This window comes from Daucus carota, chromosome 7, assembly GCF_001625215.2.
Source record: "Daucus carota subsp. sativus chromosome 7, DH1 v3.0, whole genome shotgun sequence".
Classification (NCBI taxonomy): domain Eukaryota; kingdom Viridiplantae; phylum Streptophyta; class Magnoliopsida; order Apiales; family Apiaceae; genus Daucus; species Daucus carota.
Window position 1 is genome coordinate 36,830,256 of NC_030387.2, and position 70,317 is coordinate 36,900,572.

The window sequence follows — 70,317 nt, forward strand, 5'->3', positions numbered from 1 at the left end:
TTTTTGTACGTGATGTGCACACACACAATACGACATTAACGTGTTTATCGGATATTATGTTTTTTACTTCGCAGCTCTAGTCGTTTTCAGCTTGTCTTTTATACGGAGTTGTTTGTCTTGATGTGTAGATAAATAGTATGCGTTGCAGAGAGATATTGATATGCGATACAAGTTTCCGGGGCCTAACAGTGATGGATTCCATTTGTTCCCCCGAGATTTCTATTCGGTGCCTATAATATCAGCTTGTAACAATTTATGCACAAAGCTCACATGAATGGTTCCATGATTGTAAGGATCATGTTTACTCTCTGTATGTTTGTACCAAAGTTGGAAGTTACTTGTTAGTTGTGACGGATTATATTTCGCACTCCAAATGAGAGTTCACTTTGACATTATCTCGTTGCACCTGATGTAAACAAGGTTAAATTTTGTGTCTTGGATCGACCATCAAGAACATCGACACTACACACATGGAATCGTCATCAAATGAGATTTCACCGTGACATTACCGTATTCGAGTTAAGTTTAAATAAAATTCACTTATGTGATTTGGATACGCTTTAACAAAAAAACTAACAAAAATGAATTTTTTTCTTCCATTTTTGTTCACACATAAATTGGTGGAAAGGGGAGTTTTGTGGTGTAGTTGTATTGATATAAAATCTAAATGTATGCAAGGTTAGATTATGTTTTTCATAAATAAAATAAGTTGGTCATTTGAATCGCTGGCAAAGTTACTCCGCAGGGTGTTTGAGATTGACTGTGTTGAACCAAATAAGAATTAATCAACTATTTAGTTCCTATGAAAATTCTGGATTAAGGCACTGTGACTCGATGAAAATGCTCCACAGCCACATTCGCATTTTCTAAGGAAAAGTTGATTCCCAAGCATCTTCCACACACTGGTAAAAAAAATTCATAACCCAGCACTAGTACAGGTCGTGCTTGAGATTCTATCCAAGTGTCAGCTTGCGAATGCCAGATCATAGTTCGAATCCAAACTTAACTAATGCTCGTAAAGCCCGACCACTTCAAGTGTAATTACAGTTTTTCCTTAAGATCTGCTACTAATTCCACGCTATTTTAACTCCAGCTAGATGAGCTATCCCATCTTCTACACTGTCACAAACATCCGCTAAAGCATTGACACGCCACTAGAGTTGACTTCTTAAAGTGGAATCATAAAATCAAGTTATTACAATCGAATAAATAATATAACATTGAAATAATTATCACAAACTTCAGATGTGTCCTTCTGCCCCCCTAGATTTAACCCATTTTACGACTTATGTTGTTTCACAAATTATTTTATTTTTTCAAATAAAAATTTAAGTTATATATTTACGTAAAAAAGAAAAAGTTTTAAAATATATTATGAAATCATATTTTATATTTACGCTGAAGTTTGTGTTTACGAGAATGACAGAAAAAATATGTTTTATCTTAGGGTCCTTGACAGGACATTTTCGTCTGTTCATTAATTTGACAAATTTGTTTCCTATGTAGATATTGATATTAACATAACTAGGAATCATCCCAACAACATACGCTGTGATAGATCGCTATTAAGACATTGACATGCCGGAAGCCCTCTCCTTGGACCCCCGACAGTGGCTGTGCCTACGGTTCTTACAAAGGCTTACACGCCTACGGTCCTTACAACCCTACGAACCCAACAAATCAAAGCTTAAGCAGTCAGACACGTGTCAAGGCTCCATTACAACAGCTGCCCACCACTCTCCAGCTCACCTGCCTGGCTGTGCTATTTCCCCCATCTTGTCACCTACCCTACTCATATAGACCAACTTAAGTGGCAAGCAAAGCAGAAAAGAAGGGATGACTCATAGAAATAAGAAGAGGTATAAAAACAAAGGAAATAAGAGAGAGAAAAAGAAAGAAGACAAAAAATTACGCCATCAAATTGGCGCCGCCGCCGGGGAGCAAAAGAAAAACCCGTGATAAACAACCACTAGCAACGACCAGAAAGGAATCAATTCACGGAGAAAGCATCAATTCACAAAGAAAGCATGAGTGAAGAATCCACCAATCAATCGAGCCACCCATCCAATCCACCTTCATCACCTCAGTCTTCTCACCACTCCCTCACCATCTCACTCCCCGAATTTTGGTCACTTCCGCCAATATGAAGCTCAACAACGACATCTACGAGAGCAGATGGATAATTTGGCCGCCCATGGCCACCTTCATCGGCCAAACCGCTCTTCCTCTAGATCTCGAGGCTAAGCAAACTCCCGCCACTGCCCCAAAGCAAGCCCATATGGCAACTGCAGTCCCCCGACCACTGAAGAGTGTTTTCAAATTCAGCAATCCATTAGATTCGGCTTCCCCGCCACTAAAAATTGCTCTGAATACGAAGCCCTTCTAGCCAGCCTCTGCCTAGCTCACGATCTCAAAGTCGATTGCACATTTGTATGTAAATTTCCTATCACCTCATATATCTCATTTTTCCTTAAACGTTATCTAACACAGAATAAAACAAGGCCATCATACGTAACACTGCAATCGCTACGGCCCAACAGCAAAGAGCCTACATACATAGCCCATTCTTCGCTATGGCTACTTTGCCACAAGACCCTCATATGTAGCCCTACAATCGCTACGGCCCTAAGGTTCACTACAACCCACACAATCCTACGGGTTTAACATACGTAGCCCACTTTTACTACGATCCTAAGGTTCACTGCAACCCACCCAACCTTACGGGTTTCAACAAAGAGCCAACATTAGCCCTACCCTTGCTATGGCTCTTTCGCCAAGAGAAAAAAAAAACCCTATAATAGCTACGGCCCGTTATAATAAACACTCTATTCCAACTTCGGGAGTAACCTAAAAGATTACTCCACCCCTGTTGGTGGTACACTTACCCCGCCTACGATTCTTACAAAGGCTTACCCGCCTATCATTCTTACAAAGGCTTACCCGCCTACGATCCTTTCAAAGGCTTACCCGCCTACGATCCTTACAAAGGCTTACCCGCCTACGATCCTTACAAAAGCTTACCCGCATACGATCCTTACAAAGGCTTACACGCCTACGATCCTCCCGCCTACGATCCTTACAAAGGCTTACACGCCTACGATCCTCCCGCCTACGATTCTTACAAAGGCTTACACGCCTACGATCCTTACAAAATTTTTTTTACCACGATTCTTACAAAGGCGTACACGCCTACGATTTTTACAAAAACTTTAATACGATCCTTACAAAAATTTAATACGATCCTTACAAAGCCTTACACGCCTACGATCCTTACAAAAAAAGAAAAATTGCCACGATTCTCACCAACAAACACGAAAAAGAACAGCACAAACTCCACTAAAATTCCCCTAAACTCTTACGCACCCAGTGTAGTTCAAAAAGTTGATAGTAATCACGAGATGCCTACAACCGATGTAGAGATTAAAACAAAGACAAAGTCGGCTCCAAAGTCACCTATGTACACCTAGCTATAAAAGCACATATCTTCCGAATAGAATTCGGCCCTAACTGCCCCAAAGTTAACAATGTATAAATGAACCTATGTAAAGGCAACCGTAAGCCATTCCTAAAGTGTTCCAAGGGAATCCCAACCCACATATCTCCACCTTAATGATATATCATCTCACCCACTTCCAGCAACCTCACCTCATAAGCCTCGGGTATCTGAAAAGCCGCTTTTATCACTAGGAAATATGTTGGATCAAAATTGCACGACATGTTTATATGTCCAGCTTTCCCAACTCCTCGCTCAAAAAGTCATCTGCAATTTCATTCCACTGAGACTCATAATAACAAGCCACTCCATATGACTTAAAATACTCCTCCCCACGAAACCCCGCCGGACTTAGCACAAACTTCTCCGCACAATCCAACCATCCCGAAGCATCCCCCAAACGACTATGGACCGAAACTTTCAGCGCCTTAGCTTTCTTTCTAACTGGAATTTCTACATCCTCCACTTTCTCTTTCCCCTTTTTTACAGACATCTCCCCCACTTTTTGTTTAGAACCCACGACATGAGCCCTCCTACGAGACAACTCATTTATGGGAACATTCTCGCTCGAGGATTCCCCTCCGCTTTCAGATCCCCCTTCACTACTCTCTGTCTCCGAACTATTCCCGTCTGAAATCCTCCCCTACATTACTGGACGCGGACAACAACTGATTCCGAATCAGTAGCACTAACTTCAAAGTCTTCCCCAGCTTCCCTCCTACTTTTAACCATGTCTTCTCCCTGCAATATCTACTGGAAAACCAAAGACACGTTCCCAAATGAACCCATTAATCTCCAAAAAACCCACATACATTCAAAGAATATCTATGAGAAGAAACGAAAAATTCCTCAGAATTCTCATCTAAAACATGCTCCACATAAGGAGAACAACATAGAAATTTCACCCTTAAAAGAAACCCGTCCACTTGCGCTTAGAAACCACCTTTTCGCCCTAAAAACAATAAATATCAAAATATAAACAAACCCACTTAAGAGCCCTCTTTTTATTATCTATTTATTTATTTATTAATTCATTTTTACTTCTACTTTTACATAACTCAGGCACTATTGAATCCCGCTCCCCAAACGACGCCTCCTAAAGAAGGCTCCTCCACCACGAGGGCAAATGATAGATCGCTATTTAGACATTGACATGCCGGAAGCCCTCTCCTTGGACCCCCGACAGTGGCTGTGCCTACGGTTCTTACAAAGGCTTACACGCCTACGGTCCTTACAACCCTACGAACCCAACAAATCAAAGCTTAAGCAGTCAGACACGTGTCAAGGCTCCATTACAACAGCTGCCCACCACTCTCCAGCTCACCTGCCTGGCTGTGCTATTTCCCCCACCTTGTCACCTCTCCTACTCATATAGACCAACTTAAGTGGCAAGCAAAGCAGAAAAGAAGGGATGACTCATAGAAATAAGAAGAGGTATAAAAACAAAAGAAATAAGAGAGAGAAAAAGAAAGAAGACAAAAAATTACGCCATCATGCTGATATTCCTTTCAGTTTCTCATCAACCACTCCGCGACCTTATGTGTCATTTCCGACGTTCCATGCATGAACGAGAGCAAAAATAAGTTCACACAGCTTAGTACAAATCGCATCTTCCACACACACAATTTCTACATCATTGACTCCCTGGAGGAGACTGGAGACGCAGAGTGAAATATACATACGAGCTCGATGAATCCGTGTCCCAAATCTTGTGGACAAGTCTCATTGACGCCTGCAAGTTTTGAATTTGCCATTTTTACTTTGCTTTATGTTGGTAACTATATTTGTAAACTACTATATATGCTTTTGGTAAAGGCAATCCAGGCGCTTACAAAAGTAAATAATACAAAAATGCGGCCTGGACTTCTCGTCAATAAGTCATTATTCTGCAAAGCTTTTGAGTAAATTAAAGGCCACGCACCTCTGCCCTTCCTTTTATAAATACATAGAAAAGTGAATTGACAAGGGATTTATACTAATTGAAAATTGACAATTGGGATTTATATATCAGATTATCGGCCAAGAAGCTTTGTTCGTTATTCCGTCCAAGAGTTGTTCCGATCGTGAGATGGACGAATAATTAAAATATAAATGAATAATTTTATTAATATTTGTTTAAAATTAAATTTATATAAATTCGGTTCAAAATAGGATAAGTGTAGTTTGTTCATTGTTGTATCTTTTAATATTGTTTTAACAGAATAACATGGTCTAAATTAAATTTTTAGTTATTCACCGAGTCATAGAGTATGATTTTCCGGTCAAGTAGTCTCTATCGAAGTCATCTGCACTTCTTTTGTACAACTTTTACTATTTATGCCTAAACTCTAGCTTGATATATATCCGTAGAACCGTAAGAATTTATTAATAGGCATTCAATATATAAGTTTAGAGTTTATAAAATTTACCTGCCCTATTATATTAGAGATTAGTTCAGGTATTCCAAATTTTGCAGTATTGATTTTGATTTTTAAATTTATGTATATGTGTAACTAATGTAAAATGAAACCCGTCAAAGACCGTCTAAGATTTCCAAAAAGTTTTTAAGATCCGTAACATTTTTCTAGAAATAACATATACATCTACACTTAATATAATTCATCAATCTCAAAATTGTCAATCTGTCGAGATATGATTGTATGCTCAAACAATGGACACTTTGGTTGTGAAAAAGAATAGTCCAAATTTTTGTCGATAATTTTAATCGAATGAATTTATCTCATGCATTCGTTCGAACAAGTGATATGGCACCAAATCCCGTGCCATGTAAATTTTAGATTTCAACTTTAAATCGATAATGATGGCCGAACTAAATGACCTATTAATCTTATCAACTAAATCCAAAGAACGGGCGATTATTATTATAAAGGAAGACCTCATAGATTTTTCATTAATTTTCCATGTCCTAAAGCTAAAGCATCTAAGCAAAAGCTAAATCTCTTATAAATTAAACCACCAAAATGATAAGTAAAGTGAAAGTTGCTCTCTTTTCATCGAGGAAGTGGAAGTTTCTTCCGCTAACCTAAATTCATGTATACTGTCCTCAAAAATTTCCTCCAACTTTCTACTTTGAATTTTCTCTTCTCCTTGATATTATTTACGAGTCCACTGACCAGGCATCGGTCACTTTTTTTTTTAATATCCGATTCGTACTTCTTCTTTTTTCCTGGTCATCAAACTCTAAAAGAATAAGAAAGTATTTACCAACTTGCATCCGTGATTTATTTGGAGTTTAATGCTTTAATTTTGACTTTTAATATTACAGTATAAATTTAATATTTAATCATAAAATATTTATATGCATTATTTTTTAGTTAGATTTATTTTTCAACTAATCAAAATCTTAAAAATCTATATGAATATAATGATCGTATATTTGAATTAACATGTATCGACTAAGGACTCGTTTCTTCCACCCCTCTCTATCGCTGTTTCTTGGGCTTTCTCGAGATTATAGAGTTGTTCTTAATTCAATTTGAAATTATCGAATCAATCTTGACATTATAAGTTCATAAGTGTTTTTTAATCTATTTTTAATCTCACTAACAGTTTATAAATTTCTTACAAATTATTTAATTTTTAATAATTATTAGTTTGTTCGATACTTAAAATTAATATTATATAAAAGCAGAGAATTAGTTTATGTTATGAGTTACTAAAATAATTTTGATTAGTTATATTATTTAAAATATATACTATAATATATTTTTAAAATATGAATTTACTGTATTCATACATCCCATTGAAAGCGGGGACCGGAACAAAAAGAGTATTCTTCCAAGATCAGAACCGGTTCAGGGTTTATTATTAAATATATCAATTTATCATTATAGAACTGCTTATATATTTTCACTAATATATTTTATTGAATCTCGGGTGATACACGAAGGTGACTCCCGTATTATGGGGCCGTTTGGGTTAACTTAAAAGAAGTGACTTCTTACTTGTAGTAAAAAAGTGGAGTAGAAGTGAGAAGTAAATAAGTTAATAGAGTGTTTTGAAAAGAAGCAGAAAGTGGAGTAGAAATGAGAAGTAAATAAGTTAATAGAGTGTTTTGAAAAGAAGCAGAAACTGTGAGAGAGAAGCTAGCATTCTCAACTTCTTAAAATTACTTCTACTTTTTTACACAAACGGGTCAAGAAAAGCAGAAGTAAAAAGCAGCGTTTGCTTCTTGCAAACAAACACCACCTTATAATTCCAATAATTCAATATATCAGATATATTATGCTTCTGGAGTGCAGAATATTGCAACTTTCATTGTTATTAATACTAGTCCCAGAAGCAAGGAAAGAAATGAGACTTTACCTACAAATCAAGTTGGCATCTATATATATAACTGCTTTTGTTGTATTAACTTAAGACTGCATGTGAGGCACACATCTCCCCATGCAACAATTTGTATGTTAAATTGTTAATTAATCCAAATTTCAATCATAATTTTCCGAGAGATTAATACTGGCATGTGGATTACACCTCATCACTTCTTTCACAAAGAAATAATACTCCATCCGTCCCTTTTTATCTATCCATTTTAGAAAAAAAAACACATACCAAAGAATAATTGATTGTATAAACTTTTTCATTAAATACCTCTAATTAATATCTTGAAAATGGTGGAATACCCTTACTTTGTGTCTTAAAAACATGAATTCAACCAAGTTTTAAATAAGTCAAGCCTTGAAAATTGAAATTATGGAGATATATTTGAAAAACTATCATTAAATTAGTTTTGAAAGTATAAATGAACAGATAAATAGGGACAAATTTTTACTTCCAAAGTGGACGAATAAATAGGGACCGAGGGAGTAATATTTTAAGACAAATGGTAATCAATCATTTTCACGAAGACAAGGACTAGCAATGTGAGGAGTGAGGAGCTTCCAGAAATGGACAACTGCTTATCTTTTTCTTAATTAGAGCGTCATGTATGAGGCTACGAAGATGCTAGAAACTCTTTAATTTATAGTAATTTGTATGAAGTTAAGACAATTATACAAATATTAATAAATCATGTAATCAATCCTGTAAAATATTACATTACTGTATGTGTATATTAGTAATTAATTAAAGCAGTTACATCAAAACATTACTCCAGGTAAAACGAGGCTCCAAGACAAACTCCCGGCCTCGGGCATCATACATGAGCAATAATACCGGTAATTGAAAAACACCATTTGAAGCACGTGGGTTTTAAAGCCAGTGGCACGAAAATGGATGCTTCAAACTCCAGATATGATAATGGACTCTTCAAAACGTACGTACACAGTGATCAGAATATATTGTTAGGTTGATCTTAGCTCTAGAAGAGATAACTGCAAAGATTTCACCAGATCATCCGCGCTCATGCGAAATCCTGCATCCATCTGTACAAAAAAACGCTAATTTTCAGATTTTTTTTTAATATATATGTTAAGAAGGTTTTTCATATTCATTACGTGGTCTAAAATAAGAGTTTATTTCAGAAAAAAGTACAATTTTCCCTGTTTCTGAAAATAAGGTTAATCAAACTGACACAGGATATGTGACAGGAATGAAACTATTTAAACTTCTAGAAATCAATGAGTTGAAGTACCTGAGAAATTATAGTGATCAGAAGGGAAGAGTTAGAAAATGGCATGACACTGCTGCTAATTATTGTCAAGTTTAGCTTCTCAATCTTGCTGAACAGCTTCACCGCAAGTCCTGCTATGTTCTTGCTTTGAACCCTAAACAGCACATTTCCTTCCGACATTCGGACTTCAATTTCTGGAAGAGACTCGCGGGGACGATAATCATAGTCCTCGTTAGATGAAGATGACTCTTCGTCTAGATAAATCCTAGATCTCTTTAGCGACGCGACGCCTTGATTTTTTGCATCAGTTGTCATGACAATCGACTTATGTTCCAGTGTCTTCACTCGTTCTTGTAGTTGTTTTATGTACTTTGTTGCATCTTCAAGCACGGATGCCTTGTCCATCTGCAAGTTGATTAAAAATGTTATATAAAGTTAATTAGATAAACATTTAATTCTAATCAACCGAATTAGTTTATAAGGATTTTTCGAAAGGAATTTAATTACCTTCTTTAAACCAGGAACAAGGGATGAAAGAGCAATAAACCGCTGAGTGAGTCTCTCTCGTCGTTTTCGCTCAGCCAAAACATGATCTTGGGCCTGTAAGGGTGTCCTCTTCACCGGAAAGGTTGTATTTGCATTCGGATTATATAAATAGGAGAAGTCTCCTTGATCATCCCCAAAATTTGTATCCAAGTTTTCTTTCTTAGCCGGCTTGATTAAGTAGGTCAACTCTTTATCATCCCATTGAATTGGCGTCGACTCTGCCTTGTCAAAAGATATAATGGCCGAAGATGAGGCCGGGCTAGGTCGCTTTGGAATTGCACCCTTTGTAGTACTGGAAGTGTTGATGATGTTGGTTCTAGGCAATTTGACCGGCTTCATGATCACATCCATTTCAGAGTTAAATACAAGATCATGCTTTGGATTGCCAATCACGGACTGATTATCGTAAGCCGAGTAGCTATCAGAAGAATATGACGAATTAAAAGCCGCCATCTCGTGATCAAGAACACTCATTAGGCTTTGTTGATGACTGACAATGGGATCATCCATTTCCTATAAACACAATCAAAACAAATTAAAAAATTAATCACTTCACTTAATTAATATTTAGTCCATGTTACAGTCATATAAGATCATTTGTTAATTTGGATGCAAGTCGATTAAGTACACTTACCAGTTCTGATAGCCACAATGCTGATGACATATCCATATTTTCTAATTAGTTCAGCTCCTCGACAATTCTTGATATCTGTACACAAGTGTAAACAACAAAGAATCAGACAAGATCGAAGTTCTTCAAACATAAGGCCGATTGTGCTACATCTCAGAAAATCTCAGAAGCCACATTTAAGTGCTTAATCAAAGGGAAGAAGTTACTTAATTATGATATATGGATTATACAATCTAGGGTTTATAGTAAATATATGTACCTCTAAATAACTCAAAATCAAATAACTGAGCGGGTATATGAGTGCTCTAACCCCGAAGTAAAATCGCTGGTAATAATCTCTGTGATTCAGAAACTGAGTCGTCAGATCTATGTTGTGATTAATGAGTGATCTATCTTCTTAACTTATTTATAAACACCAAGCTGTCCCAGCAAGATTATAATAGTAAAGAATTCCAAGTATACGGCACGTGTGAAAATGGACGCCTTATTCGTCGAACAAACACTTTCTCGATTCAAATAATTTTGCCGAATATAAAATTGAGTCAATTGAGGTCCCTCCCGCGTTGCGATAGCTCCAATCAATTCTCCTAGTCATCAGGTATGGAGCTACATATGGTCTTCTGGAGAAGGACAATTATTACTTTAAACGCATTATGCACATGTTATTTATTTAAATATATAAGCCAGTGCAAAACTGTTGACGTTTAGCAAAGCTTGTCTTCTTTCGTCGCCTTTTACGGGTAAACTATTGGAGTAATTGCCACAAAGTTGGAGGTATACAGAGCTGAGAGAGAGGAAGGTAATGCTACTAAGGGGTCATTTGTTAACCCCCGAATGAAACTAAAATGCTGGACGATACATGTATTTTCATTAAGACTGTTTGTTTACAATTATTCTTATAGCTGGACGGCACCAAAACTAGCTGGACGACTCATCCTACAAAATTGAGGCTCTGTGGTCCAGAAAATGCCGGTGCCTTCACTCTACTCACTGCGCATAACTTCTAATATAACTATAGTTGTACTATTCTTAACCCTCTTTAATTATAAATTTTTGTTATATTATTCATTATTCTTAACTTCTAATATAATATTTTGGTTATATTATTCATTATAAATTTTATTCAGATTTTTTATTCATTCAGAAATTTTATTCAGATTTAACAAATGACAGAAAAATATATTCGTCCAGAAATTTTACTCCTTCAGATTTTTTACTCATCCAGAAATTTGATTCAGATTTAACAAATGACCCCTAAGTACCGAGTATTACATAGTTCTACTTGGACTGAATTATTGCGACGATTAGTCAATTACTTTTGTAAGAGAGTAGGCATAATTAGTTTAAATATTTAGTATCTATATATTCAAAGTTTGATTTATTGATATTTACTTTTACTAGCTCATTTTACTAGTTTATGATTTGGGTCAAGCACTGATTTAAATAAATTTTTTATATTCATTAATTAGTATATAATATAAATTTTTTTAAATTATTATATTAATAGGATCTTTTTAATATGATTATCGAATTTATTATTATTTAGATATAATTTTTTGTATGTATTAAAATTTAAGAATGTTTCAAGTTTTGCTTTTAAAAAAAATTATTCTTCAAATACATGTCATGATATATATGTTTTATTCTAATAAAATTATTATACTGTTTTATGATTTTTAAAGAAATGGAAAAAATATTTAGCACCGACATGTATAACATTAATTAGAGTTCTCGTACATCTAGTAGTGATACTTATTTATCAAATTAATTTGAAGTGTATCATAATTTTAACCTAAATAATTCTTATTCAAACTTAATTTGTTATTAATTTTTTTTTAAAATTATGTGTATGACCAACTAGGATGATTATTATTGCATCAAACACAAATTGACGTTTTTTTAGTTAACTGCTTAACTTCCATGAAAGACTTCATAAACACAAGAATTTAGTGTACGCACCAAATAACTGGTTCGTGACTCGAACCATTATAAAACTACACAATAAGGACATAGAACCAGATGAAACAAAACCAGCCCGGGACTCTCCAGTATCTGGCCTTCGTGCCGATTTGGCCTAGTTCATCTTAATTTGTCCTTGATTATCTGGTGTTAAACAGGTCTCGATCATCAGCGTTGAGCGGTTTTTATAAATAAATTTAGGACTCGCTCTCTGAATGAAGCCAGCACTGAAAGATATCATATTAAATGAAGCCAATTTCAGATTAGCATCTTAATGATTTTCGATTGCTAAACCCGTTAGGCTCATAATTCTCCAAATTTATTATTTCATAATAAATTCTTGTCATATTAAGAAGTTTATTCTTGTAAGTTGTAACATGTTCTTGTCCTGCTATAAGCAGGTGTTGTGTCCGCCGTTTATCTTCGTATAAGTCTCCATCATTCCGCGTTTTAATATTGATGGCTCCCTAATTAATCCATCTTAGTTTGTCTTAATCTCAATAAACATGACCTAATAGTCAAATTAACTCATAAGTCTTTAATCAATTGACTTTTCCTCGTATCACTATTATGCACTCAGGAATGACGAATCCACTACGTCACTTGTCCGAGATCTCCAAAGATTTTCATCAATGTGTGAAACAAAAAACTTTGCTGTTAAGTTTAGATACACGTACAATGTAGTTTTATAAGAGTACATATGGAGCCAGCTAGCAAACCGGGTTCGCGTCATTTAGTGAACCTCACGTTTTCCCGGAGGAAAATCTGGATTGCATCCGCGTCTTCAAATCAATTATGTCAAGAAATCTAAAGTAGATATGCAAGATACACGATTATATGAAAAGAAGAGTGCATTATCATATCCCTGATTTTACACAGAGTTAGCCAGAAAAACTAGTTTACATTTTACGGGTAAAGTCCGTGCACTACGCCATATATGGCCTATCGCAATGGTGTAAACACGAGTGTTGCAAAATTATGTTGCATTAGAGGCACTAATCCATACCTATCGCAACGATAGCCATTCATGTCCATTTGATGTTGCAATAGCCAACACTATATGTTGCATAGAGTATTGGTAAAATAATTTTTGTAATATGATAATAAAATGTGCATATAATATGATTAATTTATTAAATATAATATTTTAAACATGAAATATTAAAATATAATTATTATATCAAATAATCAGATTGTACTTAAAATAATAAAATTTGAAACTAATTAATTATTTCTAAGCAATTACAATGCAACTGAATTACATTTTTAAAAATATCAAATACATAATAAATTTATATTTTTAAATAATTAATAAATTCAAAGTAAACAGAAATATTAATATAAAAAATAAAAAATAAATAAATTTGGGTGTTCCCGCTGCTGAAAAAGCGAGCGGCAAACTTTCCCCCCCCCCCTGTTTCATTTCGAGAGACAAAAACAAACAAAACAATTAATCGGGGCTTTCAGACACAATACACACTCACTCCGCTCACACAAACAAAACTCACTCACCTCCGCTCAAACTCACCCCTCTCCGCTGCTCAAACTCACCCCTCTCCGCTCAGATACACCGTCTCCGCCGCTCACACTCACCTGTAATTAGGTAAAATCGGGGTTTCAGGTTTTCAATCATGGCTTCGATTCAGGGCTTCGATTCAGAGCTTCTTCGATCGACGGAATTAGGGCTTTCTTTTCTTCATTTTGTTTTTACGTTGCTTTTCACTGTTATGTTCTTATTTTGTGTCTTTATTTTCCTTAGGGCTTCGATTAAATTGGGGTTTTACTGGAACTAGGGCTAGCTTCGATTTGCAGCTTCGATTTGCTTGGATTTAAGGTAAAATCCGCTATAATCCTTTGATTTTCACCTTGAATACATGCTTTGTTTTTGATTTTATATGTAAATGTATGTGTATTTTGTGTTGTGATTCTCTCTCTCTCTCTCTCTCTCTCTCTCTCGCTCTCTCTCCCTCTCCCACCCACACTCTCTCTGTCTGTCTCTCTGTCTCTCTCCCCCCTCTCTCTCTCTGTCTCACTCTCTCCCTCCCCCCTCCCTCTCACACTCTCTCTGCCTCTCTCTCCCCCTCTCCCCCTCTGTCTCTCCCCCTTCTTAGAGTCTATGTTAATTTGAGCTATTTGACTTAAGTTTTGTATTTTTTTTAAATTTTATATGTAAATGCTTGTGTAATGTTGTGTATTTTTTTAGATTTGAATGATTTAACTGTTCAACTTGCGATATCATATAATTACTGTAAATGTGTGTTTGCTTATAACGATTTAAGATTTGTATGGAATTAAGTAATTAAGTATAGTTACTGTTAAATTAAGAATAGCATATAATAAATTAAGATAGTATTCCTGATATAATAATATTTAGACTTTGGATGTTCTTTTTTTCTTAAGCTTGTCTTGCTCTGTGCTTTATATCCATGGATGTTCTTCTGTGTATATAGAATTGATGTTTGCCATGTAGTTAACTGTGTTAGTTAGACTATAATTATGTGCTTAGATTCCCTGATTTTCTTATGTTATGTATCTTGTGGAGTGTAACCTAAATGATATGAATATATGCTTACTTGATAAATGCTTACTGTGTTAGCAGTATAAGAGAATTAAGTTAGCTAGCTTAGAAACGATTGTGCACTGCCGTCGATTTATTAATGGTTCAATGCATTGGGTAGTTTTGTACTCTATAACCCGTATACCTCTGGATTGACATTATATATTGTAGGAATCTAGGAATGGTGAGATGTGCGTAAGTACATTTAATCATCATAAAATAATATATTGTTAATCTATTTAAACTTAATTTCAGACTATATCTAAGTAGGAATTAGGAACATGTATTACTAACTAATTATTCTTTTAATTAATAAAGTCAATAATTGGATAAACTGCTAATATTATAAGTTAATAACATGTAGTGATGGATGCTGAGGAAACTTGGACCGATCTCCCCAAATATAGTGAACAGTACATTACGGGTGTAAAGGCATTTCTGCTAAATGCCTTCCCCAAATTTGCTGTTGGTGATGAGATGACCTGCCCTTGCAAAAAGTGCAAGAACATCAAGTGGCAGAGTCACGATCTTATCTATGATCATCTCATCTGCAATGGTCCTTGTCCATTATACCTCAACTGGATCCTTGAGGTTTCAACCGGAAAGCGTAGACAAAATATTGAAGAGGGGACTGAATATATGGATGATCCATATATCACAGACTTTGGGGATAATTTAGATGAGATGTTGCGTCGTACTAACGAGCCAAATGTCGATGCAAAAAACTTTTATCGCCATCTAGAAGAGGGAAAGCAGCCTCTATATCCGGGATGTAAAAACTTTTCGCGATTAAGTTTTACTATTAAGATGTATTCGTTAAAGTGTTTACACGGAATTTCAGAGGCAGGACTTAGTGATATATTAGAACTGATCAAAGATGCCTTTCCCGAAGCAAATATTCCTTTGTCTTTTAAAGCCGCGAAGAACACAATTAAAGATTTAGGGCTCGATTATCAAAAGATACATGCGTGTCCCAATAATTGCATGCTATTTTGGGCTGAAAATGAAAAGGAAGAAGCATGCAAAAATTGTGGTGCTTCAAGGTGGACTGTAGTGGAAAAGAAAGGTGTCGGGGTCGACAATAATCCGAAGATGTCGATTCACAAGGTCCCGGCTAATGTGATGCGGTATTTTCCACTTAAACCTAGGTTGCAGCGGATGTTTATGTCCAAAGAGTTTTCAAAACTAATTCTATGGCATGCTAAAGGTCGGAAAAGAGATGGTAAACTTCGCCATCCAGCCGATGCGGAGGCTTGGAAACTGATGGATGTTAAATATCCTCACTTCTCGTCAGAACATAGAAACATTAGGTTAGGCCTCGCTGCGGATGGTTTCAATCCTTTCCGCACAATGAATACTACTCATACTACCTGGCCAATCATTTTGGTGAACTATAACCTTCCGCCTTGGTTGTGTATGAAGCAAGAAAATCTCATTCTTTCAACTCTTATATCTGGTCCACAGTCCCCTGGAAATAGCATTGATGTTTTTATGCAGCCCCTAATAGCTGAATTGAAGGAGCTATGGGATGTAGGCATTCAAACTTATGATGCGCTTACTGACCAGAATTTCACCTTACGTGCAAGTGTGATGTGGACAATAAGCGATTTCCCCGGCCTAGCAATGTTATCTGGTTGGAGCACGAAGGGGAAATTAGCTTGTCCCGTCTGCAATTACGAGACTTCCTCCATGTATCTAAAACATAGTAGAAAATTGTGTTACATGGATCATAGGAGATTTCTCAATCCTGAACATCCTTGGAGGCTTGATAAAAGGAAGTTCAATGGCCAAACTGAAATGCGAGGCTGTCCTGAGACTTTGTCCGGAACAGACATAGAAGAATTGCTGTTTGGCTTTGTAAATCAGTTTGGAGTGAAGAATAAACCCAAGAGAGGAGAAAAAAGAAAGCGGAAAGAAACTGTGAAATCAAAATCTCCTTTCAAAAAGAAATCAATTTTCTTCAATTTGCCGTATTGGAAGGACAATTTATGTCGACACAACCTCGATGTCATGCACATCGAGAAGAACGTTTGTGATAACATAATAGGAACTTTGCTTAACATTGCTGGAAAGTCAAAGGACCACCTGAAGGCTCGTCTAGATATGCAAGAGCTTGGCATCAGGAAAGTCCTTCATCCCATTCCTTCCCCTGACGGGAAACACCTTGAAATACGGGCTGCCATATTCGACATGACAAAAACTGAAAAAGAAATATTTTGCTCAGTGTTAAAAAAGACTAAATTGCCCTATGGAAGTGCATCCAATATTAGTAGGTATGTGAACCTGAAGGAGAGAAAGGTGTCAGGCTACAAGAGCCATGATGCTCATTTTGTCCTGCATTATTTGTTACAATTTGCAGTGAAAAAAACTTTAAAACCTGCTGCTGCCATCCCTCTTATCAGACTGGGGGCATTTTTAAGAGGGATTTGGAGCAAAGTTATCAACATAGATGATCTAAAGAGGCTGCAAGAAGAGATCATTGAAATTCTATGTCAATTTGAGACGGTTTTTGTGCAAGCTTTCTTCGACATAATGGTCCACTTACTAATCCACTTATGCAGAGAAATTAAATATGGTGGACCGGCTCACCTTCGATCCATGTGGTCAATTGAGCGCTATTTAAACAAACTCAAGTCTTATGCGCGAAATAGATGCAGACCTGAAGGGTCCATTGCTGAGGGTTACTTGGCTGAAGAAGGCTTAATATTTTGTTCAAGATTCTTAGGTGCTGAGGGATCAGGATCAAAAATTACAAAGCCTGCCAAGTTTGAAAGTTGTCCACAAAAGACTGAATATCCTTTAGGTACAAGAAAGAACAAAGATGGAAAAGCTATTGAACTAGACGAATCAGAATGGATGGCAATTCATCGATACGTTCTGTTCAATTGCGGGAACACTGAAATTGAGAGTCTGATTGAGTAAGATTATGTTTACTAGGTTCAGTCCATTATTATAATTCTAGCACATTTCTTTTTACTAAATTAACTAGGTAATTTTTATAGGTTGCATCGGTCTTTAATTGATGGATCATCGGTTGATGGTCATGTAAAGTCGAAAAAATACAAGAGAGAGAGAGAACATTCTGAGGATTTTTGGAAGTGGCTGAAGGAACACGTTGGCAAACAGTCTAATGTTTCAGAAGACTTGGAAGTGCTAGCAATGGGCCCTAATCGAGTAGCTAAGAAGTATAGTGGATATGTGATAAACGGATACAGATTTCATACAAAGTTCCGAGATGCTAAATGCACAACACAAAATAGTGGAGTATTTCTAACTGCTTTGACTACGAGTTTTGCTAGTTCAAAAGATCAGAACCCAGTGGTCGGCAATGTCAATTACTATGGGGCAATTGAAGAGATTCTTGAAGTCGATTATTGGGGAGTTTATTCAGTGGTATTATTCAAGTGCTGCTGGTACCAAGAAGAAAAGGACTTGTATGGGCTGACTCGAGTTAATTTCAACAAATTATGGCATAAATCTGATCCATATGTCGTGGCATCACAAGTTCAGCAAGTGTTCTACGTAGAAGATCCTACTGAAAAAATGTTGTACAACGTTATCAGGAAAATGCCACGGGATTGGTGCGATGTCGAATCTGAAATTGCAGATGATGATAAAGATGATACAAATTTACATAAAGAAATCAGTCTTGCTGAAATAGAACATGAATTCAATGATGCTAGTTGGTGTAGAGATGATGTGCCACCAAGACAAGTCCCACTCTAGTATTGGTGTATTTAATTAAGAATATAATTTTAATTGTTTAGTAATTGCCACTTGTGTCATGTAATGAGTTCTGTATTTTGAATATGCTAGTGATTGAGTTCTGTATTTTGAATGCTAGTGATTTAGTTTTGTATTTTGAATGCAATTTGATAATCTAAGTAGTTGCTTTTGCTATTACTTAATTTGTAGGTGCAATTTAATTGTTATTTTCCGATTTTATGCTTTATTATTGCTTTATTGTTGCTAGCATTTCTAAATTTATTATTGCATTATTTATGCTTTATTATTGCATTATTATTGCTTTTCGTGCTTCTAATGGAACTCTGTCCATTTCTTGCAGGATGGAAGAATACGTAAACCTCAGATTCCATCACCAGGGAGAGTTTTTGAGTACAGCATATGCTGGTGGGGAAGAAACCGTCATAGGGGATGTCGAGTGTGATAGGTTTTCGTATACTGTGTTGATGGAGTATATCAAGGACGACCTGAAATATTCAGAGATTGGAGGTGTCTACGTTTACGAGGGCAAGCCATGGGGTTGGAAGTTGTTGTCAAATGATGCTGACCTCTCTGCAGTGGGTCAAGGGCTCAATAATTTTATTGACTTTTACATTGACAACGTTGTTGATCCTACTATTGAGCCTATCAAGCAAATGCAGCCGCACGTAATTATAAGGCCAAGACAGGGAGTATTTGCAGGTATGGCTATGTTGTCTGTCGTTTGTATTAGATATGATATAATGTTAGACAAATAGATTATAGAGACTGTGATCATAATAATTATTAGAGCAATTTGATCTAAGAGACTGTGATATAAATATATATATATAAGAATGATGGTGGACACAGGATCAATAGATTGTAATATATGTAATATATTTGTAATAGATGCCTAAAACCAAAACTTATGTTTGCAGCTAAAAAACAAAACAGACGTGTGTTTGTTACCACTTATCAGTTGCAACAGCAGCAAAAGAAGAAGGCAATTCAGACTAGGAGTTCATTGCAAGCTGTCACTCGGAAGTCTCCGCGGCTGAATAAGGTGCAAGCAACCCCAGATAGACTTGAAAGTGAAAAGGCTGTTGCTGCTAAGCGGAAACTGGACTTACCGGATCATTCTCGTGAAGAAGAAAAAATGGGAGAAAATAAACTGAAGGTTAGATAAAAATGAAAAAATGGACTGTTGCTGCTGCCTTAAATTGTTTGAGTTTTAGGCCTTTATAATTTTATTTTAGATTGCCAATAAGTAGTTTACTGAATTTGTCTTGCAGGATTGCGATCTTCCCCCTCCACCGCCTTTAACAGAGTATGAAATGCAAAAGGCTGTGAGAGTGAAGAGGAATAATGAAATTTTTTTCGCTCTCAATTTACCTACACTCTCAGTTGAAGTTAGAAATTCTATGGAAAAAGTAAAAGGAAAAGGAAAAGGAAAGGAAAAGGAACAAGCTGGCAGTGATGATGAATATGATCCGGGTGAAGATAACACAGCTATAAGTGAAGAAGATGTTGGATCGGCCACTAAAGCGAAGGTATTAATTTATTGAACTCTTTCAAGTTCCAATACTAAGAAATTATATCTGGCTTAAATAATAATACAATGTAGGAGTAAAGATCTCAATATTTTATTGCTCTAAATATTTAGATGTCTAGATAAATATTTTATTGCTATAAATATGTCTTGTTTTGTTGCTCTAAATAAATAGATGTCTTATTTTTTCTATTAATTTTTAAAACTACCTTGATATGTAATCTACTGCATTTCTCAGAAACGGAAAGCAGAGAAGAGCAAGGTGCTTATTGGACGTGGACCTACAACTCGTTCGCGAGCTAATGTCGCATCCAAGAAGCTTCAACATGTTGAACCTGTAACGGAACATATGCCAGACCCTGTAATCGAACATGTTGAACCTTCTCTACTTGAGATTGTGCCAGACCCTAGTGAAGCACGAGGTTCAATGGAAGCATTTTGGGCTATGCGAAAGCGGCAAAAGGAAGAAGAAGCTGCTGCAAAGGCTTCTGAAGCTGCTGCAAAGGCTTCCGAAGCTGCTAAAAAGGCTTCTGCAGCTGCAAAGACTTCTTCGGCCCCAAAGGATTCAACAACTGCAAATGCTTCAGGAGCTGGTTCTGTAAATGCAGAGGAAAATATAAGCCCTGAAATCGAACAAGACGAGGAAGACGAGGAAGCAGGTTAAGTATTCTTTTATATATATAAACTTGCATCTTTTGTTTTGTTACCAAATATGCACTACTCAGTAGCTTGAATTATTGTTGGCATGCATATATATATATATATATATATGTATGTATGTATCAGTTTTTTTTCACATCTCATGTACTTGGTAATTGTAGTTGAAGTTCCGAAAAGGCCAAGAGGAAAGACTAGGATGGACAAAGTTCACGCCAGAACCTCTGATAAAAGAGTTGTTCTTCAAATGAACGAACGCTTCCAAGCTGTGTCGGACGACAGCAAAATCAGTGCTGAACTAAGCAACTTCTTGGGGACACTTGCGAAGAGATGTGTGTCCTTCACTTATGTCAGTTGGCGTGATGTTCCAAAGAGTTTAAAGAACACAATGTGGAATTATGTTAAGGTATTATACCCTCTTGCAGTTTGTTTCTCTTTTGCATTTTGTCTCTCTTTTTTCTATTCGTAGGTTTCTTTTTTTTCTATTCATGTTTTGTACCTTGAGATATGTGGAAAGTTGCTGTTGATGTGTTTCGTAATTTTAATTTATTTTCAGCAAAGGTATATTATACCTGATGAATGTGAAACTTGGGTACTGGATACCATTCATGCATCTTGGAGATGCCGAAAAAGTAGAATTAAGGAGGCACATTACAAAGCATATCCAACTGATGAAGAAAGGCTTGAACATAGGCCCGATGATATTCCACTGGAGAGTTTCAAAATGCTCCTCGCATATTGGAATGACGAGAGTATTCAGGTGGCATTATGAAATTTAACTACAAGTTTATTTTGGTTACAAATTCAACTTGCATTAATTTATTTATGTCCTGTTTTTGTAGTATAAAGCAAGAAAAAATGCAAGAAGTCGTAGCAAATATGCGGAGACGCACACTGCAGGTCCAAGGAGTTTCGCACAAATTCGAAATGAAATGGTATGTCATATTAAAGATTAGCCGCAGGATACATTCAATTTATATGCTATGCCCTGCCAAGCATAGATATATATTTTAAAATTATAAGTCAGTTAAACATACAAAATTGTGTACTCATGTTTGCCTAAATCTTACTAGACGAAGGAGGCTGATGGTACTGCACCATCGGATGCAGAAGTTTTTGTCAAAACTCGTAAGCGAAATCCTGGCCGCAAGTACAAGACTGATACCAAAAAAATCAAAGAGAAAGTTGTGAGTATTTTATTTTCAGAGTCTTGTACATTTGTGCATTTGTCAATTTAATTATCTTTTCATTTTAAGTATATTGTCCATGTGTATCTTTTTTAGTTTAAAAAGTCACTGTTTCAATATTAGCCAAACGACCCCCATGATCCATCTTACCTAGTAAGTACTGGTAGTTTTGCTATATGAAAGCGAAAATCATAATATACATGTTACTCCTCCATTTTTCAGTCCTCATCTAATTGAAAATGTACGAAAATCAGATTGCATTAAGAGTCTGAACATTATGTTAAAAATAAATAGGCCTAATATTGCTCATTATCTTCTACATTATTTGTACAGTTTATTGCTATAAATATTTATCTTTTTTACTTTAAGTCACTTTTTTTTAATTTAAGCCAAACGACCCATCAACTTGTTTAATATATCGCAGTTTCATGTGTATTCATTTAAAGTATATTTTCCATGTGCATTTCTGTTTTGTAGGACGATATCGAAAAACAAATCAAAATATCAGGAGATGGCACTGATGAGCTACTACTTTCTGGTGGCAAGAAGCATGGGAAGACTTGGCTTTACGGGAGGTGTCCAAATGCAGCCAAAGTCCCTCGCAGTACAAGTTCAGGGAATAGTTACGTGGAAGACCTGGCATGTAAGATCAAGGAAAGTCTGGCCGAAGATGTCAAGGAATCAGTGAGCAAGCAAGTCCAAGAAGAAGTGGATGCTCAAGTAAACAAGAAGGTCCAACAAAACTTGACCTTGGCGCTTAAAAAAATTGCGGAGGCAAACCCAGGCATCAAAATTAATATGGAGGATTTTTGTCCAACAGCTTCGAGTGATGATGAAAATGGTACGCCTATAACTGGCGGTGCTAGCTGCTAGGTTCTCCATGTTGTCTCCATCTCCAGTAGTAATAGTATTAACCTATTTCCTGCTTTTGGGTATATTTTGGTCATCAACTAGTTGGTAAATTAAGGATTTGGTAATTTCTTTTGTTTTAGTTTGGTGAATTGTGAATTGTGCTTTTGGTTGGAGTTGGTGAATTGTGGATTTGGTTGGAGTTGGTATCTGCTTGGATTTGGTTGAACTTGTGTAGCTATTTTGGTTTGTAGATGTTGAATTGGTTGGATTTATTGGGAATTTTAATATTTTAAACAGTATATTTTCAATTTGTTTCATGAAAAAATGTTGCCATTGATTCATAAAATGTTGCAGCTTGATGTAATAAAATGTTAAAAAGCTCTCTTTAATGTTGCACTAGCTCATATCTATGTTGCAGTTGTATAAGAAAATGTTGCAATTGCATAACTAATATGTTGCAGTAGAATAACAGGTGTCCATATGTGGGACTGACACGTGTCTCCATATGGTAGAGACACGTGTCTTCATCAGGTAGTGACACGTGTCACCAGACTGTAGAGACACGTGTCACCATCTGGTAGAGACACGTGTCAGCGTCCCATAGAGACACGTGTCAGCCACTGGACTGACACGTGGCACTGGGGACCCAGAAGTGGGGCCCACATGTGGGACCCACAAATGGGTCCCGTTTTTTTTTAAAATAAGGAGGTCTAACGTAACATAAAATATTTGTTGCTATAAGGTAGTCAGATGTTGCAATAGCGGTCTATTGTGACAGAAAAGCCCGTGTTGCAGTAGGTAACCATTATGTTGCAATAGAAGCCTAGGGCAACATCGAAAAAAGCAACTTAAATTTTATGTTGCAATAGCCAATTTTCGGGCTATGGCAACATATTTGGGGGTTATTGCATCATTTTTTTGATGTTGTTGAAGGCCATATATGGCGTAGTGGTGATAAGAGCATTTTCAACGTTGTTAGAACTGTAAGTCTAATTCATATGTTAACTATATTTGACTAAACAATATAACTAATAACATCAAAACAAAATTATATATTATATGTTACAAATTATACGCAATATCTTATTTGTCTATTTTAGCCAAGCATCTTTAGCTAATATCGTTGGATATACTCTAATATTAATGCTATATTAATATAGCACCCACCAAAATATGACACTAGAATGAAAAGCTAATTAACTTGGTTTCAAAATGATAAAAATAATATGCTATTTATTGTTTTTTCGCATTGAATTTGAATTTATAAGGTGGTTGAGTTAATTAAATATAGATCCATATATATATATGGTGATATTTAATCTATTCATATTGGACGGAGTAGAAGCTCATTTTTAGTGCTAAAATATAATAATGGATACACCTATTTTAGCATTATAGTGGCCATGCTATAAAAATACATAAATTTAATTAAATTAGCCGTGCAACCCTGAATATATCTCACGCATCTTATTTCTAAGCACGCTGCGTGTAACGCGAAGTCTATCATATCATATAATGTGCAGAAACATTCAAAAGGAGACGAGCTTAACTAGATTAAGTAGATCAAGTATATCTCCAGATATTGTTATTTTCGCTCATATACGCGTAGTATACCAAACGAATTTTAAGAGATAAATTTATTCCATCCTTTTTGTTTGGATTTTTTTATATAACATTCTTCAATGTTCATATGTTTGATCCAATGCAGGAATGAGTAAACTTTAACACAAGATTAACTTGTTAATAAATTATGTGCGAGCCACAATCAAGTATTTCTGATGGCATCCAATTCTTAATAGATCAGTAGATGATGAATTACAATGGGGTTGATCGATTTAGAGACTTTCATATAGAATTAAACTTTAGCAAGTCGGGAAAAATTTATTATACGTAAAATATTAATACTAGTAATTTATACACAGATTTCATTCATGGATAGATGTTAGAAGATCTTGCATCGAGCCCACGAGGTAAAAAAAGAGTATTATTTATATATATACACCATTTAGGCTATGCCAAACTATATACATGCAAACTCAAGCTTGTGTCGTCGTTAACACACACATAATTATAGACAATGCGAACACAGCTGGAATATCCATATATATGTTACATTCATACAAGACTATTTAATTAACTGGAGAACGCTGCTCAAATGGATATGGTGTGAGGTTGTGATGCATGTTAGATGAATCCGTTGAAAGTTGAATGCAGATTTCTTATAAGATCTTTCCGTGACAAGCAGAACTCAGCATCCATCTGCAGCATTAATGTGTAGTAAATTGTTCAAGTGATTTATATGTAAACTGATTTAACAAGAAGTTAATCATTATTAACAACAGCCGAAAACGTAAATATTGTAAGATCCTCATCAATTTGCAGAAAAAATTAGAGCATATTTGTTCTTCGTTATGCATGAAATGATACTGTCTGCAGTAATTTAACTGCCGAAATACAAGGAGAGATTTGTATATACCTGAGCAGAGATAGTGATATCCATAGCATAACTGCCGAAAGGCAAGGCAATGCTATTGAGGACGGTGAGATGAAGCTTCTCAACCTCAGCAAGAAGTTTAGGCAGGAAGTTCTTGTACTTCTCGCAGAAGATCTTGATGAGAATAATCTTATCCGATTTCCTTATTTCGATCTCTGGAAGTCCCTGATGATCCGTAGTACCCGCGGACAGCTCAAGGCAGTTCTGATCATCATCACAGCATGAGCCCTCTTCACTACCTGAAATTTGTGACTTCCTCACAAGCACAACGGACTCCAGGGACTTCTTCTTCTTCACCTCCTCCTCAAGCGATCTGATACGCTCTTCAAGCTGTTTCACGTACTTGGTTGCACTTTCTAGCACCGAAGCTTTGTCCATCTTCATACAAAAATAATTAATTAAAAACAGTTACACTAAAAATTTTGATCCTTTTGCAGTAATTAATTAGATGGAACAAGAGAGCTTATCCTCTGTCGTCCCAGGTCCTTGGTTCGAACCTGGCGCACCCCGAGAATTTATTAGAACATATACTCATTTGTAATTCTGTAAGCTATATTTGTCAAAAAAATAAGATGGAACAGGAGAGTTTATATAATATATCCGAACCTTCTTGAGGCCAGGGATGATGGCGGAGAGTGCTATCAAGCGCTGGCTAATGTTTTCCCTTCGTTTTCTCTCCGCGAGGATATGATCTTTAGCAGTAAGGGGAGCAGATGGGAAGAGATACTGCTTCCTCTTGTTACTAATTGAACTGCTAGTACCACCACTCTTCCAATTAAAGCTGGATGGGAAGCTCAACATTAGCTCATCATTGTACACTATCTCTTCATCCTTGGGCTTCAAAACCCACTCAAACTGATGCGATCCTGCAGGCTGAGCTGAACCACCCATATTCACGCCTGGCAAGCACGTACAAAACATTCGATGCTAATTAGCATATGTAAATATTTTTCCGGGACAAAATATTTTCACAAGTACAATATTAGGATACCCCTAGGGTGTCTGTTAGCGGCAGGTATCCCAGTTTGAATGATCTCGGAGGAGAAAGAGCTGAGGTGCTGACTATGAGTGTTGGTGGCAGCATAAGTATGATGATAATCATCATTTTGCATGAGATGATTAAAGTTGTTGCAGTCATCCATTCCCTGCAGTTTGAAGAATTAGTAATCTCCCAGGAGATTAAATCATATATATCAGGAAGAAATAAAGCCCTTTGCATGCATGCTTACCAATTCAGGGAAACATCTAGCATAGGATGACAATTCCATTGATGAGTTCGAATACAGAAACCTGCAGATAATCTATCTTCTGCTTTCTGCAGAAGAAGAAATTTCGAGAAATTGTTATAGTATAGAGCAAATTAAAAATCCTGCACAGCAATTTGAAAAGGAATACTCATCAAAGTATAAAGATGAAAAAATGTAGCGACATGTATCATATGGAAGCTAGGGTTACACAGGATGATAAAATAATGGAGAAGGGAAAACGCTTGCCTTATTCAACACAAGAAGCTAAGAGAAGCAGGATTAATATTTGAGAATTAAATAGTCTCTACCTTCTGCACCTTTATATATATTGTTGAGCTGTAGTTATAGAATTGAATGCCTGCTTTTATTTAGGTATACATTCTTCCTGGCTGGCTAATATTTGACGAGTCATACATAACTAGGTCTGAATTATTCAACCAAGATCTTGCTTTCACCCTCAGGTCTCTCTCTAAATTATATTTGTAATCAAAGCTTGATAGTATCGGATACTAAAAATCTTTCAAGATAATATCTATAGAGTGATTAATTAATATAATTAGTAGTATACATATGAATAAATCAATACCAGTCTCTAGTTTTAGCCATCAGCACTTTGATTTTGTCGGTTAGCAACATGGTGCTCTATTGACAGGCAGCGAGTTATACTCGCTAAATAAATTATAGCTCCCAGACTAACTCCAACACGCTAGCTAGTTAAATGAGTTGTGAATCGAAATATAAGTACTTCAAACGAATTTGATAACACATAGCGGTTTCCTTAGCGCTAAGTAGCGGATCGGAAAGTTAGTGTGTGATATCATGTGAATTCTTTTAAATTAGAATAGCACAATATGAGTCTACCAATATGAATTTAAAAGAAAATAACTTGAAAAAATAGTAGAAAAATGAGAATTTTTCTGTGAGTTTGAGATTTTTTTCAGTTAAAAATTATGGTTATTGCAATATATTGTTTGATTTGATGTTGTTTCAATAAAAAAAAAACATCACATTTAAACACGAGACTGATCGATTGTGGGAGATACTCGTGGTTGGTAAACTTACACTCTGATTGTTAAGAGTACAAATTTATTGCTGAAAAGCATAGCCTCGATCCTTCAAATTAAAATACATCTTCTAGAAACGAAGATCAACATAATAATGATATTAATATCCTTCTAGAACGTCTCTGGGTGAACATGTAGCTGAGCTGGTATGTTGCGAAACGATTTTGTAAATGAAGAAAAGATAAAATATTAAAATCTTCAAATTGATACAAGTAAGGACTTTAAAAGGACTATGACAGCAGGAGATTTTAATCATAAAACGCAGTGTAGTTTAGTCAAGTCCATGAAATTGCAAGTAGTAAACTCCTGAATTTAATATTCTTAAAATAGAATGACAGCAATATATATAACAACTACGGCTCTATATATTCACATAATTGTGATCATTATTGTTAGTATTACTCCCTCCGTCCCATTTTAACTGCTTTTGACTTTTTTACACGTATTTTAAGATGTTAAAAAAATTACATCTAAAAATGATTATTTTTTATAAAATTTATATCAAATAAAAGTATAAAGTCTAAACTTTTATTTGATATAAGAATTGAAATTTTTTATTGAGCGTAGATATTGTTTTTTTACACCTCAATATACGTGTTAAAAAGTCAAACATCAGTTAAAATGGGACAGAGGGAGTACTATATAATATTGTTTTTATAACTTCATTTGAACCGATCAAATTCTGGGTTACCATAGAATGTTGTCTGCAAAGGCTCGATAATCTCTTGCTTTACAAGATCATTTGCACGAGTGTCTTTTTCTCAGACCCTAACTGTTCTCGGAATTACATGTATTTTTAAATTTCTTAAGAAATAAAGCTAGGTATTCTTTACTTATCTACTAATTAAGTTAATTATGGTGTTGTTTCTTGCTGCTAACTAATATTGATAAATAACTGCATATAGTCACCAATAATTCGATATGGACTTTTCGTATGTGTGTTAAATTTGTTGATAGAATATTATGACTCTGGTTGTTAATGACAAACTCAATGAAAAAAAAAGAACGGGAACACCCGGAAACAAACTCAATAAATAATATCAATTGAAGTTGTATAAATTTATTGCTAATACGAACAATATATAGCTAAATATCTCAGTATTACGTATTTTAAAATCCTGACTTCGTCAAATTTCAAAAAATAAAAAAAATCCTGACTTCGTCTGTTACTTTTAGGTTATATTGCTTGCTGCTTCTAGGACTAGTATATCTCTAATCATGTTACAAGCCATTGGGAGGAGTGGACGATTGTTAATTTATCAATTCATTTGTAACTTTAAGATATCAGGATTTTTGAGATTAAATCGTAAGAATGCACTTGTTCATGGGGAATGTCGATAAAGGAACGGACGAAGTCTGATAAGAAGGATGTTGAAGGGCAAAGGGTTTTCACAAAAACTATCTGCTTTGTCATGCAAAAGGCTCATCAGTAAATTGCTTTCCTCGTGTGGGACATGACAAATCAACAGACTTTGAGCATACTGCAAAAAGCAATGCTTCTTGATACGGTTGTGAGAGCATCTCCTCTTGATACGGTTGTGAGAGACTGAGAGCATCTCCTCTTGGGCAAGCATTGAACTTCTCTCTAATTTTTTGACCCATTCTGTTGCTATCTATGAAATTGGGTTTTTTTTTTTAAAGGGATTTACTTATCTGATGTAAATGTAACAGTACTATGACACTAGAAGTAACATGTAATTTGGAGAACTTTCTAGTGCGTCCTGGTCACATTTTTACCCTATATTTCAATACATTTTAATGGACCAAGTCACGTATTTGAGGTTCAAGACACAAAGTGACACCGCATTTCTCTCTAATTTTTTGACCCATTTCTATGCCATCTAGGAAAGAAATGGTTTTTGCAAAGAAAAGAATTCACTTCTCCAATGTGAGAGGCAATTTGTCACTTTCAAATGTATCCCGCTTAGAACAATTTATTATTCTCATTTCTCCTTTTGATTCCAGTGAATATTGGGCATTTGTATTACTCATTGACAAAGCCCTCTGTTTATGCTATTCACTACTCACTCTTAGCCCACTTCGAGCAATTTGTCATTCTCCCATTAATTTCTATGAATAATAGGACATTTGTCTTTCTCATTCACACATCCCTCTTTTTATTTATGCTACTCAATCAGTTTGTTCCTATTTTTGGTTCGTTTGGTTACTAAAAACGGAGGTCAGAGGAAGATATATTTTCTTACGGGTAACCTCCAGGACGTACCTTAGTTCAAATAGCACACCCACGACAATCATTCAGAACATTTCTTAAAAACTCCATTTAGGACTGTGACATCATTAAATTGACACTCTGACGAGATGACCAGAACAAGGTATAGTGTTATAAGACTAGGAACTCATGCAAATTTAACAACTACAAGTCTGGAAATTTTAAGGATTCATCAAAAAGAAAAATCAATGACAAATCACATATGTACTGACCACTGAAAATAGACTCTTGGGGGGAAATCTGAAAAAAGAAAAAGTATGGGCCATTGTATAAATGGTAACCAAGTGAAACCAAAAAGTAATCACATTGAAAGACAGGGGAACAAGTGGGTGACTAAAGGCAGTCAGAATGACCCACAACCTCTCCTCCCATTACAGTCAGCAGATTTCTATTGTAAATAGCTAATAGCAAAATCATCAGCTAAGCTTACGCTTTTTTGCTTCTTTTCTCATCCTCTGTCTCCTCTCTTCTTCCTCAAGCTTCCGCAGTTCTTCCTCATCTTCTCGCGCTGCAATTTTGGCACTGGAGAACAACATTGTTAATGGGTTAGCAATTGATAGTGATAAATCAACACTTGAATGGATAAACCAATTAAAACCGAAGCTAATAATATTTCTATTTTCTACTACACTACCACCGATGCAAACCATTTCTTGTCAGACATATATCCCGCCGAAATGTATTTCAAGACTTGGCAACAACAATTCTCATATTAACGCAAGTAGTATAACAAAGATAATTTTGTTATATTCACACGCTCTTCCTCCATTCATTTAAAAATTCTGCTTCTAAATTCTAATGTGTTCCTCACATTTCCTGATCATAGATTTGATTATGACATGTTTTATAATTTTCAGGCAAGACTGACAACCCCAAAAAAATTGTAGATTGCACTATTTGAATGGCTAAAATTTGAACTGCTGAACCAGAAAACTCAATGTTCAATAACATATATACTCATAGTACCAGCATAAAAATGTGGAAAACACGTTGCCTCATTTCTTGAGTTCTAATTAAAGGTCTAATAAGAGTGAAGTGTACAAAACAAGATAAATCATTTCAAATGTTCAATAATGAAAAGGTCAAATTAAAACTGAAACACAGCAAACTATAATTTCTATCAAGATGTTCAATTAAAATTTACTATGCACACATTGTATTGTATATTGTTAATATGTATACTTAGCTTCACAAATTTTTCTGAAAAAAGGAAAACAGAAAATGCACACGTATAATGAACACGTAATAATTTACAAAAGGCAGTATATACTAACCTGCGTCTCTCCTCCTTCAAAATGTCATCAAAATTAGCCTCCATGTCACTGTCGTCATCAACATCAGCATATTTTCTGGGATTATATCTGCAGAAAATACATGACATTAAGTTACCTATGGTCACAGATATAGGTTATTAACACCAACAGAAATCAATACGAGTTGCAATCTTCACAGCTTAGTAGGAACAAAGATGCAATAAGTAACTATACGTATATGACTCCACGTTGCTATAAATCACCCCAAGCTTAATAAACTACTAGAAATAGGCAAATGACAAGAGTTGATGAAACGTCATAATTACCCGAACATTTTTCTGATCATACTGATAGCTTCAACGTCTTCAGCGTCTTCATCAGGATGCTTTCTTGCAGGTCTTTTTTTCCGGTTCTCCTGTTGCGAAGTGACGCGAGAGGGCCCCTTAGCTGGTGGCTGTTTGATCTGTGGAACAACACAAACATTAGAAGTAATTTACATACAGCTCTATTTCAATAGACAGATCTGAAAAAAGACTGAACCCTGAGGATATATAAAATTGTGACAGCAGGTAAGAAATCATGCCTGAGGTCTGGACACCGGTTGCCTTGAAGTCGGTTTTCCCTTGAGAGATTCTTGCAACTCCCTCCTTCGGTCCAAGGTTTGTTTTTGGGCAGATTGCTGAGATCTGGAAACATTAGGCTTGTGCATAACAGGGGAGGCATTCTTTGCACTTGGTGGGGCACTTTTTCTCTCTGAAGAATTATTGTAAGTCTTAGGGGGTAAACTTTTTGGCATTTGAGGTCTCGACAATTGAGGCCGCCCAGGTCCTATCCCATTATTACTACCATTCTGCTTACGATAATCCATTCCATTATTACTACCATTCTGCTTACGATAATCCATTCCATTATTACTACCGTTTTGCTTACGATAATCCATTCCATTATTACTACCGTTCTGCTTACGATAATCCATTGATGTTGTTGGCTTGCCAGCAGAGGACGAACTGTGAGGCCCTCTAGGCTTCATCTGCTTGTCAGAAGGCACAGCTCTTGATCCCTCACCAGAATTAAGAACCTTCTTCCCATTGTTACTTGAGAACTCCTTGCTCTTAAGTGGCAGTTGAGCTGATCTTCCCTCTTCAATATTACCAAAAAACCTGTATAAGTTTCCTCAATGAAAATATCATATTCAGGTTGCTAAAGAAAAAAACAGATAGATGCTTAAGCAGCAACACACCAGGTCTTGAAAGAGAGACATTTCGAGAATGTGGCTCTTTCTTAGGAGCTGGAATTTCTGCATCATCCGACAATAGAAACGAGTAGTCCCTGGTATTCTTTAGCATCTGGACTTTAGTTTGAGTCTGCATCTACAAAACCATTCAAAAGAACCTCCTTTAGCTACCTACCAATGTTAACAACATATAGTGTAATCACAGAGTATTTTTGCGAAAATAAACAATACCACTTTATTCGTTTTAGTTGGGTGACCATTCAATCGAGAACTGGATCCTGAGGAGGCTGAAGCATGGACCTTATGGTTCTGCAAACATTAAATATAAAATGATACACCTTTTAAAACAAATAAACTACAGTCCATTTCGGACAACAGCTAGTATAGTAGGTGATTAGGCAATTTTCACGGTAGTAGTGTATCATGTGTCCATTTAAATTACCCACATAAATTATTGAAAACATAATAAAATGGAACAGAATTTTCTAGGAAAAGATAACTGTTAAAGTCTTCATTTCACAATGTACTGATATATACCCAAAATATTTTCATAAATTCTATACTAATTATGAAGTGAATGGATGTAACATCTACTATATTCTTAGTATCACAGATTTGATTTCTATCTGGTTCATATAACTCTGTTCAAGATCATATGCACGTCTAGTTCAATGGTTAGGTATATGTGTTTTTAAATTACACAGTGACAGCTGCAAAGAGATTCAAACAGATGATCTTTGTATATGGTACCAGATAGACAATTATTTGTTATTTGTCAATGTTAATTTCTAATGAAAAATGCTGATACAGAGACATTCATGTGATTTACATATCTTAGATCCATGACAAATCATACATGAGTTCCAGTAAAGAATATCAAAAAGTCATGTTCATGTCAGATTATATAGAAATACCGGGTATTAAAAGATTTTGATGCTTACACTAAGTTTAGGTTTGGATATACTTTCTGCCAGTTGTGGATTTTCCAGTAAGGACTTGCTTTCTTCGATTACTCTTTGTGCTATGACGGGCTGTGAAGGCCCGAAGAAGGATCCAAAACTGCATAAGATAAATGATAGAAACATAAAACACAGGATTTTTGATAATCATTAACCCCAACAGAAAAATGGCATTTTGCCCTATTTTATCAGCCAAAAAAAACTCACTTGCTATATGGCAAAGAACTCTTCTTTTCACGGGAGTTGGCAATTGAAGAACTAGGGTCCTTCTTCATCTGCTTCCTTATAGATTCTTTTAATTTTTGCCGCAACTCAAGGTATTCCAGTTCTTGTTCTGTCGGCTGGTGAACCTCATCTTCATATTCCTCCTCAGCATCCTCTTGGTCTTCTTCATCTTCATACTCATCTTCATATTCATCCAAATCTTCATATTCCTGCATGAACAAAAGCTCTGAGTAAAGGCTTTTACAATCAAAAAATGCTCAAAAACCATATGAAATCCTTATATGCTTACATCTCTACCCCGCATAGCCATCTTCAAACTCTGATCAAAGATTCTTCAGCAACTGTTTTAAAGAAAAACAAAAGGCAAATTAAAATCAAACCGCAATTCAATATAATATTTCTACAAATCCAGGTACAAAACAATCAAATCAACCAAAATTTCTCGATTCAACAAACCAATTCAATTTTAGGACAAAGACGGCCAAACAAAAAAAACACCTGGAAAACATGAGAACCCGTACCCAATCTTCAAAAACAACAGGCCAAAAAATCACTAATTTCAATTAATTCCAAAACTTTCAATCGAAGGAGATGCACAAACCGTAATAACCCCAAAAATCGACCTCCCAACAACAAAAACAAGATTTTCTCGCAAAGATTTTGCATAAAGTCTTGAATACCGAAATCGATAAATACAAAAAAGCTCTAATTAATCAAAACCCCCAATCTTCACAAATTAAATTCGACTCAGATGTGCGAAAACATTCAAAACCAATCACAAACTCACCGATTCAACTCAAAATCACACAAAAACAAAGAAAATCAATCAAATCGACGGAAATTACCTGACCGAATCGCTGCGCGAGAAAATCGGATCGATCGGAGCGGTTTTCACCAGCGAAGCTCCGAAAAAGACGGAGAAAAAGAAGAAAAGCAGAGAGATCTGAAGGTTCAAGATAGGGATTGTGTGGATATAAAGGGGGCGCAATTGATGTGTATGTATAGGTGTATGTATAGATATAATAGGGCAAGGGCGTATAGAAGAAACGGAAGCCCCGAGAGATAGAGAGAGAGAAAACAAGTGAGGAGTGCTAACGTGCGCGGGGGGTGAAGTATATAATGAGGGTGGCTCGGTTGTGTGCGTTGGTCTTGACCATGGCTCGAGCCTTGTGAGCCGTGGGTTCGAGCCACGCGGGTGCTGATGATGCATGTTGTTATTTAAGTGCGTTTGTTGTGGACTGGTGGGCATTATTTTCTACGTTCTTCTTGGTTTGTTTTTTGTAGGGAAGGGAAAAAATTGTGGAGGGGCTACTATTTAGACTCGTAGATTTGCCTTTTATATATAGCTTTATTTTTTGAGTTTTAATTTAATTTAACCGCCTTCACTGTGAATTGGAAAATTCATGGACTTTGTGCCCTTCCTTTCGCATGAAAATTTTTGTCCACGAAATGGATTTTAGGTATCATAATTTAATTTTGAAATAAAATACTGTGTTAAATATATACAAATCACATTATATTATAGTAAATTTATAAATTATGTTCATGTTATTATTTATGTATAGCCTCTATATTATTTTATATTTATATCATCAAAATTAATATTTATATATCTTATTTATATTCATATCATTAAAATTAATATCAACTTTTTATTAAATAAAAATATTATCACGGGGAACGCAAATTTCAAGAGGGCAAAGCTGCTAAAAGTTGAGAATCCATTGCAGAGAAAGACAGAGACGGGATTTAACTACAACGAAATAAGAACTGAAATGATCTAAGCCGGAATATATTAACGGGTAATCATAAAATAATAATCATAAAATTAAATAAAAATTAGAAAAATATGATAGTACCCTCTAACATGACTCCACGCCTCACTCAATACATTACAAATTTACTCGAGTCTCACTGATTTTAGTTTTAAGAATTAATTCTTGAAACAAAATCCAAACCTTATAACACAAATAATCATGAATTTTCTTATTTCGCTCTTAAGTCAACAATCTCATATATGATATGATTTTTTATTCGACTAACTAAAATATATTGAAATATTATACAAAACTGTATATATAAAAATTGTGCAAAAAATTTAGCTAAGGTTAGTTTGAAATTAGTATGATTAGGCGGAAGTTACAATTTGAAAATAGAATTAAATGAAAAAAATTAGAAAAAGAAGAATTAGTAAAATATAAATAGTGTGTGTTTATAATGATAGGATTGATGAGGAGACGGAGTCGAGAAAACTTTTTGTGACAAATTTTTTGGATCAAAGTGTGTGTTTCTAAAACAAAACTACAAAAGTAAAGAAAAAATATAAAACTAGAGTTGCAAGGAGAAGCCGTATTTTAAAAAACAAAAATTATAAAAACAGACTCCTACTGATTTCTGTTGAAACTATTGACCTGAAATCAAGAATATGTTTTCATTACTCTTTGAAATAACAGCAAACAGAACCGGGAACCAATTTGTTATGCACCCTACTCACAGATTTCACATATTCTAAAGTATCTGGAGGGAAGTAAAACAGATATTAGCAACTGCAAGAGCTTGAACTGAACAGTACAAATATTACACTACATCTAGCCATTAACTTATTTTAAGCAATTTAATTCCACATTGCGGATTCAATTCAGCTCTTTTCTTTCATCTTCTTCTGCAGAAGTTCAGAAGACAGGACCAGCAGCGAGGATCTCCTCGGTGAGCTTGTTGTCCTTGCCAATCTTGTGGCTGGTAAACACCTCAAAGTTCTTCTTGAACAGGCCAGCCAGCTTCAGAAGTGTTTCCTTGTAGGCCTTCTTATCCGACCACTGCATTCAAAAAACAATTCACATTGTTATAATAATGAAACACATATTCACAACATAATATTGGATGAGTGCTGAAAATATTCAGAGGATCAGAGTACTAACAGTGTTCACAGGATCCAGGATTTCCGATGGCACGCCCTCAACTTCAGTTGGGATATCTAATCCAAAAACATCAGTTTTTTTGTAAGTAGCATCCAAAAGGCTACCAGAATGTATAGCGTCGATGATTTTTCTAGTGTATGCCAGCTTCATACGTTTCCCCATGCCGTAGCTGCAACATTGAAATATATTTTAGCAGCAGTTTAAATCCAAGTGCAGCATAATAATTGCTATTTACTCTTCATACCTTCCACCTGACCATCCAGTGTTAACGAGCCATCCTGTTGCTCCATGTTTTTCCATTTTTGTAGCTAGCATTGCAGCATATTTTGTAGGATGTAACATAATAAACGCTGCACCATAGCAAGCTGAGAATGTTGCCTGGGGCTCCTTCACACCCTCTACAGTACCAGCCACCTATAAGTTGATCAAACACAATGTGATTAAAGGCTGTTCAAAATCAGGATTAAGAAGAATACTTCGTATCTGCATTGAAAGCAAAAGTTTGTAGTTCCCCAAGGTGATATACGAACCAGAGCGGTGTAGCCACTGATGAAATGGTACATGGTTTGAGCCATGTTTAGCTTGCTCACTGGAGGAAGAACACCAAATGCATCACATGCTAAAAGTATGACATTCTTAGGATGTGGACCAACACATGGGATCTTAGCATTTGGGATGTACTCAATAGGATAGGCAGCGCGAGTGTTTTCTGCATTTAAAATATAAGATGGATAAGCAACGTCATGACTTGCAGCAAGAGACATATCAGAAGGAAAAAGGGAGAGACAAATTTAAACGCTGTCATCTAATTGTAAAAGTCAAATTTATTTCCCAAAAGTCTATGTAAAATACTTCACTTTTGACAACAAGCATCTGCTCACTGAAATTAAGTATTTCTTGCTCAAATATATGTTGTTACATGTCTCATTACTATTGGAACTGTAATATACCATTCTCATCAGTATTCTCTATCAGAAGAATTATGCTCCCTTGACTTAATATTGCCATATAACACGTAATTGAAACGCTGGTTAAAACTATTACCTGTAACTGATTTCTCTTCAAATTCTACCTCTCTTGTGTGTTCATCAAATACAACATTTTCCAACACTGCAAGAAGAGGCACAAAACATTAGAGGCCATCAGTGCATTAACTTCGATATAATCAGTTTAAACAAGATAATGAGCTTCTAATACTTTGCTTTTTGTTATAATTGTACTATGGAGATTTCCCGTCACTAAATACTGAACTTTTTACTAGAATGATAAGCTAACAATTAAGATGACTAGGAATGTACCAGTTCCAAACTTGATAGCATTCCAAATATCAGGCTCCTTCTCCCGAGAGAGATCAATGCACTTCGCATAACAACCACCTTCTATGTTTGATACACCATTGTCACTCCAACAGTGTTCATCGTCTCCAATCAGATACCGATTGTGGTCAGTAGAAAGAGTTGTCTTACCAGTACCTAAAGAACAATTATGACTCATCAAAACATTGCAAGCAAAAAACAAGCCACATAATAGTCTACCCCCAAACAAGAAAAGCACATATAGGGTTAAAGAGACATATCATTAGGCCAGGGTTAGAGCCACATCGGAATAACAATCCGATGGTACTTTACCTGACAATCCAAAGAAGAGGGCAACGTCTCCACTTTTGCCCATATTGCAGCCAGAATGAAGTGAGAGTATTTGACGCTTAGGCATGAGATAATGCATTACACTGAAAAGACCTTTCTTCATTTCCCCGGCGTACTGTGTGCCGAGGATGACCATTTCTCTTCTACCAAGGTTTAAATCTATGCTAGTAGAAGATGTCATGTAATGTGTGTAACGGTTACACGGAAACTGTCCAGCATTATAAATAGTGAAGTCCGGAGTACCGAAATTCTCCAGCTCTTCGGGTGTAGGTCGGATACACCTGCCACCCACTCAGTTATCGTATTGTACATTGAACTAATACACCATCATAATGCTTAGCTTGTTATGACCAAATTATGTCTTACTTTGTTTAACAAATTTTACATCAAGGAAGTACGATACTCAAGATTGACAATTAAGATGATGTCAACGTTAAAAATACTTATCTGGCGGGCTTAGAACCATAGATCTTGGGGCAAGGCTATAAGCCTATAAGAAAACAACATGTTTATAAAATTCAACATTTTGTTCAGTCTACTTACATGTTATGCATAAACAACGAATGGTAAGCTCTGGCAGACACTATCCGGACTTTGATTCGGTGCTCTGGATCCCAGTTCAGAAATTGATCATTGACAAAGACCTAAAAAGTCATTGATATTGAGACAGATTGATTAGCACTCTAAATACAGTAGAGATATCAGCTTTCACATTACTAAATTGTTGCAGTTAGAGTTCAAGCATAAGTAGTAGTGATCGATAAAAAGATGCAAGAATATATTCCTTTTCGCATCATAGTTTAATACTATTCATATGAGCTTCACAGAAATTAAAAATGACGAACAACATTTTGGTTATGCACAATTCACCTCATATAAACACACAACATTATTTACCACTCCTCATCTCACTGCCATAGTAGTAGCTCCACAAAAGACCGTAACACCTAATACTACAATCTACTGCGGGTAAATGTATATGTAGCTCTGCACTAAATTATTAGCCTAAAATTATATGACGAGATAATACTCCTATATTGTTAATGCTATATGACAACATATATCATGGCAAGAATGGAGCAGAATAAGATAATATAATCCCTGACTAGACCAAATTGCACCCTTTCTCATGGATCCAAGGGCAGAGTATGCAAAAATGGACAAAAACAGATATCATTATATTTAGCCTTTTCCTTGAGAAAAAAATTGACATTATCACAAACTGAACAGGCTAAATTGGACTTTTACATCAATCCTTATCGGATTGAGGATATGGTTGAGGTGGGTACTACTGTATTACTATCAGTGTTCTAAAAATCGGTCTAGGCGGCCGCCTAGGCGGTGCCTAGGCGCTAGGCGGCCCCGAAACGCCCCGATTCGGTGCTAGGCGGTGAATTAGGCGTTTTTTTACAAAAATCGGTCCTAGGCGGTCCACATACCGCCTAGGCGGTCCAGGCGGCCAATAACAAAAAAAAAAGATTTTTAATAAATAAAATCGAAAATTATGATTTTATTATAAAAAATTAAGTATTTACTTGTACTTAACTTAATATCCTATAAAACAAGTAAAATGATTAATTTTATTTAATATTTCTTACATTATTTATAAGATAGTGGTTGGTATATATTTGTTTAATCAATGATTTTGTATTACATGTATCAAGTATTTAATTTCAATATATGATATTATATTGTTTACCGGCTAGTAGTGAAAAGTAGATAAAATCATTAAATTATGTTTAATTATAATAATTTAAAAATAATATATGTCCGATTAATGCTCCGATTAATCTTTCCGATTAATCCCCGATTTCCCGATTAATCGCTAGAAGGTACCCCGACCGCCCTGGGACGCCTAGCGATTTCTGGAACATTGATTACTATATTTATGCTCAGACTCTGTCCTATTTGCTTTGCTTTAATGCAAAAATGGTGTGACCAGAAAAAAATTACGTCACAGAACATATTGTCTAATTCTTAGCATGAATGTGAGAATATGAATATTTGAATTTATGCGATTAAACAAGTGTGTCTGCATATAAATATTCATCGAAAATAATATGTTTAAAGAAACACATAAGTTATAGAGTATCCGAATTAGATACCTTGTCCAAGGAATTCAGATAATCAACAGCTCTTTCTCTGTTCACAAGGAAGGTGTGCTCATCCATTTCAATATTTGGTGAACCCCTGTACATGAATTTACATACATAATTAAACTTAAACCTCCATAAATTAATAGTCTATGGACCATCAAATGTTATCAATTTATCGAGAATTAATATGCGCTATATCTGTAATGAAAATGCTAAGTACACCAAAAAATGTTCCCCGATTTTTTTCCCAAATCTAGTCTGCAACGTCATTTGGGGACAGAATTTGGGATCCATAGCACTTTACAGTATTCAAGTTCATCGTGAGTTATTAATTTATCGATTATAAACTATTGTAAGAGAGAAAGGTGAAGACATACTTTCCCCACCAAAGATCATCCTCAGTAGATTCATCCCTAACGACACGCTTATCCTTCGGAGAACGCCCAGTCTTGGCACCAGAGAGTGTGGCCAACGCGCCACTCGACGTGATGAACGACCCTTTCTCATACTTAATAGCCTGCTCATACAGCTCTGCAAGTTCCACAACAATAAACTCAACAAAATTTTGAACACCAAAAAAACATTAAAAAAAACAAATATATTAAAACCAAAAATTACCAGCAGGGGAGAGATTGTAGAGCACATGGGTGAACTTGAGAGAGCTGTCACTGACGCTGATGGTTGGCGTGACGGTGAAGTGGTGGTGATGGCTCACCTTCGGCGTCTCTCCGGTCCTCTTGGCGGGGTCTCCTTTCACCACTTTCGGCCCCGTTTCTCTCGTCAGCGATGCCAATGAGTTACTGCACCGAACAAAATACAATTACACAAAATATTTATGGGTGATGTTGACTCATACCGAATGATTTTTTAATAGTTCTTTATTATGATACACTCCACGCATATGATTTAGAGCAAGTCCAACAATGTCCTAGTTAGAGCCCCAAATATAATATAAAATATGATGTCCTAGTGATTTAGGACATGGTTATGTAAGTTCAACTCCAACAATGTGCCTTATTTTCAATATATGTTTAATATTTTATTATTAAAGTCTTCCTTTCATCATTAAAACACAATATAAAGTAGAGAGAGAAAGAGGGTGGATATAAAATTTTATATTAAAATATTGGATAGGGCAAGGAGAGAGGTGCCCTATTAATAGGGCTTGAAGAGGTTGTCCTAGTGATATAAGGCATCACTAGGACACTCTTGGATCAACATTTTTCATCAAGTGCCTTAAATTATAACTTAAGACAAGTTATAGGGCTTCTCTTGGACTTGCTCTTACTCCACCTTTTCGGGACCGGACTCGGATACGGTGATTATTTTATTCAATCACTTATTTTCGGTATAATTTCCTGTTCTTATAACAACACGTTCCAGGAAAATAAGTCTTGTCCGTTCTGTTCCAGTTCAGTTCCACGATGTTATTATGTTCACGAGTTCTCTGGCCATGGGGCAAATTTCTTATATATTTTCAAATTTTTTAACAATTTTTCTATAATTTTGTATTATTTAGAGCGGTAAGAAACTGTAAAAAAAAAAATTAGACGGGACACATGTTCTCGAGTACCTGATGGACTGGAGCTGTTTCTCCTTGCGTTCTTCTTCAGAAACGAAGGAGAAAGCAGTACCATCACTGCTGATCCCAGTAAGGGGAGTAGTGGGTGCTGATTTCTTCTTCTGGAGAGAATGAAGCTCGTCTATCGTGTTCGCCTTCACCGGAGCTGAGCTATCGTCATGGCATATTCCGTTAGGCCTGGTCTGAATCACGGGAAGTCCGTTCCTTCCCATTGCGTTTCCGTTCCCGTTTGCAGCCATTTCTTCTCGATTTTACCTGCACAAATATGAAATACGTGTTATGACATGTAACATGGTTGGTTTATATAGAAAATATTGTGAATAATAAAGGAGGTGTTACCGGAGGTTGCGAGTTCGAAACGGAACTGAGGATGGGGAAAAAAAGCAAGAACAACGACGAAAGTAAAACTTAAACGGAAGTTGTGATCATCAAACTGATGGTATGGAGTAGGAACGTGACAAGAAAATGTGATGTGAGAAATGAACGTCCCGAGGCTCCTTTTTAAAGGGGTCATTTTAACCATGGTTGGACTGCAACAAACCATGGTTAATCCTTTACCTCTCAGGGTCGCGTTTATAGCTTGGTATAATATTATTATTATCCACGGATATATTCAATTGGACTGTTCAGATTTTTGTTGGATTTTTAAAAGATACAGGAATGCTTAATTTAGATTCAAAATATGCATTCAATTCTCAGTAATATCCAAATTAATTTAAATCATTTTTTAACTAGGATGATTATGCCAAAATTCAAGATTATCTTGTAACATTCGATTTGGATTATGTCTTATCCTTTAGATTATCTGATTGATCAGGATTTAACTTATCATTGTCACCTATATTCAATTTGGATAATCTGAAATTAAAGAGGGTATATTCAATTGAGATTTTAAATTATTATTTTTTCATTCATAGAATCCGATATATTCAATTGGATTGTTTAGAATTTTGTTGGATTTATAAAAAATACAGGAAAGTTTAATTTAGATTCAAAATATGCATTCAAATCTTAGTAATATCCAATTTAATTTAAGTGGGTGTTTGTTTACGACTTATAAGTCCAGCTTCTGGATTATAAGTTAGGAGCACTTATTTATACCGTTTGTGTAATAAGTCAAGAAGCACTTATAAAAAGCTAGGAATGCTAACTTTTGTTTCAGGGCTTCTACTTATTTCCCAAACACTTTAATCACTTATAAGTCTTATCTTGCTTCTAACTTCTACTCTACTTATTTATTTTAAACAAGAAGCACTTATTTTATGCTCACCCAAACGGCCCCTAAATCATCTTATTAAATAGGATGATAATGCCAAAATTCAAGATTATCTTGTAACATTCAATTTGGATTATGTCTTATCATTTAGATTATTTGATTAATCAGGATTTAACTTATCATTGTCACCTATATTCAATTTGGATAATCTGAAATTAAAGAGGGTATATTCAATTGAGATTTTAAATTATTATTTTTTCATTCATAGAATCCGATATATTCAATTGGATTGTTTAGAATTTTGTTGGATCTATAAAAAATACAGGAAAGTTTAATTTAGATTCAAAATATGCATTCAAATCTTAGTAATATCCAATTTAATTTAAATCATCTTATTAAATAGGATGATAATGCCAAAATTCAAGATTATCTTGTAACATTCAATTTGGATTATGTCTTATCATTTAGATTATTTGATTAATCAGGATTTAACTTATCATTGTCACCTATATTCAATTTGGATAATCTGGAATTAAAGAGGATGTATTCAATTGAGATTTTAAGTTATTTTTTTCATTCATAATATCCGAAGGTATTCGATAGAGATGGTTTGAAATCTATTAAAATTTTAGAGTATTCAATTGGATTTTTAATTATGCTATAAAATCTGATGGTATTCAAAAATTTGATGGTATTCAATTAGGAATAAAAGCCTAGCCGGCTTACCAAAATTAAAAATTACAGCCAATACCGACAAAAAACAAACACTCCAACCATAACAAACTCTTGTCTATAATTATAGTCGTCCCCTATGGATGTGGCTATATTTGTCGAACCACTACAGATCTGTAGTGAATTCCACGCCATCTCCCTCAGTTTATTTTCCTCCTTCCCGCTGATTACAAATTATTTATTATCATATTTAACTGATATATTCTATTTATAACAATATGAATATTAATAACATGCTATTTTTAAATTATGGCCAATATCATTGAAGCACAATGTCTTAGAGCATCTCCAATCATTAAAAGTAGCTAAATGGTGAGTTGGTTTTCTAAAAATAAAAAAATTTAGCCAACAGCTCGAAAAATTCGTACTCCAACCATGCCCAGCTGTTATCTATAATTTTAGTCAACCTTCTATGGATGACTAAATTTGTTGAACCTTTACAGGTCTGTAAGAAATCTGTAGGAATATTGCACATCATTTATCACCATATTGAGCTGATATATTCTATTTTAACAATCTAAAATATTAATAACATGCTCTTTTTAAATGGGTTAATTATCTATTTGGTCACTGAAGTGAGCTTAATGTATCAAATTGGTCACTGAACTCAAAACGGTATCAAGATGGTCACTGAAGTGGCCATAAATATCAAACAAGTACCTTAAAATATAAGTTCAAGCAGTAAAAGTATTATTTATAAAGTTTTACACATTATTTTTGAATATTACCAAAGCCAAGTAAAAGGTTATGACTTCTAATATTTATGATAATATATTTAGATTTTATCAAGTTTATTTATTATTTATTTTTAATTAAAACAAAAAAATAATTATAAAATAAAATATAAATAATAAATAAACTTGATAAAATATAAATATATTATTTTAAATACTAGAAATCATAACCTTTTAGTTGGTTGTGGTAACATTTAAAAATAATGTGTAAAATTTTATAAATAATATTTTTACTACTTGAACTTTTATTTCAAGGTACTTGTTTGATATTTATAGTGACTTTAGTGACCATCTTGATACCGTTTGGAGTTCAGTGACCAACTTGATACATTAAGCCCACTTCAGTGACCAACTTGATAATTAACCCCTTTTTAAATTATAGCAAACCAATATAGCCAATACCATTGAAGCAAAATGTCTTACAGGTTCAGCAAATTTTACATAATCTCTTACATGTGTTATTTAGCCAACGATTATAGCCAACGTTGTTTGAGATGCTCTTGGAGCATCTCCAACCATGAAGATCCCTTAGCTAAAATCCTAGTTGTCATACCAAAAATAAAAATTATAGTTAATGGACTCAAAAATTCACGCTCCAGCCATTCTCGCCTGTTTTTTTAATAATTATAGCCAACCTCCTATAGATGGCTATATTTGTCGATCCGCTACACGTCTGTAAGAAAATATGTAGAAAGAGTACACACCACTTATCACTATATTAAAGTGATATATCCTATTTATAACAATTCAAAATATTAATAACATACTACTTTTAAATTATAGTCAACCAATATAGTCAATACATCGAAGTAAAATGTCTTACAGGTTCAGCAAATTTTACATAATGTTTTATAAGTCCAATTTAGCCAACTATTATCCCAACGCCGTTGGAGATGCTCTTACAGGTTCAGCAAATTATATCTAATGTCTTACAGGTCCAATTTATTATAGCGAACGGCCGAACACCAATATAGCCCGTGATTATAACAACGCCAATTTGAATGTACTGCACAAGGCAACACGCCAACCTGTGTCACGTAACGAGGCTAGAGTTCGAAAGTGAACAAATTTTATCTTCAAAATATGTCACTAAAATGACTTTGAAAAGACGTGTGGTAGTTAGTTTATTTTATCTTCAAATTATGACACAAAAAAGAATAATACAAGAATGATCAAAAATATTTCATAAAACTAGAAAGTATCAATTTAATTATAATAATTTAGTATAAATTATATTTCATGATATTAGAATTAATCCTTATAAATCTTGATTAATAAAATAAGAAGTTCAACTTGCATGTCAAGGTATGCATGACGTGCTGTGTTTATCTCGATTAGTCTCAAGACTCTCAACTGGACAATTAAAATTTAAAACTATCGCCAGGTTCCGTACTGGTTCCAAATTTATTCCGTACTAAATTAGATTAATATGTGTAGATGTCAGTTAATGGCTAATCAGCTAGCAAGAAAGGAAATAATGGAGGAGGATATAAAATAACACAAATAAAGGAAGTTGACATGTATTTACGTGTATATTAGCATAAAATCTTAAAAAATATACCTGCGTGCACATGTGCAATTGTCCCGGAAATAGAGGGAATATTGCTACTCCCGTAAATTTTGTTTTATTTTCTATGAACTTTTCTATCAAACACTGTTTTTCAGCTGCACTGTTTTTTATTCCGTAACAATCATACGTTGTAATTTTGTTCCAAATAATTTTTGGGATCCTTTTGTAAATATAAATCATCCTCTGAAATAAACGAGGTGAGTGTATTGTGTATTTATGTTATCGCTTCAGTTATGAAATTACAAAACTTTTCAACGACCTTATAAAATGTGGAATGCATAGTTACGACATGGTAAATAGTTTTCTGATAAGACACGCATGGCCAAGACTTTGCAAAATATAAAAGTTGCTTAATTGCCCAAAGTCAGAGGATCGCGTATCCAGCCCCTGCACAGCGAGGACCTGTTCAATCTACAGTACTGTAGCAAAAATGACCCTTGAAGCTAAAATATAATTTTGATAAATAATGCTACATCGTCAAATTGTTCGCTGTTGTCCACCCCTCACCGAGTTTCTTTCGCATCTGCAACGGCGTTGGTTATAATTGTTGGCTAAATTGAACCTGTAAGACATTATGTAAAATTTGTTGAACCTGTAAGACTTTGTACTTCAATGATATTGGTTATATTGGTTGGCTATAATTTAAAAATAGAATGTTATTAATATTTTAGTTTGTTAAAATAGAATATATCAGTTTAATATGATAATAAATGATATGCAATCATCCTACAGATTTCTTACATACCTGTAGATGTTCGACAAATATAGTCATCCATAGGAGGTTGGCTAAAATTATTGATAACAGGTTCACATGGTTGGAGTATGATTTTTTCAACAGGTTGGCTAAATTTTTTATATTTGGAATGCCAACTCACTTTTTAGCTAAGGGGTTTGTATGGTCGGATATGCTCTAAGAGCATCTCCAACCATCTAAAGCCCTTGGCTAAAAGGTGAGTTGGCATATTTAAAATAAAAAAATTTAGCCAACAACTCCAAAAACTCAACTCCAACCATGCTCACCTGTTGTCTATAAATTTAGGCAATCTCCTATAGATGGCTAAATTTGTCGAACTTCTGCAGGTCTGTAAGAAATTCTGTTCGAAGATTGTACATCATTTATTACCATATTGAACCGATATATTATATTTTAACAATTTAAAATATTAATAACATACTATTTTTAAATTATAGCCAACCAATATAGCCAATACCATTGAAGCAAAATGTCTTACAGGTTGAGCAAATTTTACATAATGTCTTACAGGTCCAATTTAGCCAGCGATTATAGCCAACGCCGTTGGAGATGCTCTAAGTTTGTAATTTGATCTATTTAATTATAATAGTAAGACTTTTATCCAAATCGTCGGATCAGAAAAATATTATAAAATAATATCTAATTTATATAATAATATCTAAAATATTAATATTTTTTCTAAAATTTAACCGATACTTATATCAAAATTTTAATTTGCAGTCGATCATTTTTATATTTTCTATTGACTAATTAAATTTTTTGAATCTCATATACCATGTATGTTGTTATAATTGTTATTATAACTTATTTTAATTAAATATTAACTTCTTCCTAATAATTAAATTAAAAAATATTGTAAATATAAATACAATACTTGTGACTTCCATAAACAGAAAGAAACTATTGCAAACGTTTCCCAAAATCTTGATTTGTTTGTTTACTACTTTACTAGCAAATTATTAGTCAACCACAAAAAATGTTTTAAATTCGCACATGATCATTAGCCAATTTGGCGATGAATTCTTTTCGTAAGTTGCAGATTTCTACCTGACAAATAAACATAAAAAAATTTATGAATGCTTTTTTTTTTTTTGTCATAAAAACGGTTGTATTAAACCAAATCGAAAGTTACAAATCCGGATGGACAGAGTTTTCTTCGTTCAAGAAGGTATATCATCTAATCGAAAGTATGTAAATACTCCGGACGTTTAGATAACATAGCCTTTCAAGTCAGAAGAAATAACCCACAAAAAAAGGGCCTCGTTAAAACCCCTCAAGAGTAAAACCCTATGGGAAAAAACTCAAGGGGGAAAAAGAGTGCCCTACAAAAATTACATCGATTATAAAACAGACTAAAAATAGATGTCTTCTTTAATAAAACACCCATAAGAGGTCCCGCTATCAATATTTTTCCACTTGCGTACCCTGAAAAAATATAATACAAAAAAGATAAGAGCACAAGGAAGGAATGTGCTGATACTAAGTAAATTTGTCCATTTTTTCGTCCCTCAGTCAAAATTCACTTTCTAGTAGTATTAGTAAGTAATTATATGGGTCAGGTTTCAGAGAGATCTTGCTATACGAAAAAATCGAGAGATCACATCTTACACCATCTATTCAGGTCCATCTAAAATTTTTGGAACTTTAGAGTATTAGAGGGATCTATCTTTGGACAATAATGAGATATTTAAGGTTGAAGAGAGTCAAACTCGAGACCTTTACGTATTAAGCTCTGATATCATATTGAGAACCGTTCTATTTGAAAATTTTAAAGTGCTAAAGAAAGTTTTCTAATAAATTTTAGAGAAAGTAATTTTTTGAAGGACACAATTTTTTTTTTCAAATATTCAATATTTACTTTCTAATAAATACGAAGCACCACATGTATATTCACATCGATTCTGAGACCGTGTGGTGGAAATCGCAGAAGCTAGTCTTTTGCAACAAAATTTGACCATATTTTAACAACATTTGTTATTATAAAGTCAATTGATATAACTCACAAACAAATACTTACTCCCTCCATTCCTTTTTAAATGTCGTTTTTTGACTGGGTTTGAATTCTAAATTAAGTGTCACATTTATATTTTCAAGACAATTACTTATGTTCATTGTTCTCAATACAAGTGTATTTTTTTTTTTATCTCAATACCCTTATCTTTGAAACTCTCATTAAAATTTATCCATGGTAGTTTGATGGACAAAATTGAAAAATAAAACTTACATTAATGATAGTATAAACTAATAATTACACATCTTAATAGTTGTGCCAAGTTAAAAAATGACAGTTAAAATGAAATAAAGGGAATAATATCAACTGATATAACTCATAGTTTTGAATATTCGGTTACAGTGCAAGGTCATTGTGATAGTACTGGCTTCAGAGATGAGATGACCAGATGAGGTGATCTATTATTAATTTTTTAGATTAAAATTTCTTAAATATTTTATGTGTTAAATGATTTGAAAATACACCTGTTATTTATTTATCTCAATTTTTGTTTCACAATGAACTTGCAGATTGCAGTTAACAGTTTACGATATGTTCGCCTAGGTTCATACTAGTTGAGAAGCCGCGCGTTGCGGCGGACTATAAAAATTATATTAATGATTCAATATTAATATTTGTATAATACAATAATTTTCCGTGGATGTCTATAAAATGTATATTAGTGATTAAAAATTAATATTTGTAGGATAAAATAAATTTTATATTATGAAAATCTTGATGTAATACCAGTACTAATATATAAAATTGGAAAATTGGACTATAATTCATGGTGAAAAAATGAAAATAAATTTCTACACGTAATTAAAAATTTAAAGCACGACGAATCTTAATTTTATTTGTGTTTTTTTTTTTTTGAAAAGTAATCATGTTCTTACATTGTCACTCTCCTTCAATTTTTTTGAATTGATTGTGCACAAAAACATCTAACTTAAATCCGTTAGATAGCGGTCTATAACTACTGTTGCTTGTAATACCTTTTTATTTTTTTAATACTGTATAAACAGCCGTCACTTAAAAGTTGCGTGAACGGACCAAACACATAATGCCTAAATAATATTTTCCCGTATACAAAGTAAATCATATAAAAATTAACAACAACAAACATGTCCGATGAACAAAAACAAATATTATAAAAGAATAACCAACAAACATACAATAACCAACAAACATACATCATTAATAGTTAATGTATTGATATCATCCATCAAAATCATGTCAAGATTATATTCTTCTCTCGTGTTTGGATTTGTCGACTCCCACATAGCGGTCTATAATTACCTTTGCTTGCAACAACCTTTATTTTTTTTAATACCGTATAAACAGCCTTCACTATCGTTGCAGCAGAAGAACGGCACCACCGAGTTAGAAATCGAGCAAGAGAATTATCACCAGAGAGAGGTAGGTTGTGGTATTGAGAGAGAAAGTTGTGTTTAGATGATCCAAAATCCTACAACCTACAGGGGTGTTTATAGGTGCAGAGAAACTTGTGTGCTACTCTTTCCCATAATTAAATAATCTGAAACAAAATCAGATTAAAACTTTCAAACTGCTATATTGCATAAATAATCTAAAATAATTCCATAAATAATATAAAACAAAATCAGATTCTGAAACTTGCTTCTAATATATCTGAAACTAAAAAAAATAGTTCTAATTTCTGATATTTTTCATCCAAAAATTCCAGAAAATTAGAAAAATAGAACGAAAGAATGTGAGAGGCGCCACCTACACGCCCCTCGCTTCTCCTTTATATAAGTATACTAGTGATAAAGCCGCGCTTCGCGGCGGCGCGATGAATTTTTTTATAATTTTTGATATAAATTAATATTATAATTGTATAAAAGTTATTTTGAGTCATGTTTTCGTTAAACATATTATTAATTTGCGCTTCGCGGCGGTGTGATGAATTTTTTTTATAATTTTTGATATGAATTAATATTATAATTTCATAAAAGTTATTTTGAGTCATGTTCCCGTTAAACATTAATAAAAAAAAATATTATAATTAATGTAAAAATTTGTTTAACTAACCCGCCTGTTAAACACAATACTAATAAATAAATAAAATTGTTTGAACTGCCCTCCATCAAAAATAATATTAATCAATCATTATTATAACTATGATAAAATTAAATATAATACTATAGATAAAAATTAGTTTGAGTCGCCATCTTATCAAACACAATACTAATAACAAAAAATTATAATATAGATATTAGTTTGAGTCGCCTTACCGTCTAACACAATACTAATAAAAAATTATTATAATTATGATAAAGTTAAAGTTTAGAATTGGATGAAAATTATTTTAAGTCGTGGTTCCGTTTTAATAAAAAAGTACATTATAACTTAGATAAAAAATTATTTTAACCGCTTTCCCGTCAAACATAATACTAATTGGAAAATTTATTATTATTTAGATAAATATTAATTTGGGCCGCCCTCCCCTCAAACACAATACGAATCAAGAATCTTTTTTAGAAATTTTGATACAGATTAATATTATAATTGCATAAAAGTTAAGTTAGATAAAAAATTGTTTTAGCCGCTTTCCCGTCAAACATAATACTAATTGGAAAATTTATTATTATTTAGATAAATATTAATTTGGGCCGCTCTCCCCTCAAACACAACACTAATCAAGAATCTTTTAGAAATTTTGATACGAATTAATATTATAATTGCATAAAAGTTATTTTGAGCCATGATTCTGTTAAACATATCATTAATAAATTTGTTTAAGTGACCCTCTTGTCAAACACAATACTAAATGAAAATTGTTTAACCCGCCCTCTCATCAAAAACAATATTAATCAATAATTATTATAAAATCAAATATAATAATATTGATAAAAATTAGTTTGACCCACTCTCTTGTCAAGCACAATACTAATAATAAAACATTATAATACTCTCTTTTCTTTTAAATTTCTATTTGTAAACTACTTAAATTTCACAAATTTTAACTATTATATTTTTGTTAAGATTCCTATCTTGTAAGGATTTCTGGAGGCACAAAAAATTAGAAGAATTGTTTTTTTTAAATATTTCTTCTATGATTGTTATTTTGAATAAATAAAATCCTACCCCTTTTATGTTTCATAAATAAGAAAAAGAATTATATTATTCGAAAACGTCTCTTTTATTCGAAATTATAAGAAATTATAAGACTAAGTCGAAAAATAAATATTACATTGTCTTACAAATCCTAAATATAAATTATGTTTTATTTATGATTGTTGGTTTGAATAAATATAATTTCACTTCTTTTAGAATTCCTAAATAAGAAGAGAATGGTATTATCTTTAGAATCCAATAGAAAAATGAACTGGATTAGCTTTAGAATTCTTAGGCATGATTTTTTGAATTATAACTATATATTCTGTCCGAAATTTAGGAAAAATCAGAAGACTGAATCGAACAATTCTAGAGACGCCCGCATTCTCCTTTATATATATATATTGATTGATGCTTATTTTGTTAAATATGTTTAATAATTAAAATCATTTTTTTCCAAAAAATATCATATATATTTCCATATATATCAACTTTTCCTAGAATAATAAATTAACTTTTATAGAAGAAAAGGAAAAAGTGCAGCTAAACACCCCCTTCGGCCTTCTCACCGGTTTATTGACTGATTTGATGCAAGAATCCGCTTCGATGATTAACTTTTCAATACAAATCATATTCACTTACCCAATACCAACCGGTGATTGCAATATCTTGTTGCGTTGACACTTGAAAACGTTTGATAGTTTGCAAATTGCAACTTGACCCACAAACTTGCGATATAGTATTAAAACACTGTGAACACGGTAACTATAAAATCCAAAGTAAACTTTGTTTTCAAAACTGGGTTCGGATTCTAAATTTGAAAACCATTGCTAGTTTTGTTACAACATGGACTCATTTCTACATCTTTTCGAATCTTTCTACAAATGTTGGCCGCTGTCAGACAAGAACAAATCCTAATATTCGATTCCAGAACCAGAGTTGTCCTTCCTACACATAACAAAAAATAAATGTATTTACTTTAGGGGTATATATGTATGAAAATATTTTGTGTTAGCGATGATGCCGATCACGAGTATTGGATTCCAAAACACTGGCCCTCGTTCAGCCAATAGGATACCTTCATACTTTAACATTTCTTCCAAAGTTATGTAATAAAATGTAAATTTTTAATCATCAGGTTAATTTGTCTTCATATCTATAATCTATAATTATGATAATATCAGGGCAACCTTAAACTCCGCGAGACTAAATTCTGATTGTATGTTAAGTGATTAGTTCTCCTGAAATTTCAAGTTGAAGAGGGCATATATTTCTCGAATCGAAACAAACGAAAATGAAACGAAAGATAAAACTGAAATCATGGATCAACTAAGCCCTCTCAGAAACTTTCTTCCTAATATCATATCATATTCTAACACACATTGACCACGCGCTGTATATATATCTTTTAGAGCATCTCCAAGAGCCTCTTAATTGGCTCTTAAATATAATATAAAAAATTAGGCTCTTAGTGATTTAGTACAAAATTAAGAGCATGAACTCCAACAATATTTTCTATATTTCTTCTCCATATCATATTTTATTTATGTTGGGCTCCACTAAAATAAAAATCCAAATTCATAAGTGGGGATGAACTGGAGGGAAAGAGTTTTTTATTGATAAAAATAAGTTAAGAGCCAAGTTGTAGGCCTGTGGCTCCTAAAAGAGAGGAGAGAGAATGAGCTCTTAACTTTTTGAAGAACTTCTAAAAATCTCTTGGAACTCTAATTTATGCATGGCTCTTTATTTTTTCACTTAAGAGCTTGAATAGAGAGCCTCTTGGAGATGCTCTTACTAAACTGTGCTTAGATGATTGAATTGGAATTACTGCTGAAAATAGTCAGGTCCAGTTTCAGGGAATAATTACCTGAGCGTTCTGTGACTGAGGCTAGAGCTTAAGATGATCTGTGGACTGTGAAGCTTCAGAAAAGTGACTTTATTTAAGAAGCGTCTGGTTTTGTGAACCAGATAAGGTATACAATTCTGAATTCTTCATACGTAAATATGCGTGTAACAGAGAAAACATTATAGGGAAGGTCATATATGGTGGCGGTTGGTGGCGGTACAAAAGCAAAGTGTATATAATAGTTTAATATTATACGGAAAATTTTGTCTAAAATATTAATTAAATAATTACGTGCGTGACACCGATGTGTCGAGTTAGGGGTTCGATTTTGCATGGAGATTATTAGAAAGAGATATGGCTTCAATTTTGTCTTGTTGAGGGGAAGGTGCTTACTGTCCTGCCTTTTCTTGAGGCAATAAATTCTAGCATGGTGCGCAGTTCCAAGCACAAGGGAGCTTTACGATATTTAACCGAATATTTTATTTATGTCCGGTCCTGAACAAATACTTGTCACCTACCGAATCGCGTTATCCATAATACACGAAATCTTGTGATTGCGGTAAAAACTCTAATATATTACTCCTCCATCCCAAATTAGATGAGCTTCGGGCATGTACTTTAAAGTTCATTGACTGCATAGTTGCATTACTTATTTTTAAAATTTTCTTTTTGCAAATAAAAATTTAAATATGAAATTTTCGTAAACAAAAGAAAAATTAAAAAAATAAATTACAAAACTAGACGGTCAATGCACCTTTCAACTTGCTCATCTAATTTGGGATGGAGGGAGTAGATTTTGCCAAGAATCGAACCTTATAAATACATTGACATATTGGTGGAGACTAGTTGATCCACTCATCTCCTTTTCTCTCGCTGAGAACTACAGAGCATAGCATAGTTGCATCCATGCTGGGCTCTATTGGCAGTAAATAGATCGCTCCCCACATAATTAATGAAAAAGTACTGCTAGAGTTAGTGATTGTGATTGTCCGGTAATCTGTCATTATGCATGCACATAAACAGCTCAGTTTTCGTAGTTCCGAAATTTTATCAATATTTTTTAGTTAAAATTTTATAGAATTCAAGGGACTCTTAATGGGTTGAACTGGGAATTTTATTCTTTAACCAGTGATCCTTTTCTGGTCAGTGGTTCTGGCGTTTTCTTAAATAAAAATTTATTTGTTTATGACTTTTGTGATAGTATAGCAGTGGTACATATTCACCAAAAATAAAACAGAAGATTTTATTCTCCGGTAGTCGTAATATAGGAAACGTAGAGGATACTAGGATACTAGGAGGCGAGGCAAGTGGAGATGTTACCTTTGTATTTACTTGTATCTGCGATTCTGCATGTTTAGGCACGTCAAGTTGTGTCGATTTATTTCATCATAATTTTTTTTTGTCAGGTATTTCATCATAATTATACAAACTATAGAAACTATAAATTTGAAACGTGGGCTCAATTAGTAATTGATTAATTAAAATTGGCATCGGCATGCGTAGGAACAACATGAAATGGTTTACGAAGGTGTTAAAAGAATAAACAGAGACGGGAAAGAACGACTAAAAAGTGCATAATTTATCTGGAAATGAGTACATATATTTTTAAAAGTATATATTGGTTAGACAAATTATTGATCGTTAAACCTCAGCAAGGTTGATTTGAGATGCTTGATTAAAATTAGGGAGAATATATACATCCCGGTGCTTTGCGCAAAACCTTGATATTGAGATTCCAATTTTTACTTCAACATAAATTTAAATATCTTTTCAAATAAATTGAACTATAAAAATATATTATAAACAAAAACATACTTAAAAAAGTTATTCAAAACATATGTTATTCTGTAACAAACAAGGAGCTCTTTAATTTTCTGCATAGAATTCCTGTGTGGCCGTGAGAAGTATACACTCCAGATAAAGAATTTAACATGTATTTTAATGTTTTTCTAAAATTAACTTTATAAATTATTTTAAATATTTTATTATAAATTAAATTTTTATTCAAAAACAGAAAAATAAAAAATAAAATCAAACTTTATAAAAATGTTTAAATACGTGAAAAATTATATAAACTGAGTGCAACGGAGAAACTAATTTTATACGGAAGATGCTCGTTAGATACATGCCATAAAGATTTATCAAAAAACAAAAATACATGCCATAAAGGGTTTTTTTTGTCAGGTTTATTTTATTTTATTTCAGAATAATATTGGACTTTATTTTATGTCTAATAAGGAAAACAAAAATCCAGCTGTTCAGGTGGCAGAAAAGGACAGAGAATCCAATATTTAGGGTGGGGGCTAGATCTTGCAATTTGGGTCAATTCTCTCAAACTTTTAAGCAGACGAGTCTGATCACTGAATTAATATACGAAAAGAGAATATGGAAGAAAAGAAAGGAAGATAATGGACAATGACGCGATGCCAAGATAGTCCCATAATTAGATTAAATGTATGCGCATAGATGAGATTGAGATGGAGATGAAGGATCGAAGCTAACTCTATCTTCCCCCAAGTGATATGCCGAGCACATACCACAGTTTGGTGATGACACATGTTATTTTGTTTCATCTATAATGGTGGAAATTGGATAATGCATCGATTTTACGAAATCATATCCGTTTATCTCATCTACAAAATACAGATCGTAAAGCATGCTAACAAATTTTAACGAAATCGCACAAGTTTTCAAATCTCGATCCCTATGTTTCTAGTGTAATGTAAATAAAATGTTTGCTTGGAGTATTTCTAACATAAAAAATCAAAGAGCAGTCGAACTCCTTCGAAGATGCATCTTTATTACTGCTTCCGTCTCATTTTATATGACCTCATTGTCTTTTTGGGAGTCGCAAAAAAACCTACAATACTTACTATTTTTGAACACTACTTTTCAATATTACAATTTACACCAATACCTCTATATTTTATACTCTCTTTTTATTAAATAAACACTATTACACCCACTACTTTCCTCCACTATCTCAGATTTATTATTAAATATTGATGGGTCCCACCACTTTACCCACTTTTCAACTGTATTTACTATCTTTTTTTTAATCTCCGTGAAAATCAAACCAATTCACATAAATTGGGACGGAAGGAGTATTGTGTTATGGTTTTTCTCTAGGTCCATCACCTTTATGTTAGCTTTATTTTAAGATTATGTCTAGACAGTAGAAAGCCGGTTGTGCTATGACCTTCACCGGTAAGAACCGAACACAAGAGTTATTGCTCTAATTACTGCTAGTGCCCGGTGTCTATATATTCTTTTCATGGATACTAGTATAAAGTTCGAAAGCTGTATGGCATTGGCATCTGCATCAACTGCGGGGTGTGGGGTGTTATAGAAATCGGAAATCGGGTATAATCGGTTGAATTTTCGTTTCAAAATTAATTGAAAATCAAAAATTAATGAATTAATCAAAAGGATTAATTATGGATAAAATCGGATATATTTTAATATTAAAATATTATTTAATATTTAGTTATTATTATATTAATTATTTATTAACAAATATATATATTTTATTATTTCAAAAGTTCTTTAACTGTTCATATTAAACTAATATAGTATTTTAATCTTATTAAATTATTATATAAACTTTTGTTAAGAAATATTTATAACAATTAACCTGATTTTTTATTCAAAAAAAGACGATTAATCCGATTTCAAAAGTCGAGTGGAGCGGTCACATTATTGGTTACTCGGTTGTAGAACACCGGGTACACAAAGTCGAAGAAACAGTTGAAAGTAAAAATTGACTCAAGTCTATGGAGACAACATTTCAGTGTACGTACTAGGTTTTACTGGGAAGTTCAGACTCTTTGGGCCTATGCTAATAGCCCAATTTTGTTTTCATTTTTCGTCTCCCAGATCATAAGCCCACAAGTTTTTCTTTCGTGCTTCGTTGTGTTTTGGTATTTCTAGGCTTTTCTTTTTTGACGGACGTCTTTCTGGGCTTTTTTAGTTTAGTGACATGTAGCCAGGAACAGGGTTCCTGGGCTGGTAGCAGGAGTTTGAATTGCAAGCCTAAACATGTGAACAATTTTTTTTCCGTTAATCTCTGGGCCAATTGATTGGTGTGAGTTTTTTTAATACTGAGTCGCGTTAAACTTCATGTCTCAACTGCCACACTTCAACTATCAACTATCTTCTGCTTGCAATTAGTATTAAACGGTCTTTAAAATTTTAATTTATAATTTCTTAAGAAAAAGTTAACTTTTGTAATCAATACTTTGCTAAAAAAAACACTTTTGTAATCAATACTAAGATAAACTTCAAATTTTCAGCCAATATTCACCATGATATTCGTACAAAACTTAAAATTATATTACAATAAATTTTCTTCTGATCACCACTTCATTCATAATTCACTATCTACTTGGTCCTAATAATTGTGTCACTTTAAATTTATCTCCATGTCCTACAATTATCCCAAAAAAAGTACAAATCTTGCTAACCTTTTCGCTAATAAAACCGTTGATAACATGCTGCGATTCTCGCCCTACACGGAACATAAATTTCCCTCAAAATTTGAAAATTCAATCCAAACAACATGTATCTAAACCAACTCAGTCTGCCAAAATTCTTCCCACAAAAATAATTTTTCTTCATTTCCATGAACATCTGCATTGTTAACAAGCTATCCGAACCAGCTTGATGATGATTCCCCGCAACGCGATCCACCCCAACAATCTCAGCCATCCTCTTTAAACCCCCATGCAAACCTTGAAACTTTAGTATCACTTTCAAGTCATAAACAGAATCCCCGAAATAATAGCGCAATAAGCGAGCAAAAGTGTTTAAATCATTCGGCAACTTGTCTAACGTAATAACCGACAACAAGTACGCAAAGTCGTATGTACCATGAAAAGATATCCAAGTTATGTTCAAATTCTCCGTTGGATTATAAAACCTACGACCAGGTCCGAAGCATTGGAAAAACCACTTAGAAAATCTCACAGCGCTTATCCCTTGTTGCTTGTTCTTCACAAAATCAATTCCTTGTTGCTTAAGTAACTTGATCGAGGTGAAATTCGAAAGGTCTTTTTCGATATCGAATTCTTTACAATTGAATTGCCACACGTAACATGAGTCTGTAGCGGAAGATTCCCGTTCCCATTCGAGAAAGTTAGACCGAGCTGAATTATTTTGAGAGTATCCACGTTCGCTTTCATCAGAGAGTAACTATGTGACACAGAAATAGGAGTCACACAAAATTTAGTATTGACAACGGGATGATAAATAACTCCTGGATATTCAGTATCAATGGCGATATAAGAATAATTTTTGATCATATTTCTGATTATCAAAAATTCGCTATCAAGATTATGCTCCCACACTTCACGAATTACAACACGAGATTTTCGAGAAGACAAAGTAGCCATCTTAAATTTTTAAACAATAAACAAATTTTTGATGAATGCTTAATGATGTAAACAAGAATTAACCTGGTATTTATAGATAATAAAGAGTTCATTCGATGGTGATTAGGAAATGGAACGTATTGTAAATAATTCTAAATTCTAGTCGAACTCAGATTAATATTTTAAAAGTTGCTTTGCTGGGTTTATAAAGCAGCCCATTAAGTATGGGCCTTATTAATATTGGTACTCGTATCATTTATTTTAGGCCCGGTTGATACCCGAAAGAGCTCCGATTTTCTAGCTCCGATTTTTTAGCCCCTGTGAAATTGTGGGAAGAAGAAGATGGAGTACAGGAACAAGCTAGTGCTAGCTCCTATGGTTCGAGTTGTAAGTTGTAAATATGTGTGTATAAATTGAAATTATTAGGAAACTGTTAGAGCTGAATGTTTCTAATTTTGGAAATTGTATCAGGGCACGTTGCCGTTTAGGTTATTATCAGCTGAGTATGGTGCGGATATTACTTACGGGGAGGAGATTATTGATCATAAACTTATTAAATGCGAGCGTCGTGTTAATGGTATTTTTTCAATCTATTATCAGTTATGCTTGTTAATGTGTGAATTTAGTTTGTATTATCGGAATTGGACATTGGCTAAATGTTGAAATTGTAGTTGGAAGAACTGAGAAATTATTTGTGAACTTGATAACCTGACTAATTAAATTTAGGGTCCTGGTCCCCGACAAATTGATGGCCTAGAGGTTTTGGACTGTTGGATGGATATCCGGTTGCAAAGATTATAATATATTGCTTTCTAACCGCTGGACGGGTAAAAAGACCCTGTCTAGAGTTTAAAAAGCTATGAATGTTTTGAACAAATGTTATAATCCCGACCGCTAGATATTCATCGAACGGTCCAAAAACAGTAAGCCATCTAAGACGTCCCCAACGATCAGTTGCTGGGGATGAGGACCCATAAATTTTCATGATCAAACCTGTTCACAGGCACTATTTGTCATTATTATAGAGCTACATTTAAATATGGGTTAAGTAGTTATGTGTTGTTATTCTTGTCAATGCCCATATTCGAGTGATTGTTTAGAGCTTTGTGATACTCCCACTCTGAATATAGTTGTAAACAAATAAGTTGATAATCACCTTTTCTTTTAGTTGTCTTGCATATTTCAGCGTATTTACATGGAGTTTATTCTTTTGTTTCCTTTACCTAGATGTCTTAGGGTCGATTGACGTTGTTGAAAAGGGAACGGAGGCTGTTGTTTTTAGAACATGTGATGAAGAAAAAAGCCGGGTTGTATTTCAAATGGGCACTTCTGATCCTGTGAGGGCTTTAACTGCTGCTCAAATAGTGTAAGTTTCTACGTTCACTTTAACTAGCTACTACTATATAGAAGTTTTAGAGGATTGCGCAGTGCGCAGTTTCCAGGATGTCCTTATGTGGTCTTAGTGTTATTGGCTATTCTTATTTTGCTCTGATGAGCAAAAACTTGTTATGGAGTCATGTTTTAGTCTGATAGGTTGCGTGTAGTATGAAGGAGTCATATGCTGGTGCAACAATTTATAAGCAAGACACTTGGCAGGGCAACTAGATTCTGTACAATTATATTATTTTCAAAGTCTAGTGAAAGTAGCATTTTATGAATTTTAAAGGAGCCGGGAATGGAGAGGCATACAGATTTTAATAAACATCAGTTCGAAGTGTTAGTCTTATCGAAATGTAACTTGCATTTCCGATTTTTCTGGTGCTTTTCTTGTTGGATGTGAATAGACCGTGACAATTGAACCAGAGTCCTTGACTTAAATAGGTATAGAAGATGCCTGGACCTATAAGTAAGAAGAAATGCCTTTATCTGTCTGGACCAGTATGTTAAATCCAAGTTGACCTAATGTTTTCTGTTTCAGGTGTAGAGATGTTGCTGCTGTAGATATCAATATGGGTTGTCCCAAGGCATTCTCTATTAGCGGAGGAATGGGAGCTGCACTTTTGACTAAACCAGAGCTTATTCATGATGTGCGCATTTATGTCCTTCTTGAAGTTCTTTCTTCTTCTCTGATTGATATTTGTAGTTGACATTTTCTTTATTCCTTTTTATATCGTTTTCCAATGCAGATCTTGACTACATTAAAGAGGAATTTAGACATACCAGTTACATGCAAGATTCGATTGCTAAAATCGTCCAAGGATACAATAGAATTGGCACGGAGAATTGAAAAGACTGGGGTTTCAGCCCTTGCTGTTCATGGGAGGTATTAATACTTTTAAGATAATGATGGATAATCTTAACTCTGCTATTGTTTTACATAAGCTGTAGTGTTCTGAGGTTGTTAATAATGAACTGTTTTTCAAATGATAAACAATGATAGACTTTTTTGGCTGTATATATCTATGTTAATTCATCTCTACTTAACCAACAGACGAATACATGTTACCATCCGTCTCTTTAACTACTATCTAGAATGAACAATTACTTTTATTGCACTTCAAAAGTAAGTCAATTGCCCTTAATCCTAGCAATTACAATAGTTCAAGGTCTCTTTAACTCGTAGACCAATCACACCATTAGGGTGCTACAACATACTATAGAATATTCGCTGACTGGTGTTTTTGTTTATAGATTGGACTGATCACAAATTAGAAGTTTCATGATAGTTTTGATCTATTAGCTGGCTTCTGTACTTAAGTAAGAAAGCTTGACAAGATCTAGGAATTTTCTATTTGAAATGATATTACTCACTATTAAAATTTAAATTGTGGTCATATTGTCGGCTGTTACTAAATTGGAGCTATTACATCATTCATAAGTAAAGTTTAAATTACAGGTCAACTTTTGTATTATATCTTGCGCAATAAAATAAAAGTAAGACCTGCTACTAGCATTGATGCTATCATTGTTATCATTAGGGTGGCTGCCTGTTGATTTTATCAGCTGGGAGATGGCTGCATATTACATTTATTTGAATTGCAGAAGAGTTGCTGATAGGCCAAGAGATCCTGCGAACTGGAATGAAATTGCTGATGTTGTGGCCGCATTATCAATTCCTGTTATAGCAAATGGCGATGTCTTTGAGTACGAAGACTTTCAGCGAATTAAAGAGGCAACAGGTTTCACATTAACACAACCATTACTATATTTGTCTTTGTATTGTAGCAATTAATTTGAGATTCTGCACTTTCCTTTGAGGAGTTTTGAGTGGCAAGTGATATTCTCTTGTCATATGTAAATTCACATAGCTTTAACATATTTATATTGCAGAATAAACAATTTTAAATGTTTCTAAATCATAATTGAAGTTGGTTTTGTTTTTGTCCATGTATTCTTGCATCCATTATATTTTCGAGACACCGTCTCTGTCTATTTAATGGGGAACATTGCGAAGGTACAGAAGCATTATTGATTACTATGGCTTGTTATTTATTGCTATGATTTTTTTTATTTGATTGGGCCTTTAAATTTTGGCAGAATTTAGATTGACTTTTCTTGAAATTAATGTCAAATCTGGTAATAGATGGCGTTGTAAAATTTGACAGTTAGGTCTTCTATTCCCTTGCCTAAGTTGATGTGGCCTGTCAGTAGACCCGACAATTGAGTACACAACACAAAAACGCGACACGAACACGACACAAAAAGTTAATGTTTGAGTTTCAGTTTTGGTACACGAACACGAAAGTACACGGTCAATTTATTGTCGGATATGAGTTTTCATTTTATGTACCCTAAAATACACCAATGTACACGATATAAATATAATTTTAAATAAATAAATATTTTCATATAAAAAATATATATTTTCATATATATAATACATATACATGTACAAATGTGCACACAACTATATGTAAATATAAAGATTTAATATATATTTCATTAAATAATACATAAAAATGTGATTTTTCAAATATATTATAATCAAATTTATTGTTTTATTTATATTAAATGTACACGAAAACTACATGAAAGTACATGACACGTTTCACGGGTTTGAGATTAGGTACACTAATCGCTACAAAGTACTCTGCTGATTCGATTTTTTTAGATTCAATTAATCACATCATATTTTTTTTAAACTAGTATAATAGGTTAATAAATTAAATACTATTATATTATTTTTACATATCAGATCAATGCCCTGATTAATCCCCAATTATCTGATAAATCGCTAGACGGTGGCTCCACCGATTAATTCCAATTTCTGCTTTTTACAACGCTGCTCATGTATGATTCACCCTTCTTTACAGGCAATGCTTGTGTTATTTGGCTTCCTATATTACAATATTTCTCCAAATCCAGCCCTATATTACTGGGCTTGTGTTTGTTAGAATACTGGTCATCTCTCATCAGATTGCTGGCCTTTAGTTCAGTTTGCATGTGTTGCCCATTGTTTCTTTTTATTCTTTTACTGCAAGGTTTATTCCAAGAACCTCAACATGGAAGTTCTTCCACAATATTCTCCAGTGGTTCATTTCAATCTGTTGAGGCCCTAGAATTGATTTGATTTTGTATGTGGCTTACATCCAAAAGATTATTGATAATAGAAGTACTATGTTTTGTCAAAATCAAAACGTGTTAGTGTTGATGTTGTGGTCAATAAATTCGAAATACCACATTGGCTTTATATAATACTGCTATTTTTTTTTTGTCAGTTGAGATCTCAATCTAGAACTGACAGTGATGCATTAAAGCAAATGTGTTTGTAAACATCACTTACATAATGTTGATACCGTCTTGTTGAGATGTTATTGTATTCTTTGACTTCTTTCTCTTCCATAAGCATAAATTTAAAGCTTTTCCTATCTGCCCAGTGTTGAATTTGAAGATGATCATCCTGGCATTCTCTTCTGTTATGGTTCTCTCTAATGTAAGTATCAATTATCTTCAGGGGCTTCGTCAGTGATGGTTGCTAGAGGAGCTCTTTGGAATGCTTCAGTATTTTCTTCTGAAGGCAAATTACCCAGGGATGACGTGAAAAAACAATATGTTAGAAAGGTATAAAATGCTCTGCAGTTCTCAGGGAGTACTCATACTGGCATTCATTTTGAACTGTATTTATTAAGTTGCCTCTCATTCTTTTTTATGCTGTCTTTCAAATTTAGTTTGCTCTTTTTACTCCTCTTTGCCCTTGTAAAAAAAGAAAAAAGGACAGCCTCCGTGCTAATTTAAATGGCTTTATAGCTGTGAACTTGATGTTTTAAGTAATAGAATAAATTTGTCTTGAAAGTCATGGTTTATATAAGTAAAGCATACTTCTGTATAGTGCATCTTATGGGACAACGACATTAGGAGCACAAAACACACCCTAAAGGAAATGATAGCATGTCATGCTTCTCTTGGACTTCCGGAGGGAACAGCTGTGATCAAGTCGGAAACGCATGCTGATATAGCGTATGTTTTACTGACATTTCCTACTTTTTTACTTTGAAAAACTTGCTTGTTCTTTATTTGGACATTGAAAGAGCAAATTTAATGAGTTTGCAAGTAAGCATGTTTCTCTGAAAAGCCTACTATATTGGCGGTTGAAAAGGGTCATAGATGGAGTACCAAGATGTCAGCGACCCTGACATTTAATGAGATGTCTTTATATTTATATTATACTTATATCGGTAGAAGTTCGATGATTCAATTGATTGAAAATATGCCATCTGTTCCCTGAAGGACCCTGCAAGTTTGCTTTCCAGATCCATGTTACTCCACAATATTTGAATATATTACTTGTATTTTTAATTCTTTATTAGATAAGAATTATTTGTCACGGGTAAAGGAAAGCTTATAATTGGATCTTTTGTACCGAGGATAGAATGAATGATTTGATGATTGATATAGAGTACCCCCTGATCCTTGGCCTTGTCCCTGTTGTGATCCCACACTTAGTATTGTTCTAAATGTATCCCATTCCGAATCTGCAAGTTTTCTTGCCTTTGTTTAGTCTTTTCCAGAAAAAAAAGGCCAATAATAATTTACTGCCATATGTACAATTGCATACATGTAAACAAATAATTTTTAGTTGTGCTGAATATATGATCTTTTTAGATTCCGTCGTAAACATTGTCGAATGCATATTAATTGATTTATTGCATCATTTTGTTTGACATATAAATATAAAATCAGCAAATCGGTATTGTTACTCAATTTTAATTTCCAAATAGATTCAAGTTTGTAAGCCTCACTGACTAATGATGCAGTTGCTATTAAAACACTGCTATTATTCTATATTTTGAAACAGTTTCTTTGTTGCCTCGAAGCCCCGACAGTTTATTTGGGGTAGTATACGAAATAGAGATCTTGTCATAGAGCTCATCAATTTGTGTGGTCTCTTCATCAGCCGGCAGTCGGGTCCGGGTGTAACGATGATTATCTGATTTTTTCAGGAGACATTATGATGAAGAGAAGTACTATGCATCTGTTACCCAAAGCCGTTTGTTTTGCAGAGACAGATGACACTGTTCAAGAAATTTCATTTGTCTTCAGTTACAAACAAATACGGACTTGCATCAAGGTTAAGAGTCTTGCGCAAATCTTTCATACTTTTTTATCTTCTTTCTTTAAAGATTAAAACTAACTTGTCTATTATTCAAGTTGAATGTATATTACAATTACAACCTTATTGCTATCTCCCTGGAGAGCTCACATTTTTTTTGTTTCTGTTGCAGCCAGCATATTGCCACAACAGGACCGTGTGAAGAAAGAGGCGACTATTATTACATCAACAGAAATTGGGATATTGTAACTTACGATTTTGGTATAATACAACCGTTTTATGACAAAAAAAACAGAACTTGGGATATTGTTGTAACATGCTAGTGCTTTAGACAAACCGTAAAAGCAACTTCATTATAATGAACATACATGTTTCTCTTTTTTTTTTCCGAGATTAGAATTTAGAAGGATAAGAAATATTGGAATGTATTGTGTGTTTATTCTTCATTCATAGTGTTTTTCAGTTCAAAAGGAATCAGTATTATTTATATACTTTTTTTTTATAAGCATAATTTATATACTTTAGCTTGCATCTAATTTGGTCTCATAATAATAATTGAATTAAGTATGTAGCTGTTTCATATTAAATTTATTATTATATATTTCCAAAGAGACTTTTTTAAAAAAAAAAATATTTTTGTTTAAGCATTTGAATTTCTTATTATAAAAATAAAAATATAACATGATTTATACTAAAAATAGAAAGTGTAGCATATTGTTTAACTTCTACGGTCGTTCTAAAAATCTAGATTCTGGAATTTAGCATAATAATTATGACATGATAATCATATATATTTTTAAAACTAATATAAAAGCTTTAATAAATTAAAAATTATCATATTATTTTAATATATTTGATTTATTTGAAAAACATATACCAGGTCAATATTCTGATTTCACAACTGTTCTATTAATCCATCCGAGTATTAATTCTATAAATATTTTATAGAAAAAATAAAACTCTAAAAACTATAATATTTCTGATAAATATCCTGATATAATCTAGAGCAAGTCGTATAGTATATAATTAATGTATAAGTATAGTATAATAAACGTATAATACAGAAAGCTGTGTATTGTATGTTAGCCTTGTCGTCAAGTTTATCTGCGCAATTATTGCTGCCACCGCTTATTACATCCCATATATAAACCATCTTATTTCTATACATCGCCCCTTTCCTCTCCGCCATCGTCTTCTCCTCTCTGTCACAACACAATACAAGGTGCGTCTCTCTCTCTCTCTCTCACTCTCTCTCTCTCTCTCTCTCTCTCTCTCTCTCTCCCTCTCTCCCTCTCTCCTTCTTTGATCTATATGTTTTAATCAATTGTTTTGTGATGATAATTCATGAATTGATTTATCGTTCTTTAATAAAGATCATATCTTTTTTATTTCTTATTTTATGGCAATGAATGTGTGAATTTATTCTTAATTCGATGTATTCTAACCATTTAAGCACGCAACTGTTATTTAGTTGCTTTGTGGTGTATGTTGGATCTGAATTAAGTTCATTAGCGGGAAATTACCGGTAATTTGACTTTCTGTTTAGCACTTTCTTTTCGGTTGCAAGATCAGTTTTTTCATTATCTTTGTTTTTATTTTACCTTTTTTTTTGTTATTCTTGATTGCGGAAATTCATTAGTATAGTTAGGTGGGTCTCAGTCTGGGCTGAAGGGGAATTGATATGTTTTTAAGATAGGGAAAGGGTTAGGGCTACATTTATCAGGGTAAGATAGCTTTATTTCACAGAAGCTTTATCGAGTGTTGAGGTTCTTTATATATATAGGTCACTTGTTATGAATGAACTTATAGAGAGTGTGTTCTACACTAGGGCTTTCATGCAAAATAGTTTGCTTGTGGTTGCTGACTTTTCTTGCTTAAAACAGAAAGGTCTTGGCATGTGCAAGATGACGATCCAACAGTTTCTGTAAATTTACTTTTCTGTTGCGCCTTTAGTATCCAACAGTTTCTGTAAAACTACTTTTCTGTTGTGCCTTTAGTCTCAAGTTTTTGTGCAAGTTGATAAAAATGTAAGAATTGACGCCGTAAACCTAATTGGTATCTTCCAGTCATATAGATTAATAGTTCGAAACCATACTCAAAGGTAGGGCATTTTCCATTTATATAGGAACTTTTGTACCAGAAACAGTGGTGTCTCCAATTAAAGTCTCTCTAGGGTGTAAAATATATCTCATCTGAAGAGGGAACATTTAATCTTGAAAGACTAGATACCGGCTGGCTAGATCGGGAGGTTTAGTATCCTCTCAAGAAGGAACACCTAATATCTCGGATGAGCTTTGGTTTGGTCTCAAGGAGAGTAGCGTGAACCATTAAAGGTCTCAATTCCTCTCCTCTGGCCACTGTTGAATCCAGCGATTTGTCACTGTTGCAAGCGTATTCCCCTTTCTGATGACTCGGTGATCTTTGACACGTTAAGCTCATTTTTATTTTATAACATTTATATCTTATCAAAGAATTTCCGAATAGAGTGGAAATGTAAGAGCATAAAATCTTTGTGCAAATTTATCCTTCTGGGTGGCATCCGCCGACATACTTTCGCTCCTGGAGCATCTTTACGTGGTCAACGTAGAATTGAGGGGCTTTAGCTTTAATAAATAGATTGATTCCCTGTTGAGCTTTCAAAATTTACATCGTGTTATGGTCCGCAGAATATTTGTCTTGGACAGTAGAAGAGTATCCTGCACTATATTTTCATTTCTACCAAATATTATGAGGTTCATACCATTTTACCTGGCCTGTGTAATTGTTTATGGAACTGTCATGGTAACAAGTCTAAGAAAGGGGTACAACAATGTTCTTCCCCCCCCCCCCCCCCCCCGGGGGGGGGGGGTGGGGGGGAGGTTAGTGAGGTCATATTTCCGGCCATCTCTAAACATGGAAACTTACAAAACACAATTGTGAGGCAGCCTTAATTAATAGGATGCAGGATGCACAGTCTGTGACGCTGTTTGTATATTGTAAGCTGTACCGTCTTATTTCATCTTGTTCTTTCTCTGTATTGTAATTGTTGTTTGTACCGATCTGTTTGTATTCATCTAATTGGTATATTAATAACTTAATATTTAATTAGTATATCAAGATTTTATATCTGCTAATATGGTCAGTATATTTAAGAATGTATGTATCTGATTATCTATGTCCTGGTTTCCAGCAGTAGAATATATCTCATTAAGTATACTGATACTCATCAGATCCTGACACTCTTACAGTTCCCGACGAGATCAGTTACTAACCAGCTTCATATCCTGACCAAGATCAGATCCTGATATCTCCATCAAAACCTGACGTATAAACACCTGTCAGATCCTGATCAGTCTTGCTATCGAATCCTGATCATAATTGAATCAGTATTTGTAACACATTCCCTCTAATTTCTTTTGCCAGGATATCTTTTTCATTTCACTTGACTCTTTCTAAAAGAGTTCATGATTGAGCCTGTCTCTTCGGCGAGCATATTTGTTTTATGTGCATCCGTTTTAGTTGCTATTAAACCCGATGCTCCAACTTTTATCAAAGGAATAAAGAGATTTTAATTGTCTGTTATCTTAACTAGATTTTGTTTTCTTTATTTGTAATGCATTCAAAATTGTATATTGCACATTAATTTGATTTCTTAACTGTCTTTCTCGCAACTAAGTGTGTTAGGAAACATTAGAAAAATTACCTTGGACATGTCATATGAATTTAACTGTTTTTGTTTGTAATTTGCACATCACATCTGAACCTATACAGAAAATTAATGCTACCTAGACAACCAATTGTTTGAAATATTCTTTAATATACATCTCTTAGATATGGATGAAGTGATTGTGTTACTTTTTAAGAACTGGACCTTGATAAAGTAATGTATGCTTAAAAAATTAAAATATGTTGTCACTACCATGCTAATATTGGGTCTGTATACAGGGGTATATGTACCATTTGTGGAATTCATTCATGTAATGTAAGTGCGACTAATTAAGTAAATATAATTATAGGATGACAGTGGTGTCCTAAGACAATTCTTGATTTAGGTATGAGGAACAAGTTTTCGACTTATCTGCTTCCTTAGTTGATTTCCTGTCAGTCACAAAATTAGTAGCATTCCGCAACGAATTCGTTGATACAATGATGCAATGTTGGTAGGTGCCGGAATACTTGACATGTAACTGTATCGTGTCTGTAACATTGCTGACAATGCTGAATGAGTCCAAAATATGTAGTCAGTTCAGGCGTATTTATTTATCAGGGATGGAGGAGCCTAATAGGCCAATATATGTTGAATACGTATCTGACAACGAAAGAAAATATTCTCCATCTCATCCAAAACAGTTATGGATATTTGCATCCATTATATCTATGTCCGGGTTTTGTTTTATTTATAATATAATACATTGAACATTATATATAAAAAGGCTTTTGTAAATATTGCCAGATCAATACATGTTTATTAACAATATTTGCACTAATGTTATACTTATTTAATATTATTTATATCGTTGATTCTATGTCTATGAATGAATGAATGGAAGTACAGAGATATAAAATAGACATCCATATCAGTGTAAACTTTAAAACTTAGTAATTTTAATGTGCTTTAAAACTTGGTATTGTTGAAAGTTACCGAAGATCAAGCAAAAATTTGTGATGTGCAACCACCATTTCTTATATTTGTTTCACCTGTTTCAAGTCAGGAAAAGACGAGAAGAAGCTAATCCGCTGCAATATGGAACTCAATACCATCAAAGATGCATTTGATCGTGTTGTGAAGAAGCAAAAACTCTCCTCTTCCAAATCTCAAGATATGATTGAGCGAGTGAGCCAAGAAATCGAACAGGCATTATCAAGAATGCAATCTGTAGTTGGCACAACTTCCCAACCTGATCATAAAGTAGTTCTTGCTGAA

General features: G+C 34.1%; 7 protein-coding genes across 19 annotated transcripts in view; 3 read left to right on the top strand and 4 right to left on the bottom strand.

Annotated features, from left to right (window-relative positions):
• Positions 1 to 8,513: 8,513 nt before the first annotated feature.
• LOC108195620 (transcription factor NAI1) lies at positions 8,514 to 10,614 on the bottom strand. Of its 2 annotated transcripts, none has more exons than XM_017362601.2 (5): positions 10,481 to 10,614; positions 10,225 to 10,299; positions 9,552 to 10,103; positions 9,066 to 9,449; positions 8,514 to 8,856 (listed from the first exon to the last, which is right to left on the bottom strand). In XM_017362601.2, the coding sequence occupies exons 2-5, from the start codon at positions 10,258 to 10,260 to the stop codon at positions 8,776 to 8,778; spliced, it is 1,053 nt and encodes a 350-aa protein (XP_017218090.1). In that variant the 5' UTR covers positions 10,261 to 10,299; positions 10,481 to 10,614; the 3' UTR covers positions 8,514 to 8,775. The 2 variants fall into 2 exon arrangements, with proteins under 2 accessions (XP_017218090.1, XP_063937002.1); XM_064080932.1 differs by having other exon boundaries at positions 10,532 to 10,587.
• Positions 10,615 to 13,545: 2,931 nt separating this feature from the next.
• LOC108207459 (uncharacterized) lies at positions 13,546 to 22,886 on the top strand. 4 transcript variants are annotated; one of them, XM_064080818.1, is made up of 11 exons: positions 13,594 to 13,783; positions 13,940 to 14,014; positions 18,804 to 19,162; positions 19,381 to 19,619; positions 19,735 to 19,992; positions 20,230 to 20,650; positions 20,813 to 21,054; positions 21,205 to 21,408; positions 21,491 to 21,583; positions 21,722 to 21,835; positions 22,313 to 22,886. In XM_064080818.1, exons 3-11 carry the CDS (start codon positions 18,805 to 18,807, stop codon positions 22,706 to 22,708), a joined length of 2,325 nt encoding a protein of 774 aa, XP_063936888.1. In that variant the 5' UTR covers positions 13,594 to 13,783; positions 13,940 to 14,014; position 18,804; the 3' UTR covers positions 22,709 to 22,886. The 4 variants fall into 4 exon arrangements, with proteins under 4 accessions (XP_063936886.1, XP_063936887.1, XP_063936888.1 ...); XM_064080819.1 differs by having other exon boundaries at positions 13,594 to 14,014; XM_064080816.1 differs by lacking the exons at positions 18,804 to 19,162; positions 19,381 to 19,619; positions 19,735 to 19,992; ... (4 more) ...; positions 21,722 to 21,835; positions 22,313 to 22,886 and adding exons at positions 15,102 to 17,655; positions 17,740 to 18,509 and having other exon boundaries at positions 13,546 to 13,783.
• Positions 22,887 to 24,660: 1,774 nt separating this feature from the next.
• On the bottom strand, positions 24,661 to 26,808 carry LOC108194992 (transcription factor bHLH19). 2 transcript variants are annotated; one of them, XM_064081836.1, is made up of 6 exons: positions 26,675 to 26,808; positions 26,411 to 26,496; positions 26,173 to 26,326; positions 25,788 to 26,080; positions 25,164 to 25,559; positions 24,661 to 24,946 (listed from the first exon to the last, which is right to left on the bottom strand). In XM_064081836.1, the coding sequence occupies exons 2-6, from the start codon at positions 26,447 to 26,449 to the stop codon at positions 24,872 to 24,874; spliced, it is 957 nt and encodes a 318-aa protein (XP_063937906.1). In that variant the 5' UTR covers positions 26,450 to 26,496; positions 26,675 to 26,808; the 3' UTR covers positions 24,661 to 24,871. The 2 variants fall into 2 exon arrangements, with proteins under 2 accessions (XP_063937906.1, XP_017217415.1); XM_017361926.2 differs by lacking the exon at positions 26,675 to 26,808 and having other exon boundaries at positions 26,411 to 26,617.
• Positions 26,809 to 29,963: 3,155 nt separating this feature from the next.
• On the bottom strand, positions 29,964 to 34,581 carry LOC108196660 (uncharacterized). 3 transcript variants are annotated; one of them, XM_017364054.2, is made up of 10 exons: positions 34,239 to 34,581; positions 33,683 to 33,734; positions 33,376 to 33,602; positions 33,151 to 33,268; positions 32,441 to 32,518; positions 32,216 to 32,345; positions 31,559 to 32,115; positions 31,302 to 31,438; positions 30,997 to 31,083; positions 29,964 to 30,244 (listed from the first exon to the last, which is right to left on the bottom strand). In XM_017364054.2, exons 2-10 carry the CDS (start codon positions 33,701 to 33,703, stop codon positions 30,139 to 30,141), a joined length of 1,461 nt encoding a protein of 486 aa, XP_017219543.2. In that variant the 5' UTR covers positions 33,704 to 33,734; positions 34,239 to 34,581; the 3' UTR covers positions 29,964 to 30,138. The 3 variants fall into 3 exon arrangements, with proteins under 3 accessions (XP_017219543.2, XP_063937558.1, XP_063937559.1); XM_064081488.1 differs by having other exon boundaries at positions 32,441 to 32,509; positions 34,239 to 34,380; XM_064081489.1 differs by lacking the exons at positions 33,683 to 33,734; positions 34,239 to 34,581 and having other exon boundaries at positions 33,376 to 33,608.
• Positions 34,582 to 35,805: 1,224 nt separating this feature from the next.
• LOC108196227 (phosphoenolpyruvate carboxykinase (ATP) 1) lies at positions 35,806 to 42,111 on the bottom strand. Its single transcript, XM_017363418.2, has 13 exons — positions 41,975 to 42,111; positions 41,627 to 41,890; positions 40,672 to 40,853; positions 40,431 to 40,584; positions 40,063 to 40,147; positions 38,501 to 38,601; positions 37,940 to 38,238; positions 37,610 to 37,783; positions 37,356 to 37,421; positions 36,842 to 37,020; positions 36,556 to 36,725; positions 36,312 to 36,480; positions 35,806 to 36,209 (listed from the first exon to the last, which is right to left on the bottom strand). The coding sequence occupies exons 2-13, from the start codon at positions 41,872 to 41,874 to the stop codon at positions 36,066 to 36,068; spliced, it is 1,971 nt and encodes a 656-aa protein (XP_017218907.1). The 5' UTR covers positions 41,875 to 41,890; positions 41,975 to 42,111; the 3' UTR covers positions 35,806 to 36,065.
• Positions 42,112 to 59,151: 17,040 nt separating this feature from the next.
• Positions 59,152 to 65,860, top strand: LOC108196000 (uncharacterized). Of its 2 annotated transcripts, XM_064082312.1 has the most exons (11): positions 59,152 to 59,311; positions 59,396 to 59,501; positions 60,152 to 60,290; positions 60,843 to 60,951; positions 61,051 to 61,187; positions 61,907 to 62,043; positions 63,819 to 63,925; positions 64,194 to 64,321; positions 65,305 to 65,432; positions 65,587 to 65,641; positions 65,705 to 65,860. In XM_064082312.1, exons 1-9 carry the CDS (start codon positions 59,267 to 59,269, stop codon positions 65,372 to 65,374), a joined length of 978 nt encoding a protein of 325 aa, XP_063938382.1. In that variant the 5' UTR covers positions 59,152 to 59,266; the 3' UTR covers positions 65,375 to 65,432; positions 65,587 to 65,641; positions 65,705 to 65,860. The 2 variants fall into 2 exon arrangements, with proteins under 2 accessions (XP_063938382.1, XP_017218535.1); XM_017363046.2 differs by having other exon boundaries at positions 65,587 to 65,860.
• Positions 65,861 to 66,474: 614 nt separating this feature from the next.
• The window catches only part of LOC108195999 (protein RMD5 homolog), a 5,101-nt gene continuing 1,258 nt past the window's right edge, over positions 66,475 to 70,317 (top strand). Inside the window, exons 1-3 of one of the 5 annotated variants that reach the window (XM_064082308.1) lie at positions 66,513 to 66,636; positions 68,642 to 68,779; positions 70,106 to 70,317. The exon at positions 70,106 to 70,317 is cut by the window's right edge and continues 1,258 nt beyond it. In XM_064082308.1, coding sequence (XP_063938378.1) covers positions 70,138 to 70,317 — 180 coding nt within the window. In that variant the 5' untranslated portion in view covers positions 66,513 to 66,636; positions 68,642 to 68,779; positions 70,106 to 70,137. Of the gene's footprint in view, positions 66,637 to 66,897; positions 66,940 to 68,641; positions 68,780 to 70,101 lie in introns of those variants that run through there. The other 4 variants (XM_017363043.2, XM_017363044.2, XM_064082310.1 and 1 more) reach the window with 4 other exon arrangements.

What these genes read in the sequence shown, in the direction of transcription:
- LOC108207459 (XM_064080817.1), top strand. Translation starts at nt 15,104, where the DNA reads ATGGATGCTGAGGAAACTTGGACCGATCTCCCCAAATATAGTGAACAG. An exon ending in GAAATTGAGAGTCTGATTGA is followed by an intron (nt 17,656 to 17,739) that starts GTAAGATTATGT and finishes TAATTTTTATAG; the next exon opens with GTTGCATCGGTCTTTAATTG.
- LOC108196660 (XM_017364054.2), bottom strand. Translation starts at nt 33,703, where the DNA reads ATGGCTATGCGGGGTAGAGAT. An exon ending in TATCCAAACCTAAACTTAGT is followed by an intron (nt 32,519 to 33,150) that starts GTAAGCATCAAA and finishes TAATGTTTGCAG; the next exon opens with AACCATAAGGTCCATGCTTC. An exon ending in TTGAAGGAGGAGAGACGCAG is followed by an intron (nt 30,245 to 30,996) that starts GTTAGTATATAC and finishes GTTGTTCTCCAG; the next exon opens with TGCCAAAATTGCAGCGCGAG.
- LOC108194992 (XM_064081836.1), bottom strand. Translation starts at nt 26,449, where the DNA reads ATGGAATTGTCATCCTATGCTAGATGTTTCCCTGAATTG. An exon ending in CTAGATGTTTCCCTGAATTG is followed by an intron (nt 26,327 to 26,410) that starts GTAAGCATGCAT and finishes TTCAAACTGCAG; the next exon opens with GGAATGGATGACTGCAACAA. An exon ending in ATATCACTATCTCTGCTCAG is followed by an intron (nt 24,947 to 25,163) that starts GTATATACAAAT and finishes TTAATGCTGCAG; the next exon opens with ATGGATGCTGAGTTCTGCTT.
- LOC108196227 (XM_017363418.2), bottom strand. Translation starts at nt 41,874, where the DNA reads ATGGCTGCAAACGGGAACGGAAACGCAATGGGAAGGAACGGACTTCCC. An exon ending in TGAAGAGAAATCAGTTACAG is followed by an intron (nt 37,021 to 37,355) that starts GTAATAGTTTTA and finishes TTTTAAATGCAG; the next exon opens with AAAACACTCGCGCTGCCTAT. An exon ending in TCAGTGGCTACACCGCTCTG is followed by an intron (nt 36,726 to 36,841) that starts GTTCGTATATCA and finishes ATCAACTTATAG; the next exon opens with GTGGCTGGTACTGTAGAGGG.
- LOC108196000 (XM_017363046.2), top strand. Translation starts at nt 59,267, where the DNA reads ATGGAGTACAGGAACAAGCTAGTGCTAGCTCCTATGGTTCGAGTT. An exon ending in TTAACTGCTGCTCAAATAGT is followed by an intron (nt 60,291 to 60,842) that starts GTAAGTTTCTAC and finishes TTTCTGTTTCAG; the next exon opens with GTGTAGAGATGTTGCTGCTG. An exon ending in GCCCTTGCTGTTCATGGGAG is followed by an intron (nt 61,188 to 61,906) that starts GTATTAATACTT and finishes TTTGAATTGCAG; the next exon opens with AAGAGTTGCTGATAGGCCAA.
- LOC108195620 (XM_017362601.2), bottom strand. Translation starts at nt 10,260, where the DNA reads ATGGATATGTCATCAGCATTGTGGCTATCAGAACTG. An exon ending in CATTGTGGCTATCAGAACTG is followed by an intron (nt 10,104 to 10,224) that starts GTAAGTGTACTT and finishes TTGTGTTTATAG; the next exon opens with GAAATGGATGATCCCATTGT. An exon ending in TGATCACTATAATTTCTCAG is followed by an intron (nt 8,857 to 9,065) that starts GTACTTCAACTC and finishes TTTTTTGTACAG; the next exon opens with ATGGATGCAGGATTTCGCAT.